The sequence below is a fragment of the Euprymna scolopes genome, chromosome 45 (assembly GCF_053919585.1).
Source record: "Euprymna scolopes isolate OS-2025 chromosome 45, ASM5391958v1, whole genome shotgun sequence".
NCBI classification, from domain to species: Eukaryota; Metazoa; Mollusca; class Cephalopoda; order Sepiida; family Sepiolidae; genus Euprymna; species Euprymna scolopes.
In genome coordinates, this window is record NC_136526.1 from 35,696,775 (window position 1) to 35,768,863 (window position 72,089).

Here is a 72,089-nt window from a genome sequence, read left to right on the forward strand (position 1 = left end):
TAGTCACATGTGAAAAGGAAGATGAGGATGCTAGCAACTAATGAAAATTTGTTCCATTCTCATCTAATGGAAGAGTTGTGGAGACGGCGTGAGAAAGGACAGACATTTCCGCGAATTATTAAAAGCATAAGAAAAAAATACACTTTTTAAAAGAATGTTTAATTTTCAAAGTTGTTTTATTTTGTAAAAATTTATATTTTGTTACGTGGTTCATTACTTCAGATTTTATTTTGTTCGTTTTTCTGTTAAGACAATAACACACTTTCTAAAGATTGTTTCATTTTTTTTTTGTTAAATAAATAGTTATAAATATATAAAAATGTACGTTTTGTTCGTTTACTTTATTTAATCAAGTGCTTACATCCAATATTAAAATATTTTTTATATTAATTACATATATTTTTTATTTTAAAACTTTAATAATGCTTTATTTTTTATTTTAAGCCTAATAATTCGTAATATTCGTGAGTTGATTGTGTAAAATATTGATATGACCCTTCTAGAGTTGTCGAACTTTGCTGGGACTTAACTGCAAGACTGCAAAATTTTCAACCTCATCGTTTTTCATAATTTTTGGATATGTTCATTACTGCGACATGACAAGTAGATACAATTGGTTTTACTCGAGAGTCAATATTTATAAAAATGAGATTGAAATATATTACAAATTAAACATCGCAAGAACAACATCTTGAATAAACGTCTCTTATTTGTGCCACTAATTCTAAGCCCAGCTGACAACTACCGCTCTTCTCTCTTGGTTAGTGTTGAGTTTTTTTTGGGGGGTGGGGGAGGATTATTTTAACCTATGTTTAAGGTTTTAAAAATAAGATTGAAATATATTACAAATTAAACATCATCAGAACAGTGTGACTAATATAGAATATTGCTAGAAGAAATTTGTTTTTTTTTTTACGACAAATAATTTGTACAACAGACTAATCTGCGAAGATCTGAAAACCATTTCATATTCATAAAATACATAAATAAATGAGCAAAACCAAAGTCAGACAAATCGATAAATTTTGGCAGACATTGTTCCAAACTAACCACTTCTGCGAGTGCTTGTTTAATAGGAACTTGAGTAACATTTGCTGGTACCGATTCGTGGTCCTGTGAGTAGAGCTGCCGACTACAAACTCGATTGTTGTAGGTTCGATTCACGACTGGAGAAATGTGCTAGTCTAGCCATACTGATGAGTTGTGATACAACGAAACAGTAATGTATGTGGATGACTATATTAATTATAAAGGTCCCTGATTTTTAGTTTAAAAATGATTGGATCATCTTATAGTGCTAATTTCATTGTCAAACAAAGGCTTCCAATAATCCTTCAGCTCTTGGTTTTCTGCCGTTTTTTTTTTGTTTTTTTTTATCACGATGTCTCCCTTAGTCATACTCTTTTAAAACCGTTTATTTCCCGTTTTCGACCTACTTTTGTTCTTCTGTTTTTTTGTTTTTTTTCTCTCTTGAAGAGTGTGCTGGTGCCTTGCCAACAAATTCCCTTCTTATGTTCTTCAGTTTCCCTACTTGTGTACTATAGTTTGCAGTGAAATTTCAGACAATTCCTTTCTGTAGAGATTTGGGGACTTGGACTTTCCAGACCAGCTATTTTTTTTTTAAATCAAATTCTATGGAGATCGAAGTCTTGGCCGCCTATAACTATGTATTTTCATCAAATGGGAATTCTTAAGCTCTTGTAGTGAAGCTTCCCTATCTTTGTAACTTTAGTTAACTTCTTCCATGAATTTCCTGTTTTTTATGATATCACCATCCTTCTTGTTTCCTTTTCATCTTCCTTTTTGTATAAATATCCTTCTTTCGTGCGATCAGGCTTGCTCGCTTTTTATAAAATGTTCTTATAATTTTGTTCTACTTGGTGATGGGACATCCTAACAGATGTCAGATTTTCGCTCGCTATCTCATACATTCCAACCTAGAAATCATTTTTTGATTCTGTGTTCGCATGTGTTGCTGAAAATTATATTTTTTTAAACTATTAAACCATAAACTTCACAAGGAAAAAGAGTTTGGTGTGTTTTAAAGGTTTCGGGAAAATTCCACTCTGATTAAAGGGAGACAATTCAAAAAGTTTTTAAACGTTTTCAGATAATTTCTCAGCAAATGTTATAGTTTTGCATGACATTTTAATAAGCGCCAAAAACATGCACTACATTAACACGAAATAAAGCTAAACTTTTATTGAATTCAAATATTTTTCACATTAGAATTTCGAAATAAATAAAAATAGATATTAAAAACATTTCTGAAATAATGAATGTGGTCATTATATGAATATTAATAACTTTTTTTTTTTTTTTTCAAATGAACCTTTTCGTGGACATTCTAAGAAGAAAACAAAATGAATTTTGTAATTATAAAAGAAATCACAGGACTTAAAAGATATCTTTTACAAAATTAACTTTTATAATATCACAAAATAATTATTTAAAGTTATAAGTTTGGAACAGTCATTATTGCCATGTGTGACTTTTCTAAATTCTATTTATTTACTAGAAGGGTGACCCGACATTGCCCAGGATTGAAAGGGTATCAATGAATCTTACATACTTCCAATACTTTTATTGCCATTGAATGCAGTGAAATCGACTATTCTTTAATCAAATTGATTAATTGCCTGCTCTAATCAAGAATTCACGGCGGTGCACTAGTTAGAATCTTACATACCTCCTTGCAGTGATTACAATGTGTCTACATTGCACTGTAGAGAACATATTGATTTAATGAAATTATTTTTATATAATGGCTTGAATTAAGGATTAAAATACATAATTCAAGTATCACGGTTCGATTGTGCTCTAAATAGACACAAGTATTTTGAACAGGTCCCTGCTATATCAAAGAACCTGCTATTGATTTTACATGCCAGGCTCTTCTTTTTATGCAGTGTTAAAACTTCTCAAATGCACTTGTGATGTTAGGTTGTATAAAGATATTAACTTTGGTCAAACTCAAAGTGTTCCTTCTTTAATGGTATTTTTTCGATTATCGATATTTATCAAAGGTGTTCCAAAACAAAACCTATAGAAGAACACTCCCAGGTACATAAAGTACATTTTTGTGAAATTTCATAAAAATCGGCCAAGCCATTTTAGAGTCCATAGTCAACAAAAACCCACACATACACACACACTAAAAGTCTTTTATATATAAGGAGCAATAAAAATTTTGAAAGTTTTTTTTTAATATTAAACATGAATTGTCTCCCACTGTGTTCATTGAAAGTCTTTATAATTGAAAACAAAAAAAAATATTTTTAAAACCTTGTATAGGATGTATTCACGGCAGGGCAACCAATCTATGAGATGGACTTTCAGGGCCTTTAAAAATAAATTTAATTGGGTCGTCAATTTATAAAAAGTGTAATCAATTCACATCCTTAAAAAAAATAAAAATAAATTCAGCAAAAGACGGCACTCGATAAAAAACACTGAATCGCTGAGTTTATATGAAATAACATTTATTTACATGAAAGAAATATAAAAATAAAGTGTTCCAACATAAGTGTTTTGTTGTGTTTGAACGATTTAAATGAATTATTATTAATGTGCAGATTTTGTGTGTATGGCACAAGGCTTGAAAGTACTGATTTTTATGATAGTTGTGCTGCACAAGTGCTTGGAGTCAATATGGCTATTTTCTGATGGAAACAATCTATATAAGCGAATGTGTGTGTGTGTGTGTGTGTGTGTGTGTGTGTGTGTGTGCATCCATATTGTAAGAACAGTGGTTTGGAATACAAATGTTTAAAAGGCGATTTGAGTTCTCGCTGGATGTAGTGAATTCCCACGATGGGTAGTGCAGTGCTGACACTGGATTTGGTGAATTTCAATGATGGTTATTGTAGTTTATCCGCGACCCATGTAAAATCCATGACTTGGGTTTTACGTCTCACGAAGATAGTTTCCTCGACACATACTGCATTTGAGAATTTGGAGATAAAAACTGCTTTAATTTTGACGGGTAAATGGTTTTATGGTGCCCGCCTACTGATTTGGGACTGATCACTGTATTCAAACGTGAGGGAGCATAACATAGTTCTTTTTCTTTTATATACACGTGTGGTAACATTACAACATCATGTTCCTACGTGTTCTAAAGCGGTGATCGATGTTAAATGTTCCTGCTTGTCATTTATTCCAGCCGGCACAGTGGTCACTACAACCTGAAATGCACAAGTATCCTGCATTTTTTTAAAACATTTTATTGAAGGTATTTGTTTCAAAGTTTATTTTAAAAAATACAAAAAAAGCAACAACTTCAAAATTTACTGGACGATGTCCCCTTCTTCACCATACAGCTTCTTTCTTACAGAAGAGACGTTGCTATTCATTATTTAATCTATTCTCATTTTTATGGTAGGTGCTCGACCGAGCTTCGATCTAAGCCCCTCACCTATAAAACAGGTTTTGCGATGCAAGTCCAGAATTGCATTTATTGTGATAAACAAAAATTTTTTAAAAATTATTAGAAACTTACTTATCACGGAATGAAGATGGTATATTTAAAAAATCAAGGTACTAGTGCACTTATTGATCCGTGCTGAAATAATAACGTTATTATTTAGAAAGCCATCCTTAATATGGGGAGGGTAGGGTGTTTTGTAGCTATTCTGTACTTTAACTTCACAATTTAAGAAAAACAGACATCATAAAACTTTAATTAAACTTGAAAATACTATTTGAAAAAAAATAGCACGGATCAATAAGTGCATTAGCACCAAAATCACTAAAATTAGTCAAGTAGATGTTTTGCCTTTTTTATGAAAGTAAAACGTTACGAATTTTAGCATAAAGTATTTTTAGCAGCCATTGAGGGGAGGTAACCAGTGATGAACTTGGCGGTTTCCAAGTTCTTTGAGTTGTCCACCCTTTAATTCAGCTTAACATGGCAGATGGATTCTCTCTCATAGAACAAACCACAAAATTTGGTTTTCTTGAATTAAAAGAAAAAAAAAAAAGAAAAAAAAAAGAAAAACAAAACTACTTGATCAAATTACGTGATTTTTGGAATATTTCATCTTTGTTCTTTGACTATTACGTACATCAGAAAAACTTCTGTCAATACCACAGCATTGTTTCTTAATCTTTACTGACTATAACATGCCGTTTTCAAGTGCAATGTAAATAAATTTTTGTTGAGTCGTCCTATTAAATAGTTATTTCCAGCGACAACTTTTTAATTGTTATATTTTACGAAGCTTCATTTTCATAAAAATAAACAAAAATAAATTAAATCATTTTTTTTACTACTAAAAAACCATAACTTTAGTAAAGGTATTTTTTGTTTAAACAAAATAATATATTTCCACTTAGATTTGAATAAAAATAATTTGTTCAATATATTCCGTGGTCATTATTTGATTAATACTGAAAATTTCATTAAAATTGGTTAATTTCCCGATTTATGGTGAGGTTTTAAGTAAAGGGAGGGGTTAAAATGTTTATTCATTTTGAGCATCAGCATCCATTTTGCACGTACCTAATAATTATCTTTGAAATAGACTCAGAAAACTAATATTTATCTTTTAAGGAATTTTTACAATTAATTTATTTAACTTCAAAATTTAGCTGAATTGGTTAGCTCGCCGTGAAAACTTTTTTCATAACTTTTTTTTTTTTTTTTTTTTCACGTGTACAAATATTTTTTTCCTTTAGGAAATTAAGTTTAGTCCTTAATCTTTCAAATACAATCAAAAGGTAGTTGGAAACCTACAAAAAAAAAAAAAAAATAAATAAAAAATATGATAAATCGGCTTTCAAAATTGGGTCCCACTATCTTTATCCACCCATTTTTGCCCGTACCTAATAAACAATTATTCATAAAAAATGGAAAGGGGTTATTCTGTTTTTACCGGTTGGGCCGCAGAAAGCGTTTACACAAAAAGGTGGGGTGTAGTTTGAAATATCAAATAAAAAGTAAGGTAAATTTTCAGATTAGGTCCACCTCCACAATTTTCTTTTAAATGATGACTTTTAAAGGTTTTCGGCCATGCTGAATACGAAAATCGCCTTGAAATTTTGCAGAAATAATTAGTTATCGCGATACAAAAAAAGTTTTATTATGCATTGTATTCATTGGCGGCCATCTTTGTTACGCGCGTAAATTTGTTCATGGTGCGCGCACGCGCGTAAAAACGATGGCCGCCAAAGAATACAATACATAATACAACTTTTTATATCTCGATAGCTACTTATTTCTGCAAAATTTCAATGCGATTTCCGTATTCCGCATAGTAGAAAACTTATAAAAGTCGTCATTTAAAAGAAAATTGTGGAGGTGAATCTAATCTAAAAAAAATACCAAAATTATAATTCAATGCGCAATTATTAAAGTTACGTTTCTGCGAGAAAATACCAACACGGGTTGTTTCGGAATTATTTCATCAATACAGCTTAGATTGAGCAGTAACATGATTTACTTTGCACTGAATTATCGTCCCTTATCTATTTCATACTAAATTACTTCCCTTGTCTATTTTATACTAAATTATCTCCCTTTTCATTTTTTTTATTGAATTATCTCCCTTCTCCATTTTATACTAAATTATCTCCCTTTTCCATTTTATACTTAATTATCCCCTCTTCTTGTTCGAATTTCGAAAGAATTTTTTAATGACGAAATTTAGCCCCCCAAATGTGTATTTTACTTAACAATGATTTTTTTGTATCATTTTTTTTTTTTTAGCAAAGAAAACAAATAAGAGAAGGGAAATGCATAAAGGTAATTACGACTGAATTTTTTGTTCATTAACGCGTTTAAAAAAGAAAAAAAGAAAAAGATTCTAAATATATTGAACTTTTATGGGTATTATTATACAAACACCGTGACAGCGAATTAGTAAAATCTTTTACGTAGTATTCTGTTACGTTTCGGTGTGCTGAACACGAATCTGAAAACTGGGTTAGGGTTAGGGTTAGGGTACATTTTTTTCTACTAATTCGCTGTCACGGTATTTGTATAAATTTACCCTTTTATGCATTTCGAAAAGATTTGCATTCCATACATTTCTGTGGCATTTTTTCCAAGTTTAAAACAGAATTTTATTGCATATCGTTTTTCTCAAATGCCCTTGATTGCAGATTGTATTTTTGAAATTCACTAGCTTTGTTGGTGCTTGTGCACTTATTAAACATCGCTATTTTTAAATAGTATTTTAAAGTTAAATTAAAGTTTTTCGATATCTTTTTTTAATTGTACAGAATAATTATAAAACACCCTCCTCTCCCCCACGTTAGGAATGTCTTTCAAAATAATGACGGTATTATTTCAGTATGGTTCAATAAGTGCATAAGTACCAATTTGTTTTAATTTTGTTTTTTGTTATTTTTTTTTAAATTTAATATTTAATTTCCACTTATTAACTTCAACTGACTAAACCGAATATTTTTTTTTTAAATGTAATTAAATATATTTTCGATCTTTTTTTTTTTTTTTTTTTTTCTAAAACTATGAAAACAAAATAGGATAACAATAAAGGAAATAATTACTCACCTGGGGTAGGTGTATACACTGTATCAGAATTTTTGTAGGAATTTTTGACACCCCTAACACGAAACTGCAAATAAAATATAAAAAACTCGTAATTTCTATTTTTAAAGATGGGTTGTTTATTTTCTTTATGGATTATACTTCCAAAATAAACTATTAAAGTCGTATAAAAAGTAATAGAAATATTTAAAAAAAAATAGTAATGAAATTAATTGATTGTTATGAGTTCAGTATTTTTCAATTTTTAAACTTTAAAAATCTATCAAAGTTTTTCTATTGATTCTATTTTTACGATATTTTCAGAGTCAATATGAAATGTTATGCTCTTTCCAATAAACCGAATATAATATTTTAGACAAACGTTTTTTTTTAAATTCACGCCCCCCATTTTCAAATGTCTATTAAAAAGTAAATAATTTATGTACCAAAGTTTTATATATCACAGATTGAAGATAAAAGATCAATAAATGATATATTCAAATTTAAAAACAAAAAAAAAGTAGTGTTTTTTAGAAATTTACCTGTAAAGTCCGAAGTTTAAAACTTTTTTTTTAACCCACGTTGTTTGTTTTTGTGTGTTTTTTTTTTTTTTAATGAAACCTTGGTCCTTGCTCCTTTAATTGAAAAAAAAAAATTAGGGCTTGAATGACATTTTTCGAGGAGTTATAAGCTTCGAAAGATGGCGGGTGGAATTATTTAATAGTTTTCACGAAATTTCTTACACTGCTACCTCTGGGGAGCTCCGGCAACAGAAAGTTGCTTGCTTACTTGTGTTAGATTTTATGAAGGCTTGTAGGTGTATCAGAATTTTTGACACCCCTAACACGTAACTGCGAATAGATATAAAAAAAACTCGTAATTTCTCTTTTAAAAGTGGGTTGTTTATTTACTTTATGGATTATACTTCCAAAATAAACTATTAAAGTTGTTTTAAAAGTAATAGAAATATTTTTTTTTATTTTTTTAAAAACTAATGAATTTTACGAACTCAATATTTTTCAATTTTTAAACTTAAAAAATCTGTCAAAATTTTTCTATTCATTCTATTTTTACGATATTTTCAGGGTCAATGTGAAATTTTATGCTCTTTCCAATAAACCGAATATAATATTTTAGACAAACGTTTTTTTTTATTCACGCCCCCCCCCCATTTTCAAGTGTCTATTAAAAAGTAAATAATTAATTTACTCACCAAAGTTTTATATATCACAAATTGAAGAGAAAAGAGGTCAATAAATAATATATTCAAACTTAAAACAAAAAAAAGTAGTGTTTTTTAGAAATTTACCTGTAAAGTTCGAAGTTTAAAACCTTTTTTTTAACCACGTTGTTTGTTTTTTCTTTTCTTTTTTTTTAATGAAACCTTAGTCCTTGCTCCTTTAAGTGAAAAAAAAAACATTAGGGCTTGAATTACAGTTTTCGAGGAGTTATAAGCTTGAAAAGACAGGAGGTCGAATAATTCACGCCTCCCATTTTGAAATGTCTATTAAAAAGTAAATAATTAATTTACTCACCAAAGTGTTATGTATCACAAATTGAAGAGAAAACGTCAATAAATAATATATTTAAATTTAAAACAAAAAAAGTAGTATTTTTTAAAAACTTACCTGTAAAGTCCGAAGTTTAAAACCATTTTTAAAATAAAAACGTTTTTTTTTTTCTTTTTTTTAATGAAACCTTGGTCCTTGCGCCTTTAATTGAAAAAAAAATTAGGGCTTGAATTACATTTTTCGAGGAGTTATAAGCTTGGAAAGATGGGGTGGAATTATTCATTATTTTTCACGAAATTTCTGACACACCTAGCGCATAATATCACGCGCACGTGATTTTTCCTTTCGTGTGCAAAAGCATTGTTCTATTTAAGGCGACTTGTGACAGAGACAAGCACCTGTTTTTTGTGAGTAACGATCATCTAATATGAATTGTCAACTAAGTGACCTTGTGGTCGCAACAGACGAATCTGTTGCAACAAAACAAATGTTACAAAATGATAGATAAGCTACTTTTCGACCTGATTGAACAAGCTTTTTTTGTGTGTTTTTATTTGTTTTCAAGCGTAAAAACCTCGAAATATATAGTAGTTTCAAATGTTGTGTTAGAACAAAAAAAATGGCGGTTTCGTTATAGCAATGTTGGCCTTTGATAATCGCTCCAATATTGCAAATTTTACAAAATGCTAGTAGAACACTGCATTTCCTCATGAATTCTGACATTTATTAGATGGATTTCTATGAATATTTTGTTTATTTTTCGATTTTTGAGCGATTATAGAGGGTTGATATCACTATTTTTTTAAATTCAACTCAAGCCTTGACACCACTTTTGTTTCAAAGCAAATAAACGCTTTAAAATAAGTCAGATGACAAAAACTTATTCAGCAAGGTAGAAGAGTAACATGTTGTTCTTAGTAATAATTATTTGTTCTATATTTTCTTTTGAAACCCTTTTATTGTTTTGTTCATTATCGTAAAAATAAAAATGCCCATATTTTGTTTCCTCTTCGCAATTAGCACCAGAAGATGATCCAACCATTTTTAAACTAAAAATCAGCGACCTTTATAATTAATTAATATAGTCATCCACATATTGTTTTGCTGTATCACAACTCATCAGTGCGGCTAGAGTAGCACCTTTCCCCAGCCGTGGATCAAACCTACAACCATCGAGGAGTTGACAGTCAGCAGCTCTACCCTGAACATGAATCGGTGCCCACAAATGTCCCTCATCAAGTGCCTATTAAACAAGCGCTTGCCTATTGCTTCACAGTGCTTGAACTGCCAGTTTGTTCACAAACAAATGGGCAGTGAGCTTTGCTTAATAGCCAAACAAAGCATCGGGTGAAAATACATTTGTGACCAAAGAGGTGGGGGCTTAGTAGTCATTCACATATAGTACTGTTTTGTTGTATCACAAATCATCAGTGTGGCTAGACTAGCACCTTTCTTCAGTCATAGATCAAACCTATAACCATCAAGTTCACAGTTTGCAGCTCTACCCTCAGGACCACAAATCAGTGCCCGCAAATGTTACTCAAGTGCCTATTAATCAAGCACTTACAGAAGTGGTTAGTTTTAAACAATGTCTGCCAAATTTTATCTCTTTGTCCGATTTTGCTTATTTATTTATGTATTTTATGAATTGTCTTTGCAGATTAGTCTGTTGTACAAACTATCTGTTGTAAAAAAACAAACAAACAATTTCTTCTAGCAATATTCTATATTAGTCACACTGTTCTGATGATGTTTAATTTGTAATATATTCAATCTCATTTTTAAAAATATTAAGCATACGTTAAAATAATCCTACCCCACCCCTCAAAAAAAAACAAAAAAAACTCAACACTAACCAAGAGAGAAGAGCGGTAGTTGTCAGCTGGGTTTAGAATTAGTGGCACAAATAAGAGATGTTTATTCAAGATGTTGTTCTTGCGATGTTTAATTTGTAATATTTTCAATCTCATTTTTAAAAATATTAAGCATATGTTAAAATAATCCTACCCCACCCCTCAAAAAAAAACAAAAAAAACTCAACACTAACCAAGAGAGAAGAGCGGTAGTTGTCAGCTGGGTTTAGAATTAGTGGCACAAATAAGAGATGTTTATTCAAGATGTTGTTCTTGCGATGTTTAATTTGTAATATATTTCAATCTCATTTTTATAAACATTAACTATAAGTTAAAATACTCCTACCCCTCAAAATGAACTTAAACTAACAAAGAGAGAAAAGCGGCAGTCGTCAACTAGGCTTAGTATTAGTGGCACAAATAGGGGAGTTTATTCAAGATATTAGCAAAATAAATGTAAAAACCAAAATAAACCTAAGTACTTGGGCATCTATGTTACCACACTTAAATAATAATGTTATTATATAGAAACCCTTTTTTTTAATGCAGAGAGTGTACAGTGTTTTGTAACTATTCTGTGCTTTCACCTTAGAATTTAAGAAAGAAAATCATGATAAAAATTAAATTTGACTAGAAAATAGTTTCCAAAAAATAGAGTGGCAACATAGATGCCCGGAAAATAAGAAAAAAAAATATTATTTGCAGAATAGAAATAAAAACAAAAACAATCCATAAACATAAGAAATACAAACAGTTATTTGCAAAATAAGAATCAATTCATGATATAAAGAAAACAAATTATAATTTGCAAAATAAAAATGAAGACAAAAAACACTGTGGAAATCCAAAAACAACCTGAAAAAACATTTATTTTAAAAATAAACATGAGAACAAAAATAAATTCGGGAAAATAAAAAATTATTATTTGCTGAATAAAAATGCAAACCAAATTCAGTAAAAATAAGAAAAAAAAATTTCTTTTTCTTTTTACAAAGTGGTCACCACTTATCAAGGTCCAGAAGCCACTCGGGGATAAGGGTTATTGCATGTACAGTATGTTAGTGTTGAGATTTGATAAAGTGTCTTACTTAAGAGGGCGGTTCATCAGGAATTTGTTTATGTTGGACTTGAAGACATCTAGGTTGTAGTCAGAGGGGAAACAGGCAGATGGAACAGAGTTCCACAGGCGTGCACTTCTAAGAAAGAAGCTTTGTTCATGGAATCTACGTTTTGGTTTTGGCACAGATAAAGAGTTGGGAAAAGTTTTGACAGTGGTTTCAGCTAGTCGGTAGTTTTTCATGAAAGATTGGCGAGAGGGTACCAGGGATTGGGGCTCAGACAAGCACTTACCATGGAAGTAATGATAAACAAAGACAGGCTCGCAACGTCTCTCCTGTGGGAGAGAGGTTGCAGGGAAGAGAAAAGGACATCCCCCACTAAACCACAAAGCCTATTTTGTACTCTGTTAAGGCAGGATAGAGTGTTTTTAGCAGCTCCTGCCCAGATGTAGCAGCAGTACTCCATCCTTGGATATACTTGGTTTTTATATAGATAGAGAATTGCATCAGCAGTGAAATATCTTCTGGAGCGGTAAAAGGATCCTACCATTTTTACAGCGACATTGGCAACAGACTTGATGTACGTGTTCCATTTCAGGTCTGGAGTAAAGGTCAATCCCAGAAGCTTATCAAAACATGGAGCTTTCCCTAGTCGAGAGCCATCCATTGCAATTGATGCCAGATGGGGATCAGAGCGTTGATGATGTAAAGATAGGAGCTTGGTTTTAAATGCATTAAAAGTAATCAGCCACCTCTTCCCCCACTGTACCACGTGCTCAAGATCAGAGGAGAGAGAATCAGAGAACTTTGTCATTTACAGCCTTTGATGTGTTGCCGTAGATGGCTGTGTCATCAGCATAGATGTCAACGAATGATTTAAGTATGTGTTTTGGGAGATCATTGATGTAGATCAGGAAGAGAGTTGGACCCAGGATGGACCCCTGAGGGACTCCAGCATTAATACTGTGGGCCTCTGATTTCTGCCCATCAACTACTATTCTTATAAACCTATCAGAGAGAAATGATTTAATGATCGAGAAAACATTTCCAGTTATACCGTAGCTGGAAATCTTGTGAAGTAGGCCCTTATGCCATACTTTATCGAAGGCTTTTGATATGTCAGGAGCAATTGCCTTAGAGAGGAAGCCTTTGTCGAGAGATTCACTAATCCTATGAGATATAACCGTTAGCACATCTGCTGTAGATCTGGCAGAACGGAAACCATATTGCATGTCACTAAAAAGGTTATTTCTGCTTAGGTGGTTGACTACTTCTCTATTTAATATGGATTCCAGCAACTTACTCATGACACACAAGAGACTTATTGGTCTGTACTGAGAGGGAGACGACTTATCACCTGAATTCTTTAATACAGGGTATAATGATGAGGTTTTCCAGGGTGTTAGGAAGCACTTCTGTTTAAGGCAACACTTAAACAGTTTTGTAAGTATGGGGGCAAGTTCTGGTTGAAGCTTTTTCAGCACTATTATTTGAATGCCGTCAGGGCCAGTTGCTTTACTAGAATCCAGGTTCTGAATTAGCTTAGTGACGTCACGCACAGATATTTGTATGTTGCATAGCGTGTTGTCTGTTATAGATGGAAATACGGGGAGTTGATGACCTTTTTTGCATAGGGTAGAATTAGCTGCAAAGATCTTGGCAAATAGTTTGGCCTTGTCTGTTGCTGACGAGATGACCTCAGGTCCATTGATTATGGTTGGGATAGAACGCACGCTTCTGTCTAGGATCCTGTTTGCTATTTGCCAAAACTGGTGGGAACCAAGCTCAGCAACTTTGGATTTAACGGACTGAGCTCTCTTGCATTTTTTATTACTCTTTTACAGTGGTTGCTGGCAGTCCAGAAAGCAGCTCTAGTCACAGTGCAGCTCTTAGGTTGATAGCTATGGAAAAAGTGATTTGTATGCGCGATGGCAGCAGCACATTCTGGGGAGAACCATAGCTGGCTGTTAGGTTTTTGCTGGAATTTTTTGGATGGTATTAATCAGTCTATGCCTACAAGTAACCATTCGGTCAGGTCTGATAATATAGAAGACACATCCAAAATAATCCATGAGAATAAGAAAAACAATTATTTGCAATATATCAATGAAAAGCAAAAATAAAAACAATCTGTGAAAACAAATTATTATTTGCAAAATAGAAATGATTTTAAAAATCAAAATGAAAACAAAAGTAAATCTATGAAAATAAGAAAATATAATTATTTTAAAAATCAAAATGAAAACAAAAATAATTAGAAAAAAATAAGAAAAATCATTATTTGCAAAATATAAATGAAAAGCCAAATAAATCTGTGAAAATCAGAAAACAAATTATTAATTTTAAAATACTCTAAACAAAGAAAGAATCAAATGAATATGGTTGAATGATTTACTCTGTTATGGCAGAATCAGATATGAATAATCACAGAAATTTTAGAAAACTAATACCTTCAATATAATCAAATACTTTACATTTTATCCCAAATATTATGAAAAAAAAAAAGAGTTATTGTAGCATAAAAAGGCTATTAGATGGTAGACTCTGGCATTTATGTAATAAAGTAGTGGGAGATGACAGCGTTGCAGGAACAAACAAAAAAAGGAAAGCAATAAATATCCGATGCAGCATCTATATATTAATACAATAACCTTTAATTGTTATGTACTTCCATTTCGTGTCATAAATAATTTTACCAAGAAGTTTTGGTTTCGATTTCGATTATAGCTGATGGCACTTAGGTCATCTATTTTTTTTATAAATAATTTTATCAAGAATTATTCAGAAGTTTTGGTTTCTATTATGGCTGAAGGAACTCAAGTTATATATATATATTTTTTTTTTTCGCAAGTTTTTATTTCAATTTCGATTCAAGCTAATGCACCCAAGTCATATGGAAAATATACTTTTATTTTTTGAATCGCAACAACTTTATAATATATAAAAATCGATGGAACATTAATTCTATAATAATATATACAAAATCTGCAAAAATTAAAATATCATTTATGCGTACTTTAGAACTGGGCTTTGTCGGGTGCTCATGCGAGCTTAAATAGATACTTTTGCAGTTTTAACAAAAAGCTACAATAATGTCAGAGCGTCTCCATTTACACTGAACATCTACAAAATGCCAACATCAATATGAATAAATACTCTGTGGAATGTCCACAGGTCCCGCTAGCTTTTCTTAATGCAAATGAAATGCATTTATTCATGGTTCCTCTAAAACAACGAATTTCATTATATTTCCAAAGCCCTTTTGCAGATACGTTTTTTAAAAAGTTTCTGTGTCCTCACCACTTTATTTAGCCCCAGCCAGCGCTTTCTTGCCTACAACTCACACGTCCATCTTGTTTGGCAGACTTGTTTCTCTTTTTGACCAAATACTGCCTTTTTTCCTCTTTCTTTCATGATGCAAGCACATGAAGACCTGATAATTTCCATACATGTTTTAATGGCTGCTACCGCTAATACCTTCGCATGCCAGCTATTCCTTAGCTGCTGCTAATCCTCTCACATATGCCCATATTTGCTTTATTACATTCTCAATCAACTCTATAGCTAAGCGAAACATGCATATGTTTGTCGTAATACCCAAACTTTGAAACAAATGATCATTCCTTGCAACAAAATAGTTTAAAATGCCACCATCTATGTTAGTTTTGGTGATCTCATGTTATTTCAGCCAGTTTCAGTGACAGTTTTATCTTATTTGACCGACGACAATTTTCAAGGCCACAAATCTAAAGCAATATTCTCACAAAACACTGCCAAGGCCTGAGCCAACTGTTTCTCTTGAATAGAACGTTTAAGCATCGACAATGCTTCATATTTTGGTACTGTTGCATTTAAAGAACTTGATTCTCAATAAATTTCCACCTAATATGCAGATAAAAAACTCAATCAAATTAAAAAAGTTTAGGAAACAGAAAATAATATTACAATAAAAAATAATTACAATAAAAAAAAAATAGGAAAAACAATAAAATATAACAAGAATCTAAAAACTTAGGTACTATTGCACTTTGTACACTGGTTATTTAGGGGGGGGTAGTGTTTAGGGGTTAGGATTTGTGCATTTCCAAGCAAAACTATTGCTAACAGAAGCGCATTTTATGCTGCTCATCTTGACATATCCTGCACCTCAATTACGATGGTATTAATTTTTTTTTAGGACTTACTCCTGCATTTGTAATATTTTATCTGAGCTAGTTTAATTCATTGTTGTCTCCTCCATATTTCTGACTAATTAAAATTAAAAAAAAAAAATGTTTTTTTCCAATTCATAAAAAATTGTCTGCACTTAGCCTTATTGGCTAATCACACCTGTTATTGCTTTTTGATTGGCTAATAAAAATTTTTTTTTTTTTTTTTAGAATTCAGCAAAGCAATATGCTCGCAAAACACTGCCAACTGTTTCTATTTTTTACTCTTTGGCTAAAAAATAGGAAATGAAATTTTTTTTTTTTTTTTTACACAGTGATCACCACTTATCAAGGCCCGGAAGCCACTCAGGGATAAGGGTTATTGCAAGTACATTACGTTAGTGTGGAGATTTGATGAAGTGTTTAAGGGGGCGGTTCATTATGAATTTGTTAACATTGGACTTGAAGACATCCAAGTTGTAGTCTGGAGGGAAGCAGGCAGACGGAACAGAGTTCCACAGGCGTGCAGTTCTAAGAAAGAAGCTTTGTTCATGGAATCCGCGTTTTGATTTAGGCACAGATAAAGAGTGGGGGGAAATTTTTCACAGTAGATTCAGCTAGTCGGGTGTTTTTCGTGAAAGATTGGTGAGGGGGACCAGAGATTGGAGTTCAGACGAGCACCTGCCATGGAAATAACGATAAAACAAGGATAGGCTCACGATCAAGGGCAGAACAGATACTACATTTTGATCCCAGAAGAAGATAAACTTGGAAATAATTGTAGTCTTTCTCTGCTCATCCTGGCATTGTTTCTAGTCGTCTTGGACTTTTTGCCACGCTGGTCCAATGTTCGGTTGGATATTGCCCCACTCTTGCTTCAATTATAGATTGCCCACGTAGGCACTTTTTACAGGAGTATCCAGTGTTCCAAAAGAAACTAGAAGGTCAAGTCAGTGGATAATTGAAAAACTCAAACTAATCCAAGATTATCCACAGAATAGTTTAGTTATTAATTACAATTAATTCTGATTTCGCAGATTTGGTGTGATTACACGTTCATATTAGTAATTAATTAGTTGCCCAGAAGTCTTTTTGTTTCGCCTTTATGATGAGTTAAATTTAATTATTACGGTATTTTTTTTTTTTTACATAGGCATCACCACATTATCAAGGCCCAGAGGCCACTCAAGGATAAGGGTTAAAGAGTGTACAGTAGAAATTGGACAATATAGTAATCATTAGTAATGAAAATTCGTAAAATTTGATAACTTATATGGAACGGCTCATCAAGAACTTATTTACTTTAGACTTGAACACAACCATATTGTAGTCAGCCGGAAAGCAGGAAAACGGAAGACAATTCCACAGGCGTGCAGTTCTAAGAAAGAAGCTTTGTTCATGGAATCTACGATTAGGTTTAGGCACAGATAAAGAGTGGGGGGAATTATTGATAGTGTTTACAGCTAGACGAGTGTTTCTTGTGAAAGTTTGGCGAGGGGGGGACCATAGATTGAAGCTCAGTCAAACACTTTCCATGAAAATAACGATACATTAGAGACAAACTCGCAACATCTCTTCTGTGAGATAGAGGTTGCAAGGAGGAGAAAAGGACATCTCCTACGAGGCTACGAAGTCTATTTTGAACTCTTTCAAGGCAGGACAAGTCCTTTCTAGCAGCTCCTGCCCAGATGTGGCAACAGTATTCCATCCTTGGACGTACCTGGCTCTTATATAGATAGAGAATAGCATCAGCAATGAGATATTTACCAGATCGATAGAAAGATCCCACCATTTTTCCAGCGGCCTTGGCAACAGATTTGATGTACGTGTTCCATTTAAGATCAGGAGTAATGGTCAAGCCCAGAAGCTTGTCAAAACTTGAGGCCTCCTGAAGACGAGAGCCATTCATTTCAATTGATGCGAAATGTGGATTAGAATGTTGATGATGTAAAGAGAGAAGCTTGGTTTTAGATGCATTAAAAGTAACTAGCCACTCCTTTCCCCATTGTACTACGTGCTCAAGATCAGAGGAGAGAGAATTGGAGAGAACTTGGTCGTTTACTGTCTTAGATGTGCTACCATAAATGGTAGTGTCGTCAGCATAAATGTCTACAAATGATGTAAGGATGTGATTTGGAAGATCATTAATGTAGATCAGGAAAAAAGTTGGGCCCAGGATGTACCCCTGAGGGACACCGGCATTAATACTGTGAGCCTCTGATTTTTGCTCCTCAACTACTACTCTTATGAACCTATCAGAAAGAAATGATTTAATAATTGAGAAGACATTTCCAGCTATACCGTAGCTAGCGATCTTATGAAGTAAACCTTTATGCCACACCCTATCAAAGGCCTTAGATATGTCAAGAGCAATTGCCCTAGAAAGATTGCCATCGTCGAAAGATTTGCTAATCCTATGCGATATAACTGTAAGCACATCTGCTGTAGATCTAGCAGAACGGAAACCATATTGAGTGTCACTAAGAAGGTTATTTTTGTTGAGATGGTTGATTACTTCTGTATTTAACACAGATTCTAGCAACTTACTCATGACGCACAGGAGACTTATTGGCCTGTACTGAGAGGGGGATGAGCGATCACCTTAATTCTTAAATACAGGGCATACTGATGAAATTTTCCAGGGAGATGGGAAACTATTCTCCTTAAGACAACGTTTAAACAGTTTTGTAAGTATGGGCGCTAGTTCAGGTTGAAGTTTTTTGATTACTATAATTGGAATACCGTCAGGGCCAGTTGCTTTACTGGAATCAAGGTTTTTGATTAGCTTTGCAACATCACGTACAGATATACGTATATCACATAGCGTGTTTTCTGATACAGGAGGAAATATTGGGGGTTGGCGGCCTTGATCGCAAAAGGTAGAATTAGCTGCAAAGTTCTTGACAAAGAGTTTGGCTTTGTCTGATGCTGACGAGATTACCTCAGGTCCATTGATGATAGTTGGGATGGAGCACACGCTTCTGTTCAGAATTCTGTTTGCTATTTGCCAAAACTGGTGGGAACCAAGCCGCTGCTCAGCTACTTTGGACTTAACAGATTGAGCATACAACTCTCTTGCGTTCCTTATTACTTTCTTACAATGGTCGCTGGCAGACCTTTGAAATCTTTGACAATACTCCATATTTTTGTACTATTTTAAGAACCGGATTCTATTAAATATCTGCATAGGCTTGACTGGAAGATGTGTAATATGCGTTGATCAAAATAAAAGAATGCTATGAAACTTAATCGATTCTAAAAAAAAAAAATGCTAAGAAAGAGAAAATAACAGAATTACAATAAAAAAATAACGAAAAATCACTCCAAAAAATTTTAGAATAATCTACCATAAGTTTCATGAATAAATATTCTTTTCTTTCTTGGGTACATAAATAGGAGCATAATTTTTTCACATGATTTAAAACTAAGGTACTATTGCACCTTACGGACCAGTTATTTAATTTATTTTTTTGTTTGGAATTTGTGTATGGGTTAGGGTTTGTGCACTTTCAAGTAAAACTTTTATTTATTTATTTTTTTGTTAGGAATTTGTGTATGGGTTAGGGTGCACTTCCAAGCAAAACTTTTATTTATTTATTTTTTTGTTAGGAATTTGTGTATGGGTTAGGGTTTGTGCACCTCCAAGCAAAACTTTTATTTATTTATTTTTTTGTTAGGAATTTGTGTATGGGTTAGGGTGCACTTCCAAGCAAAACTTTTATTTATTTATTTTTTGTTAGGAATTTGTGTATGGGTTAGGGTTTGTGCACTTTCAAGCAAAACTTTTATTTATTTATTTTTTGTTAGGAATTTGTGTATGGGTTAGGGTTTGTGCACTTCCAAGCTAAACTTTTATTTATTTATTTTTTTGTTAGGAATTTGTGTATGGGTTAGGGTGCACTTCCAAGCAAAACTTTTATTTATTTTTTTTTTTGTTAGGAATTTGTGTATGGGTTAGGGTTTGTACACTTTCAAGCAAAACTTTTATTTATTTATTTTTTGTTAGGAATTTGTGTATGGGTTAGGGTTTGTGCACTTCCAAGCAAAACTTTTATTTATTTATTTTTTTGTTAGGAATTTGTGTGTGGGTTAGGGTGCACTTCCAAGCAAAACAATCGCAAAGAGAAACTTTTTTTTTATTCTGCACTTCCTGCTATATATCTTGCACCTCAATTCTAATCATAAACTTGTTCATAGCAATATTTTAAGATGTGCTCTGGTGTCTGCATTATCATATCTAGGCTGGGTAAATTCATTCTCATATGAACCATAGTTATGATTAATTAAAATAAAAATATATTTTCTTATTCCAATTTACCAAAAATCAGCCCTGTCGGTGGGGCATTAGAATACACCGACTGCCCCCCTACAGAGGGTAAAAGTCCCTCAATGGGGGTCCTGGATATGACTTTAAACTATATCCAGTGGTGAGGCCCCAGCTTGTGGGCTTTGGGGAGTGTGGAGCCACCCTTTAATTACCATTGCTCCCAGGTCCACTCTGACCCGGAGTGGTAGTACCTGTTAGGGTTTCAACTATGGGTAAAATAGAAACCGACTTGAAAACAACAAATATATTCTATTAAATTTTTTTTTCTTCAAAAATCTTTGGATTCAGCATTAAATAACCCGAAAAGGGTTGATATGCCGTAAAACAAAAACAACCAACCAACCAATATTCCAATTTACCAAAAATCGTTTGTATTGCTCCCATTGACTAACGACCTCTGATATCACTTTTTGATTGGCTGATTAATTAGATCAGTGCTTGACAGAAGTTCTAATGCAACAACATATTCATTTCATTTCTGACAGCTTCTGGAAAAGGAACACGATCTATTTTTACAAATAAACATATTTTCTAAATACACATTTGTATGGTATTTCAAAAAAGACGTAACTCCATAAATGTTATTTAATATTAATTCTGTGTTTATTTTTTGTTACTTGTCAAAAACTACATACTATACATCGGAAGGCAAAAAGTCTTTTATTTGTAAACTCATGTTTATCTGCTGAAAACAGTAAATTTATTAATGAATTTTCTTAATTGTAAACCTATGATATGAAGAAAATGTATACAACAAGTTTCTCAAGAAAAGCTTTCACATAAATCCTTTTTAACAATGAAAATATGAAAACAACTGCGAGAGAAAACATTTTTTTAGTTTTTTGTTCATGAAAAATATATAACTTTTTTTTCACAAAAGTCTCATATAAATAATAGTTTTATTTAATACAATAAAACTTGCAAATAAATATTTTATGATAAAAATATGGAAACTATTATTTTTCTCTTCAAAGAAAGTTAAGTGGTTTAGAAACTTTTTTCTCAACAATTTTTTATGGGGAAGGCTGCTGATAATTGTGTTACATCACAAAATTTCATATTGCAGTGACTTTCTAAGTTACTAATTTCTGATTGTAAACTTCTTCCATAATCTTCCAGAAGATGTTGGCATGAAAATTCCGGATAAGTACTAATATGATTTATGTTAATATTTTAATTCTGAAATAAAATTTCTTATTCATTCACAGGTGGAGAAACATTTTACTTTTCTCGAATGGAATTAAAATTTATACTGAAGTCCATGGATAAGAAATTCCAAGCTGTGATTCTATTATAAAAAAAGTAACATCAAATAAAGTGAACAAATATTATCAATTCAACCCAGACACTTAAAACTCGTGGTTCATCATTTGCATCATTTGAAGATACATGTGTGCAGAGGTCAGTTTACCCAATGATACAGGGCATAACAGAACTGAGAGGGAAAAGATAACACAGTATCAAGGACTTATGTATAATATGAAACAAAATTGGAAATTAAAAGAGGTTTCAATTACACCAATCATCATAGGAGCAACTGGGCTTATAAAAAAGAACTTTAAAAAGTACTTAGCAAGTATACCCGGTGGACCAAGTGTAAGTGAAATATAAACGATTGCACTGAAAGGGACGGCTAGAATCCTAGAAAGATCTTTTGGTTGGACTCACTAAAATAGGGGGTAAATGTTAGACATCTGGTTGGATGTCCCACCCCCTAGAAGAAAAAGATGAAGAAAAATGGAAAAAAAGAAAAGAGTTTGTGTTAGCTTAAGGAGGGAACCCTGTGATCTCTTAAAACTAACTGAAATAAATTAAAAAAAAAAGACATTCTTTGTGTATCATTATTTATAGAGAACTTAAGTTAAAAGAAAGAAAACCTGAATTAAATATGGAATGGAGTAAAAACAATTTGAGCTCTGATTTAGTAATAAAAAATAAGTAATCTTACATATTCATAATCTTGCCAGATACTTTACAGATAATGGAGGAATGTGTGGTGCATTATTTATAACAAGTTGAAGATACACCTGTAAAGTTTTGTGTATGGATCATTATGTTTTCATGGAAATCGCTCCAGAGAAGATATGAAGCCATGTGATGTAAGGAGCTAAAAAATAATTCTTCAAGGGCTTTTTATGGTAATGGTAAGATATTTTGATCTATCAAAGAAAAAGACTGTTAAAAAGAAACATCATCATCATCGTCATCATCATCATCATCTGCAAAGTAAACATGCAGCAAAACAAGCAAGAAAACATTGTTGCAAAACCGCATTGGTGCATTGTTTGTGGTTCATCATTTACAACTAAATTTTACCTAAAAACGCATATGCGTATGCACACTGGCGAGAGACCGTATTCATGCCTCACCTGCAACTCGTCATTCGCCACCAAATCGCATCTAAAACGGCATACGCTAAAACACACTGGCGAGAAGCCCCATTCTTGTTGGGTCTGTCGCTCTTCGTTTACAACAAGGTCTCATCTAAAGACGCACATGAAGGTGCACACTGGAGAGAGGCCATACTCTTGCGACGTTTGCAGCGCTTCATTCACTACAAACTGTCATCTGCAGTCGCACATGTGCACACATACTGGACACAAACCATTCCCATGTGAAATTTGCGGTACATCGTTCACGCGCAAATTTGATCTGAAAATCCATGTCCGATCTCACACTGGGGAGAAACCTCATCGTTGTGAAGTTTGTACATCATCGTTTATGACGACGAGTCATTTAAAAATACATCTTCGATCACATACTGGTGAAAAGCCATATAAATGTGAACAGTGTGGCTCATCATTTTCGATATCGTCTGGTTTAAAAGTGCACGCCCGAAAACATGCATCTTAGAACACATGTAGTTGTGAAGTATGTGGCTCTTCTTTAAAGCACAAACTTGTGAGAAGTCTTATTCTTCTGAAGTTTGTGGCTCTTCTTTTACAATGACGTCTTTAAAAATACATATGCGATCCCACAGTGATAGTGTTCTATGACAAAAACATAGAGGTGGGCAGATGCATAAAAGACAAGGCCATTAAACCAAATGCTGTAATATGGAACAAGCATGAAATAACTGCACTTATTATCGATGTCACTGTCCCAAATTGCTATGGCCTTAATAGAGGTGGACAGGAAAAGATAAGAAAATATCAGGACATAAAGAACGATTTAATGACAGCATGGTCCCTTAAAGAAATCAAGTTGTGATAGGAGCACCCCAATGAAAAAAAATCTTCAGAAATATATGGAAACAATCCCTGACAGATCAAGCTGGCATGAAATACAGATAGTACCTATGAAGGGAACAGCGTCTTTCCTTAAAAGATCCTTCAGATATAAATTCAGATCATAATGAAATCAATGGAACACGTACATCAAATCTGTTGCCAAGGCCGCTAGAAAAATGGTGGGATCTTTCTATCGCTCCAGTAGATATCTCACTGCTGATGCAATTCTCTATCTATATAAGAGCCAAGTACGTCCAAGGATGGAATACTGTTGCCACATCTGGGCAGGAGCTGCTAGAAAGGACCTGTTCTGCCTTGATAGAGTTCAAAATAGACTTTGTAGCCACGTAGGAGATGTCCTTTTCTCTTTCCTACAATCTCTATCTCACAGAAGAGATGTAGCGAGTTTGTCTCTGATGTATCGTTATTTTCATGGAAAGTGTTCGACTGAGCTTCAGTCTATGGACCCCCCTTGCCTAACTTTCACAAGAAACACTCGTCTAGCTGAAAACATTATCAATAATTTCCCCCACTCTTTATCTGTGCCTAAACCTAAACGTAGATTCCATGAACAAAGCTTCTTTCTTAGAACTGCACGCCTGTGGAATTGTCTTCCGTTTTCCTGCTTTCCGGCTGACTACAATATGGTTGTGTTCAAGTCTAACGTAAATAAGTTCTTGATGAGCCGTTCAATATAAGTTATCAAATTTTACGAATTTTCATTACTAATTATTACTATATTGTCCAATTTCTACTGTGCACTCTTTAACCCTTATCCTTGAGTGGCCTCTTGGCCTTGATAATGTGGTGATGCCTGTGTAAAAAAAAAAAAAAAGTGTTAGCCCCAGGAGGAGTTAACTCCCTTGATCTCTTAAAACTAATTAAAGTAAAATTTTAAGACGTAAGAAATCTTATTCTTGTGAAGTATGTGGCTCTTCTACAACGGCGTCTTTAAAAATACATATTTGATTCCACACTGAACACTGCCCGCTACAACAAAGTATGTAGATATCTACACTGGAAGATCTGTGGAGAGATGCAACTAGATAGGTTGTCGAACATCTGGGACCATGAACCATCACCGATAACATCAAAGGGAGAAGTGACAGTGTTCTACGACAAAGAGACACAGGCAGGTAGATACATAAAAGACAAGGGCATCAAACCAGATATTTTCATATAGAACAAGCCCGAAAGAACTGCACTCATTATCGACGTCATAGTTCCAAATGACTTTGGCTTAAATAGAGCAGAACGGGAAAAGATAACAAAATATCAAGACCTAATAAAATGATCTAAAAGCAACATGGTCTCTGAAAGAAATAAACATCATACCAGTTGTGATAGGAGCAACTGGCCTAATAAAAAAGAACCTTCAGAAATACTTAGAAGCAATCCCTGGAAAACCAAGCTGTAAGGAAATACAGATAGCAGCCATAAAGGGAACAGTGTCTATTCTAAAAAGAGCCCTCGGATATAAATTTAAACTGTAACAGAATCAAGTGTTAGCCCCAGGAAGGAGACCCTTGATCTCTTCAAACTAACAAAAGTAAAATAAAACAAAAAAAGGAGAGAACTTGAATGCCTACTAGACACTATCCCTTAATGCCTAAAGTCTCTCTGGGTTTGCCAGAGTAACCTGGCACGAGGATACTTTTCCCAAAAATAAATGCTGACCAAATATTCAAAATCACATAGTATTTGCTGCCCAAATAAGATCTCCTTACTATAGCTAACTTACATTAGCTTTTATGAGGGATGATGAACCTTCTCCAAGTGATATTACCTCCAAGTAATAGCACGAAGCTGGATACTCTACCAGACTAGATAAATTCTTGTCCTGGAATCCAGTAAGACCAAGAGACCAAAACAAAAGATATACTACAACATATGAAACTGGTTAATTGTTTTCAATTTCTTTACTAACTCAGTGTTTGAGAGATAAAGAACTTTAATGGAACATTCGAATATCTATGTATTTGATATAGAGTTCAAGTATTAGCCCTATGTAGTGGGCCCCTTAATTTTGAGAACTCTAACTGAAGTTTAATAAAACAAAAAAAAATGGAACAAGCCTTAAAGAACTGCACTAATTATTGATTTCACCATACCTAATGACTATGGCCTTAATAGAGATGAATGCGAAAAATGACAAAATATAAGAACTGAAAAATAATTTCAAAATGGCTCAAATCATTTATAAACTATGACGCACATTCATTCATCTCGAAAATGGGTTTTCTCTCCATGTTTTCGGGCATGTATTTTTTGAAAGAAAACACCATTTTAAAAGAAGAGCCACATGATCTCTGAAAGAAATACACATTATACCAGTTGTGATAAGAGCAACTGAAAGAAAATCTGTTTAGCACTCGTGAATAGAAAGATAAACAAAACAAACATACGAGAGAGACAGCGCAAAACTACCAAAGTGGAAATATAAAAATAGATATTTATTTAACAGCAAATGATACGGGAAAATATTATAAAATAACAATAACGAAAAAAAATATTATACAAACAATAACAAAAAAATTATACAAACAATAATAAAAAAATATACAAACAATAACAAAAAAATATTATACAAACAATAACAAAAAAAATTATACAAACAATAACAAAAAATTATACAAACAATAAATATTATACAAACAGTAACAAAAAGAATTATACAAACAATAACAAAAAAATTATACAAACAATAACAAAAAAAATATTATACAAACAATAACAAAAAATATTATACAAACAATAACAAAAAAAATATACAAACAATAAATATTATACAAACAATAACAAAAAAATAATACAAACAATAACAAAAAAATTATACAAACAATAACAAAAAAAATTATACAAACAATAACAAAAAATATTATACAAACAATAACAAAAAATATTATACAAACAATAAATATTATACAAACAATAACAAAAAATATTATACAAACAATAACAAAAAAAATATACAAACAATAAATATTATACAAACAATAACAAAAAAATTATACAAACAATAACAAAAAAATTATACAAACAATAACAAAAAAAATTATACAAACAATAACAAAAAAAATTATAAAAACAATAACAAAAAAAATTATACAAACAATAACAAAAAATATTATACGAACAATAACAAAAAATATTATACGAACAATAACAAAAAATATTATACAAACAATAAATATTATACAAACAATAACAAAAAATATTATACAAACAATAACAAAAAAAATATACAAACAATAAATATTATACAAACAATAACAAAAAAATTATACAAACAATAACAAAAAAAATTATACAAACAATAACAAAAAAAATTATACAAACAATAACAAAAAATATTTTACAAACAATAACAAAAAAATATTATACAAACAATAACAAAAAAATATTATACAAGCAATAACAAAAAAATATACAAACAATAACAAAAAAATATACAAACAATAACAAAAAAATATACAAACAATAACAAAAAAATATACAAACAATAACAACAAAATATACAAACAATAACAACAAAATATACAAACAATAACAACAAAATATACAAACAATAACAAAAAAATATTATACAAACAATAACAAAAAAATATTATACAAACAATAACAAAAAAATATACAAGCAATAACAAAAAAATATTATACAAACAATAACAAAAAAATATACAAACAATAACAAAAAAATTATACAAACAATAACAAAAAAATTATACAAACAATAACAAAAAAATATACAAAGAACAACAAAAAATATACAAACAATAACAAAAAACATACAAACAATAACAAAAAAAATATAGAAACAATAACAAAAAATATTATACAAACAATAAAAAAATATATACAAACAATAAAAATATATACAAACACTAACAAAAAATATATAAACAATAACAAAAAAAATATTATACAAGCAATAACAAAAACAATATACAAACAATAACAAAAATATACAAACAATAATAAAAAATATACAAACAATAACAAAAAAATATACAAACAATAACAAAAAAATACAAACAATAACAAAAAAAATATACAAACAATAACAAAAAAAAATATACAAACAATAACAAAAAAATATACAAACAATAACAAAAAAAAATATTATACAAACAATAACAAAAAAAATACAAACAATAACAAAAAAAAAGAATAGTGAGATGCAAATAAGGGAAAGGAAATCTAGCTGATGCCAAACGAAGAAAGAAAGAAAAACAGTTTCATTTAACCTCGAAAAAACAGTGTGCAAAAGAAAGTTCAACTTACACAATCGACGCGTGACATGGAGGGGGGGGGCGTAATCCAGATTTAAGTTTGATGAAACAATAGAATATCAGTCTTGTTGGACGAGTCGGTTCAATACCGTCTTCGGGTATTTCGGCAGTGACAGGAGAATGTTTAATATCCAAGTTTGTGATGGGCAGCATTTATTCCTGGCTTCGTTTTCAACAGATGAGAAATTTCTTTCCTTATTCTTCTGTTCAGCCTATTCCTGTTTTCTTTCTCTTTCTCCTTCGCAGATGAGTCTGCTAACCGACCTCAACGACAGCCGCTGGTCAACTAACTTTTTCTTGCTGAAACGAAATGTGATTAGGGGGAGGGACCCCTTGAAAGCAGCGATGGGCCTTTCGCCCCCCCTCTATCATAAAACCACTTTACAATGTCCAACCAAAACGGATCTGACAAAATATTTTCTTGCACACTGTGATCTAAAAATAGACCTGATGAAATGATTCCTTCTGGGTGTTCGTTCTGGAGATGGGGCCTTTCACACACTGTCATTCTAAAAATGAAAAGCAAGCATTTTTCTATGCTCGTTTGGAGAAGCGCCTTAGATGGCTTTTAATGTTAACGCTTGTTTTACCTATATGTTACAATATTTTCCTAAGTCATCGCCTGGGGCCGTAATTCCTCCTTAACCGGTGAATCGTTAGAGCAGTAGCCTTATATCCCCCTTCCAGTTGAAAAGTTCTTTACAAGGACAGTCTTTAATTACTGGGAGGTTTGTTGAGTCATCATCACAGCTATACATAAATCCATATCAACGGGGAAAGTGGTAAGGTGTTTGCTTCCTGTGGGGTAGCCAACTGAGAGAAGCTGGTTTCTCTGTTCGTTAGGCACATATTACTTTTGTTGTGTCAGTGTAGTCCTGAATCTGTCTTAACTAGGACTGACCTTGGTGACATAATTTTACTTACTATAGCTATACAGGTCTTAAGTATCTTAACCCAGATTGGTCGTCCTTTTCGAAAGGCACAACGGTCTTTAGCCTGATGAAGCTTCTCATAGTTTCGCGTTTGGCTTTGAGTCAGATGTCTGCCTTTCTATGTTCCTCTATGTTTTGCTGATCAAATGAATTCCTTTGAGGAATGGTAGGAATCCGTGTTCATAGTTTTCTGTTCATTAACAACTCTGCAGGATTCTTGCCATGTTGCAGAGGAGTGCTGCAATAATTTAGCAATACTATGTATGGGTCGCTTGCTTTCTTTAATAAGTTTTTTATTGTCTGGACTGCACGCTTGGCCTCTGTTTCGTTGCAGATGATGGGGGCTACTTATGAGGTACAGGACATCTAAAACATTTGAAAAGTTCATGAATTTACTTGAACAGCATTGTGGACCATTGTGTTATATGTCTCTGGGATCCCATGCCTAACAAATATTAATTTTCAATGCTCTATTGTGCTATGTTTATAAATGAGCGCGAATTAAAAGCTTAGAACTTGAATGGCTACTAAACACTATACATATTTGTGTGACAAGTGTGGGCCTGCATACTCATGAAATTTCTGGCTAAAAATCGCATGCAACTCCATACATGTGCGACATCATGTTCTTGCAGTGTATCTTGTTGATTATCAAAGCATAACAACGCTACTAAAGAAACATTTAAATATAAAATCACAAGACAAAATATAATGAAAACAAAAAAAAACAACAACCTGCCGTAAACATTTCTATTTTATTCTTGTAACAAATTTTTTAAGTTAAAAAAATAAACAAGTTGTATTTTTTTAACCGAGGTTTTGGAGTCAAACAAAATTGAACAGAATTAATACAAAAACAATTTTTTTTTTAGGGTTTTTTCATATTTTTTTAACAAAGGTTTTAAAGAAAACACTTTTTATATTTTTTATGTTTTTTTTTTTTTGCAATTTTTCTTTATTTTCGTAACTAATGTAAACGTTTTTCTTTTTTTTCATGAACATTTTTTTCTTGTAGAGAACTGGACTGGGCAAATTTAAAAATACATATAAGAATCCACATTTTGGTCTCTCTGTAAAGTGGTTTATTGGAATATCATGGCATCACAGCCGACACCCATACAGCAATATATATATATATATATATATATATATATATATATATATACACACACGCAAATAATTATCTCATGAAACATCGTAACAGTACAATGCCTACTAGAACACATTCAGAACTTTCTTCACTTTAAATTGATATGACACATGAATATAAACCTCAAACAGAGGACTCCTACAGTATGTTAAAACACAAAAAAGAAACAAATAAAAAACAAAAATGACGACCAGTGCTGAAAGCTTCCTTGTCTACAACTATGTACTCAACAAGAGTATAAATACGACTGCTTTTTCGACAAGCAGGCAGCTCAGCCCAGTGCGTCAAGCAGTGAACTTCATTCCATCATCGTGAGCAGCAGCAGCCACAGTCGCCAACCTTTCATCAGCAACAGCAGCTTTTAAGATTACTCCTCTTCTACCATCACCACCACCCTATTCGTCCTACTAGACAGATTACTCCTCTTTCGCCATCGCCACAGCCACCACCATCCTGCTCACATTCCAAAGTCCAGAGTACCAAAGCCACATTCCTATTGTTGCTACCACAATCACAGCCTGACAATATCAACTGATCATCGCCGAGTTCATATCAACAGTCGACCAGCAGTCCTACCAACACCCTGCTGCCACTGACATATCCTGACGAATTCAACAGTTCATTTTATGATCATTTAAACTTAAAATAAGTTTGAGCTTTTGTTTTTTTTTTACATAGGCGTCACCACTTATCAAGGCCGATTGGCCACTCAAGGATAAGGGTTAAAGAGTGTAGAGTAGTCAAAAGGGCAATATAGTAATCGATAGTAATGGAAGTTCGGTAAATTTGTTAACTTAAGTGGAACGGCTCATCAGAAACTTGTTCACGTTGGACTTGAAGACAACCATATTATAGACAGCTGGAAAGCAGGAAAACGGAAGACAATTCCATAGACATGCAGTTCTAAGAAAGAAGCTTTGATCATGGAATCTATGTTTAGGTTTAGGCACAGATAAAGAGTGGGGAAAATTATTGATAATGTTTTCAGCTAGTCTAGTGTTTCTTGTGAAAGCTTAACCTTTGTTTGTCCTTTCTTGCTTCCATATGCTCAGTTTTGTAATATAAGGTTTTCAAATTTCATGAGACCATAATTCATCTCAATGTGCACTTGCATGTGTTTTTAAAGCTAAATTGGTAAAAAATGCCGAGTCACACACTTGATGAGAATATGGTTCCATTCTTTTTTTTTTTTTTCACTTTTTGTCCTATTTTACTTAAGTCATAGTGCTCAGAAATCAAGGGGACCACTACTTTGGGCAAATGCTTGAACTGTAGATGAGATGCATAGATATTCGAATGTCCCATTAAAATTCTTTATCTCTCAAACACTGAGTAAAGAAATTCAGAACATAATTTTCCTCTCCCCAATTAACCATTTTCATATGTTGTATATCTTTCGTTTTAATCCCTTGGTCTTACTGGATTCCAGGACAAGAATTTGTCTAGTCTAGTGGATTATCCAGCTTCGTGCTATTACTTCGTGCACCATTCCTCGTAAAAGCTACTTTGTGTTAACCATAGAAAGGAAATATTATTTGGGCTGCGATTACTATGTGATTTTGAATATTTGGTTAGGGTTTACTTTCAGGGAAAAGTATCCTTATGCCAGGTTGTTCTGACAAACCCCTGTACAGAGAGACCTTAGACACTCGAGGATAAGGTCTAGTAGATATTAAAGTTCTCTACTCTAGTAGGCATTCAAGCCAGCGTGTATTTATACGTGTATTTTTAATGCAGAATTGTGTGAAAATTATGAACCACATATTTCACAATAATATATGGTTTCTCTTTTCTTTTTTTTTTAATTTTTTCTTATTAGCTTGTTCAAGCTGGGGATGGGGCATCTTACCGGATATCAAACATTCCCACGATTTATGGCTGCATTTAATATTCAACTTTTTACAGATCGTCCAGTGGAGATATTTACACACTCCATTGTGTTGTCTCATATAATAGCTATCCCACAGCAGAACCTTACAAATATTTCACACTTTCTACTTCGGTGTGGCAGAATTTGCACTTGCTATCATTGCGTAACCATTATCTCCAGTGTGTATTCGCATATGCATTTTTACTGCAGAATTGTATGAAAATAATAAGCCACAAATTTCACAAGAATATGGTTTCTCTCCAGTGTGTTTTCGCATATGAATTTTCAATTGTGAACTTTTAATGAATGATGACGCACAGACTCCACATGAATAAGGTTTCTCGCCAGTGTGTGCTCGTACGTGAATTTGTAAATCATAATTCTTTGAGAATGCTTTGCCACACACTTCACAAGAATAAGGTTTTTCTCCAGTGTGAGTTCGCATATGCATTTTTAAGCATGACCGATTTGAAAATGCCGATTTGCACACTTTACAATGATAAGGTTTCTCGCCGGTGTGTGTTCGCCTGTGCGTTTTTAAAGAAGAACTGTCTGCATAGGCTGACCCACAGATTTCACAGATGAATGGTCTCTCTCCACTATGTGTTCGCAAGTGCCGTTTCAATGAAGGATTGTCTGCAAATGCAGAATCACACACCAAACAAGAATAAGGTTTCTCTCCACTGTGTGTTCGCAAGTGTCTTTTCAAAGAAGTACTTGTTGTAAAGGAGCAATCACAAACTTCACACGAATAACGTTTGTCTCCAGTGTGTCTTCGTTGGTGCCGTCTTAACGAAGAATTATCACAAAATGAAGAGCTGCACACTTCACAGAAATAACGGCTCTCTCTAGTTTGTGTTTGCATTTTACTGAATGAAGACTTCAAAATTTCTTAATTCAAAATCAGCCTTCTTTACATTCATCACAAAAGCCTGTGCTTGTTTATATATTCTGCAGTGAGAAATCTGTTCAAATCTTGATCCACTCCTGTCATTCAAACTTAATGTATTCTTCTGTTATCTGTGAAAGAAAAAGCATATAAAATCAGAAGAAATTTATATTAAAAATCTTTAGTTTTTATACATAAATTAATAGAATATCAACCCCACATGTAAATATTAGTAGTTAATTAAACATTTTTCTATATGGTTTCCATGTCATTACCTAAACGGTAAAACTTGTCAAAATGATAGGTACATGTCAAGAACATAGGTACATATCAAAAACACGCACATGTCAAAAACACAGGTACATGTCAAAAACATAGGTACATGTCAAAAGCATAGGTACATATCAAGCAAAAACATCTTATTGACAACTGTGCATCCACACCTATCTTTTTAAAAACATGTAACTCAGTATCTAAATATAAGGAAATTGTTTACTGTACGAAATTTTCCAATATACTTTAAACATTTATGTTTAAAAAAATACTAGCTGGCCATCTGATGTTTCCCAGTCATAAGATATGCTTAAGTTTTGATAGTTTAATTCATGCAGATTATGTATTATAGAGACAAATCGCTATTGATTATTATATTGAACCTAACATATGCTAGTGAGACGAAAACTTAAAAAATATAGATGACTTGGGTGCAATCAGCTACAATCGGAACAAAAACAACTTTCTCCTTTATTCTTTAGTTTTTGAACAATATGAATATATATATATATATATATATATATATATATATATATATATAAAATTCACCTGTCATCCTTTTTTAAAAATATGAAAGTACCCAATCATTGAAGCATATATATATATATATATAATTTTACTTGTCATCCCGGTTTTTAAAAAGTGGAATTATCTTATCATTGAAGACAAGATGCAAGCAAGATATCAAGGTTCACAAAGTTTTATAATTATATAGAACATAGATTAGTTAATACAACTCAATATTTAAAGGTAAGGAAATTTTTCTCTCTAAAAATTTTTTACTTTAAACATTTCCTATGAAAATTAAAGTTTGGATGGGAAATCTTCACGATAATAAAAATGTCCCCATGTTATCAAGTTTTCCAAGGATGTATATTCTAAAATGCATAATCATTAGTTTTTACCATAACAACTAAATATAAACATAAATACCTAATTTTATATATGTGCCATCTAGATGTTACTTAGTCACTGGGCAATGCTGGCTAGAAAGCATTATCCAGTTTATCTATCTGTGTATCTGGCTAGCGTAAATAATAGTTTGCATTGTGGAAAATGATAGTTGAGCGAGCACTCCAGGTGCAAGAGGATCAAAGAGTTATGCTGTGACATGAATCAAACTCTGACTGATCAAGTTGCACCAGAGGATCAATGGGGACCGGATCTGACGTATCAGAGGTTCCGGTTTTGAGTTAATTTTTGGGTTCAGGACATTGAAGAGGCAAGATGTGTTAAAGCATATCTCCCCATAAAGGGGCGACAGTTTCCAAATGGAATGATAAGCCGAAAGATCGCCATTCACTTCAGTCTGTTGTGAGGAAAACGCCAGAGAATTAATAAAAAGATGTATAAAAACAACCATTCGTCTTGGATCAAAATATTGCATGTTATTTGTTGTAACAGCTTCTTCAAGACATTAGCGAATCCTCCCAGAAGAAACACCAATAGAAGACAGGAATGTCGTCATGTATATTCGTATTATATGTTCTGACACACACACTCACACACACACTCACACACCCAGAGATAAGATGAGAATGCTGTTAAAATAGACATTAACTAGATGGTAATGGGCCTGATAAAAAAAGAGTTAAACAAGACAGTTAAATAAAAGTACACAGCTAAAGAAGTTAGAGAACGAGCACACATCTATGTAGATAGCAACATACACCTGATTACATAGTCTAACACATATAACATTAACAAAAATGTGTCTATATTAATCAGGGTGTTGTCTTAAATACATATACTAAAATTCATATCAGCTCATTAGTTTACATTAACATATATATATATATATATATATATATATATATATATATATATATAGTAGAAATGGTAATTAATAAAAACTGAAGAATGTGCTCAATACTGTTGTAGAGCAAATATGCGTTTTATTTTTATTACCGTATCTTTCTGTTAAGTTATATTATTGTTTCAGCTACCCGGACGTTTTTTTTTTAAACAATAACGTAACTTAACAGAAAGATACGGTAATAAAAAATAAAACGCATATATATATATATATATATATATATATATACATATATATATATATGTTAGCTTCCTTCACTCTTGACAATATCGCCTTAAGAGGTCTATAGTTACTTGTAACTGGCTGACCGAAACATGCTAATGAATGTGTAGCGACATATTAATGCTTTTGTAAAACAAATATAAAGTATATCTTGCTCTACGTGAGTATTGAGCACTCTTGCATTAACTTTGTTAAAACTTCATTAGTTGCTTCACCATTGGAAAATATTAACCTGAAATTATATAAATAACTAGCTTGAGTGCCCAGCCTTGCCTGGGTGTTTGAAGGTGTGTGTTGAGCAAAAAAAATTTTTAAATGGTAGGCGGCAGGCAGGCTTGAACCCGAACCGCAAAGAAAGAAAAGGACATGAAAAAAAAAAATGACACCTTTGCCATCACCAAACCAGAATTTTTAAATTAAGGCTAAGGTACAAATTAACGCCAGTCAATCGAAAAGAGGCGATGACTTGCAAAAATATCGGCAAGAAAAGCGATGCCTCCATGTAGAAAAGGGCCTAGTTGAGGGTGTAGGAACTAATGTTTTTAGCCAATTTTTTTTATATTTGTCACCTGAAGAGTCAAGCTTCAAAACGATACCGACATCGTGAAAATCTGTCGAAAGTTTTAGGCAGATATACAAACATACCTACATACATTTAAACAGACAGGTGAGATTTATATAATAGATTATATATATATATATATATATATATATATATATATATATATATATATATATATAGGGTGTCCACAAAGTCTGGCTGCATAATCTACATGGTGCCCACAAAGTCTGGCTACATAATCTACATGGTGCCCATAAAGTCTGGCTACATAATCTACAGGGTGTCCACAAAGTCTGACTACATTAAGTAGCCAGACTTTGTGGACACCATATATATATACAATAGACTGGAATTGAGCTCCGCTTTTATAATATAAGTTTAAAACATAAGAAAAACAATAATTAAAATAATAATTAAAAAAAAACAAACAAAAAAAACCCTTGCTTGAATAGTCATCTCCCTTGATTCACAAACGCAACAAGTATTTCAAACACCAACTGATTTATTTTAACGTTCTCCTAACGTCATTTTTTTTTCTATATTTCGCGGTATCACGTGGCAAACTCTGCGGCTGCTTTTCCAATTTTGAACACTCTTCCGCTGTCTTCTCTTGAAAAAGGACTAATAGGTCTGAAATATATTGAGATTTATAACACCATTGAATACAACAGAAAAAAAAAATGACTGTTGTTTAGAGTTAAAATTTGTGTGAAAAAGAAAAAACAAACAACAAAAAAAAAGAAATTTATTTCTTTTGTTTTCATTTAATTTTACTCTATATATATAAAAATAAAAATCTCGCATTGTTCTTGGCTTTTAATTTTACCTTATAATTTTCTTCAACAATGCTTCAAGCAAACTACAATCTACTTATATATATATATCCCTAACATTATATATCGTGATAAGAGCACAGAGTTTTGCTTTTACATTTGTTTGCATCTGTGTAACACGGTTCTTCTATACTAATCCATTTCTGAATTAAATATATATTTTATACCTTTTTTCTGTGTATTAATAAGAAATATTATTAAAAAGTCATAAATTATACCAGTAATTTAATAAACATGAATAGCAATTGCTCTCACTTTAAGTATATATGAAAACAGTAAAAACTTTAGTCATTGTTTTGTAGCAGTTATCTGCTCCTTTCCAGCGATAACTGCACCAACCAGCCGGTAGGTGTCGCAAAAAGCGACCTGGTTATCTGCCCTTGGGAGAGATATAAAAGGAGATGCCCGGATAATTCTCGCTCTCTCTTGCTCCTTCTGGGAATCAGCCTCGCAACAAAACGGTGAGACAACGCACCCGCCGGTCAACATCAACCCGGTAAGATTTTTAGCAAATGAACACTTTTCCAGCCTTTTCCTTCAAGAGACATTAGCTCTATCGTCAGACACGCATACGTACGCGGACTGAATTCCACTCCTCACACGCGCACACATGTACATAATAACATTTTTATTCTCACAGTCGCACGCGAGAAATAAAACATCTTTTTAAACCTTACTCTATTTGTTAGTTTTAGTTATTCTGTCTCACTGCATGCGACAAGTTTGTTGTTTACGAACACGTATTTAATTGGGAGCACAACACCCAACTGCACCCCCCCCCTCTACAGTTTCTAGAAATTTTACATGAAGATTGAGTTTTATTCTCACGTTCCGGCCCATGTAACCAAGATTGTAGCCGTGGTGCATGTTTGGAACATCTCAGGTTGGAGGCATAACAGAGAATGAAGTCGCACACTATCTCTTTATTAGACAATATATCAATGTAAATAGTGAACATATTAACAATCCTCTTCTCTGTAGTGGAAGGAATATGAAGACATATATGGATAATATGCCTTAAAAATTGTAAAATTAGATTACCTGATGCTCATTCAATTAATTAATAACAACCGATTTATTTACGAATATATGGTCGTTAAATACTATAGAATAGGTAGGGCAAAATGAATGCCGACGCTCAAAAAGTATAAACATTTTGACCCCTCCCTTTACTTAAAAATTCACCAAAAATCAGGAAATTAACCAATTTTAATGAAATTTTCAGTATTTATCAAATAATCATCACAGCATTTAATGAATATATTATTTTTATTTGCATCTTAATGGGAATGTATTATTTTGTTTAAACAAAAAATACCTTTACTAATGTTATGGTTTTCTGTAATAAAAAAAATGAATTTATTTTTTGTTTTCATGAAAACAAAGCATCGTAAATTGTATCAATAAATTTTTTCAGGAACATTACAAAACCCCCCAAAAAACCCTGAAGTCTATTAAAAAAATAAAGCGAAATATCTTGAAGAAAAATTAATTTCTCAAACTAACGATATTGAATACGCATTGTTTATTTAATAGTTTTGCACAAAAAATATTTCCTCTATTATAAGATTACATTTTTAGCATAATTTTTATATATAAGATTCTAATATTTTCCTTGCATAAACGAATCTTTAGCATACCATAATTGTTATATACTTTTCAAAAAAAAAAATTAAGAATAAAAACAGGAACAGAAAAAATAATTAAATTAAAAAATGGCAAAAATTATACAAACGTTCACGATAGAAATTACAGATGCACTGCTGGGAAAAAAAGAAAACCAGTACCAGCTCGCTCCAATTACCTGAAGTCATTTTCAGATAGACTTTTTACTTTATAATATTTTAGGCTTCCGTAGAACAGACAAATTTTCCTTTGTTTTGATTGAGCAAAGCCAGTATCTCTCGCTTTTGCGGGCTAATTAAACTATTTTTTGTACAAACAAGGTGTTTTGTTTATTTAATCCAATATTTTAGGACTTTACTAATTATCTTCGAAATAGACACAGAAAACTAATATTGAAGGAAGTTTTACAATGAATTTATTTAACATCAAAATTAAGTTGAACTTGTTAGTTTCTGAAAGTCGTTGTGAAAACATTTTTTTATTATAACCCTTTTTTCATTTTGGAAATTAACGTTAGGCTTTAATCTTTCAAATACAATCAAAAAGTAACCAGAAACCTACAAAAAAAAATTATGATAAACCGGCTTTCACAACTAGATCTCCTATCTTTTTACACCTATCAGTTTTCCATCATTAATGCATGTACCTACATATTAAACATCATAAGAATAGCATAACCAATATAAAATATTGCTAGAGAAAATTTGTATATATATATATATATATATATATATATATATATATATATATATATATATATATAGTAAGTTATAAAATATATATGGCAATTAAGCTACACAGAATACCCCGCATTTCATCCATGTTAGGATTCATCAGTCTCATATATATATATATATATATATATATATATATATATATATAGGCTTCCTTCAGTCTTGACAGACTATGGATACCCACGGTAAGGGTGCCTGCATGTGATATTTTTGTGGTAAGCGTTGCGAAATCTCTAACCACACCTCTCCTGAGTCGACATTGTTGAATACCAGTGGCAAGTGGAGGTTCAGAAGACTGGAAATAATGCTGAGGTAAGCGGATAAATATATATATTCCACAAAGGAAAGTCAGGGAAGGGGGTGGTTAGCAGGGTCCAGTGTGGAGTTGGAGGCAAACCGACTGGCAAGCATGTTAGCTTTCTCGGTTGCTGAGCAAAGAACCTCATGACTGTTGGATAGTGGGGGAATTGTTGATTGCCCATTATTTACTACACTGTTGTAGATTTTCCAGAAGTCACGGGTTCCTAATTTATGCGCTTCGATGCATTTTTGGTGTTTTCAGTAAATTCTCTCTTAGCTGTCGCTATTTCTTTCTTACAGTTATTTCTGGCTTCTATATACTTCTGTCTGTTTGAACTGGACTTATGTTGGTTAAATCTGCGGTACGCATACTGCCTTCGTGCGATGTGATGTAGAAGTGAACCATTGGGGAGAGGGGGGGGCTTGCTATAAAACTTCTGTGTGAGAACATGTACTTCAATTGCTGTTTTGAACCATTCAGTGGTCTCATTTGCACACTGTCCAGCAGGAAGTGAAAAGATATTTCGCCATGGGGCATCTCTGATAAGATCCCTGATGGCTTCCCAGCCAGCCTTTTTATAATATATCGTTGTTTTGAGCAATGGTTCTTCCATTTTGGCTCTAGAGTTTAAGGCGATTTCAACTATTATCACTACATGATCAGCATTCCCAAGTGAGCTGTAGGCATTCGTAACACAATCATCGGGAACTATGGTCAGAAACAGATCTAAAAGTGATGCATGTTGTTCTTGCTGGTCAGGGAAATGGGTTGGAAACGTAACCATCTGTGATAGGGAATGAGATATAGAGAAGCTATATGTTGTGCTACCAGCTGCGTCTGTGTAAGTTGAAAATCCAAGCCAGTTGTTATGGTGGGCATTGAAGTCACCAAATATATGCAATTGTGTGCTAGTGTCGAGGGAAAGTGCTGTATCTATGCTGTCAGAGACTTTGTTTATTAGGGTACAGTCCTGAGTTGAGGGAGAGCGGTAGAGAAAATAAAAGTAACTAATGTTATGTTGCATGTCACCGTCAAATTCTAGTTTTGTTTCTCTAGTCAAGGGGAAGGTGTTTCAAACATAGACTCCAAGCCCGTGCATGTCTGTCAGTCCTTACGGCAGAGTGGGAGATATCCAGGCATGTTAACGTAGTTAGAGGGGATGAAGGAGTGTAGGTTAGTCTCACTTAGTGCTAAGATATCCGGGATGTTTATTAGGAGAAATGCTCCAACATCATTTAAATTAGTTCTAAGCCCACGGATATTCGTAAATGCAAGTCTCAAGTGAGGAGGCAATTTGGTTTTGTTTGAGTTTTATCCTGGTTTAAGCGTAATTTTAGATTGTACTGTCATTTTTTTTTTTAAGAGTTTCAGTTTAGCTAAGGAGTGCTGAACAAGTGGTTATGCAGAATACTAGACATGCAATACAAGTAGACCATCAGCTGACCCTCCATCTACTAGGATTGTGGCCTCAGGAAAGCCCACCTGGGATGAGTGCAGGGTTCCTTTTCCATGCGCGACATGGCACTACAAACATCCCGATATTATTCAACTGTTGATGGAGCAGCCGCTCTAAGCGCTACCAAAGAGTTAGGGGTCCTGTACTACCAGTTGGAAACAGCAGCCAAGAACTTTCACTCCAGTACTTTCAACCCATCAGACGATGGTCAACCTAATCTTCTTGTATTGGCACTATGGCATTCAAGCACTTCCAAGTGCCCAGTTTAGAGGGATGGGATGTGTCGGGAGAGGGGAAAACAGCGTTCATTGCCTTAGTCAGGAAACAAGATCGACCACTGAGTGTTTCTGTTGAATCCCTGTGATTCGACCTCTACGCCTGGCTAATAGGCAAAGAAGGAGAATAGACAGTGCCTATCTACTCCTTAAGCAGTTTAGGTTTGCAGACTGGTGATTTGTTTGAGTCAAGGTTGTCATCCAAGACTGGTTAGGCCTCCCCCCCCCTTAGGTTTAGCTTCAGAGTTTTCCTTCTCTTAGATGAATGACCTGGAAAGATTTATGGGTCCATCAGCACCGAGAGGGTTTGCCCCACACCTGGGTCCTAATTCAGGTATTTCTGCAACCCCACGTGGGTAGTTAATGTTACTGGGTTAGTATGTAAATGTTATATATCTACTGAAAAATTACACTCTTCAAAGTGATTACTGGAGAGAGGGTGAGTAAAAGTTCATGCAATGGAAGCAGCTATATTTGCAACAGGTTTGTTGGAAGGAGTTAATATATGGTTTAATATTTTTCCGTTAAACTTAGAAATTTTTTTTTTCTTATTTTTATGTTGGCTTAGGAATAGGATAACACATTACAGAATGGCTTGATATTAAGAATTAACTAAAAATGTGTTTGCCAAGCTCTGGGTATTTTAGATGGCGGGATGGTTAAGGTGTATCTTCAATATAGATACAAGTAACGTCATTTTTTATATGGAGTACAATACAGTACAGGTATAATTGGAAGTAAAATTATAAGCTATGTCGTATTTAGTATGTATATCAAAGTAAATAGATATATGGGCAGATTTTCAGCAGATGCGAATATATGGGGGTTGTAGGTATTAAATATGTTTCCACTTCTAGTGGAGACATCTTCAGCTTTTGTTTAAAAATCATGAAGTTGTACTTTGCATTACAGAGTATCGGTTCAGTTTTTGTATTTATCATTGCAAAACTAAGGAAGAGACAATTATTGCTATGCAATGTAAATAGCTGTAAATCTAAGAACATACTATAGTGACTATCTACCTGGGTAAGAATAAACTAATGCATGCCTTAGTGGTAGAAATGTATAGATGTTTAGTGATAGTGACCTCCAATCGGTCAGCATGTGAAGGTTAAGAGTTGAAAGCTAAGGACCCCCCTCCAAAGTATGTGTAATGTATAAGTGTTAGTGGCAGCTAGGGGAGTAGAGTAGATTGTTAGTTTTTAGGAGAGGATTAACTTACAGAATACAGTAGAATTAATTGTTAGAATTTATAGTCAATTTATAGTTAGTTAGAAAGAAAAAAACGAAATTTTTTTTTCTTTTTATATAACATGCAAATCAGACTAAGGCAGTCGTCTTGGAGGTAAAGTGTATATTGTCTTTATCAATCTTTCACTGAATTACCGCATATACATAGGAAAAAAAATCTATAAACTTAGCAGGGCCATATCTTCTAAAATAGACCAGAAACACCCACAAACTTTTTTTGAGAACTTAAGCAATCATAGTAGATGCTATAAAAAAATATTATGGATAAAATAGGATATATTTTCTCAAGACTCACCATAAGCTACATAGGTAAAAAATTGATTATTTGGGGGGACATGCTTTTGGGTGAACAAAATTTTATTTTCTACCAGGTATGGAGTTAAAATAACTAAATATTGGGATTCTACAGTCCCTAAATGCCCTTCCTACCAAATTTCAGAAATATGAATACGTGGAAGTATTTTTTTTTTAATTTTATAAAACACTGAAATCTTGTGACGTTTCGTGGTATGAATTTAGAAGCAAAATATGCAAATTTTACACCCCCCTAAAATCTGAACGTTATGGTTTAGGACCAAATAATTTGGCACATTTTCCTAACTCATGAAGGGGAATACTTGTGCCAAATTTCAAGTAATTCAATGTCGGAGGGTGCAAATTTAAACTTTTTGCTAGTGTTTTGCTATTGAATGATCCCGAGACCATGCTGCAAAGCTAATACCACCTTCTCACCTCAGTCCTGATGACTTTCCATTCAGTGCGGTACAATAAGTGCATAACTACCTATATTGTAAAAAGATATAAGAGGGGTGATGCTTACGTTGGACAAGTCCATTTGTCAGGGAATAAAGGAACCAACATATGCAAAGCATCGCAATGGTATTCGCATCAAAGGGGTAGGAGGAATATAGGAGGTAATTAAAACCTAAAAGCATGTGGTTTTTTCCCCTTTGCTTGGCAGACGAATTTTAGTTATCGTGGCGACTAGACCAGGTGTTTGACTTGCTCTGAAAAATATTTTTCTTACTGTTACTAGACTCGGTTGGGGGATCACTAAAAGAGTATTTATTTTTTGCAAACCCAAAATTTGCCTGCTCGCCTTGGAGTGTTGCCCTTCGGCCCATTTTTTCCCCCGTCACATTACAAAAAAGAAATTTCATTTCTTCTTTTTGCTGACCTTTCCATCATGGAGGTTCCCAAAGAACAGATACTTTGCCGAATGACTATCCTAAAAATCAAAGTGGAGGAACGACTGAAGTCATGCCATGGGGATAGAGTGTTCCTTCATGTTTATTTTGTCTTCTGAAAGGATATTCTGGAGTATATCCATGAGATGGAAGTTTGCATCACCAAGCTTGAACTGGCCCACACTTCACAAGCAGATGTTCTGGAGACTGAAGTTGGTTGGGCCTCACAACTCATGGAATATCACATGGAGCTGGGTGGACTGGGTGATTCCTTTGCTGCACCCACAGCCAGTTCCCTCTGGGATACTTCTACATCTATGCATGGAAGAAGTTCAGCTTCCTTCATGATTAAGCCTCCACAAATTCAAATCACTGGACCCACATTTGGTGGTTTTGAAATGGCCACTGATCACATGAGTTTTCAGAATTTCTTGTCTAAATTCAAAAACTGTGTGGTGGGTATGGCCAATGACGCTGACCATTTAAACTTTTTAAAGTGCTTCCTTACAGACAGAGCATTGCGACTAATCAAACATCCAAGTTGCACAAACGTAAATTATTAACGTGCCCTTTTCTTACTAAAGAGGGAATATTTGGATATCGACGAGATTATCAACCAGATCTTTGAAGACATCCTGAACTACCTACCAAAGAAAGAGATTTCCCACGCAGATCTAGGAGAATTTATTTCCAAACCTGCATCTCTCTTGGAAGAGCTAGGAAGTACCTATTCCTGCGACTTCTCTGCAGATGATTCTAGTGGAGCACGATCCTTTTCCAGAAATTTCCCAAGGAGTTAAAGGGGGAAATGATTGGGCTGACAGGGAGATGCATACCATCATTGTCTTCCATCTTGGAGTTCACAAGAGAGACTATTAAACGACTGCGGGTCAAGAGAAATGCTTTTACATTCGACACTGGATGGAGTTCTTCTCAGAGATCAGCACGGAGACTTAAGACTACATCTTCCTTTCATATAGACACCAGCCCCCAGACTTTGCCTGGATATTCTCAAAGCTTGCCCCACATTTTGTGTGACCTTTATCAGTAGAAGGAAGTCTGTTGAAGTTAATTGTCTTTTGGACACCGGCAGTGCGCAGTCGTACTTGTCTGCTGATATGCTACACTTCTTGGATATGCGAGTTCATGCCTTGGACTTTTTTTTGGATTCGAATAGACTAATCTGATCAAAGGGAAGAATTGATCAATCGTCGTATTTTCCTTATGAAGTCAAGAATCCAATTTTGATAGGAAAACATCACGCGATTACCAAACTTTTAATTTTGGACTATCATGTGAGATGCTCCCATTTAGGAACTGGATCAACCTTAGCTGAGTTGAGGCAAACTGGCTGATGGGTTCCCCAGCGAAGACAGGCAGTAAACAAAGTTCTAGCTTCATGTGCTAAATGCAAGCGATACAATTCCAGACCTGTTCTGCCAAATTCTGTGGCTAGTCTACCGACTTCTCATGCAGATTTTGAAGTGTCTTACCAACATACAGCTGTTGATTTCACTGGCCATGTCTGGGTACAGGATGGAAACTTGGACAGGAAAATGTATTTTACTTGTCTGAATTTGAGAGTTGTCCATATAGAGCTGTTTCCAGACATGAGCGTGCTGTACTTTTTTTTCAAACTCTTGCATGCTCCACCAATCAGAATGGGATCCCGGAGGCAATCTACAGCGACAATGTAAAAACGTTTCTCTCTGCTGCATGAATACCAGAGTAAGTTTGGCTCCTGTGGCATGAAATTGTAAACAATTCCCTTGTTTCTACCATAGTATGGAGGGACTTGGGAACATTGTATTAAAACCGTGAAAACCTGCCTCTTTAAGATCCTTGGCATTCTTTCACCTTCTTAACAGTTATCTCTAATATCAATTGATCAGTGAATAATTGACCTTTGACGTACCAGGTATTTGTGGATAAGCATGCTACTCTTGTCACTCCCAATACGTTCTTAAAGCCCAGTAAGAGCCCCGGGTTATTATTACAGTTATGAAAGAAGGACCTTATGACATCCGTGCCATCCAGCAGAGAGAGGCTTATCAGGATCATGGAGCTCAAGAACGAATGGCAGCCATTCAATGGCTGTCAGAGTTTCATAAATTATAGTACAATGAATATCTTCTGGAGCTTGGAAGGAAATCTTCGATAATTCTTGGTTACGATCAGAAAACCGTCTTCAGAAGGACGATGTGGTTCTGGTTAAAAGTCCATTAAAACCAAGGCCGTTTGGGATTTTGGGAACGGTTTTGGATCTGATCCATGGCAATGATGGTGTGGTTAGAGCAGCCCGTGTGAGAAGAGGGGAAGGGCTTGAAGAGATCCATTCACTGAAACATCTCTATCCTTTAGAACTTTCTGTAACACCTGACAGTGTAACAGAACCACAGATCACTGATTCAGTGCAATCAACTGAACATACGCTGCCTGCAGATGGGAACAGGGAGACTTCGCATTCGTCTCCTATTGCAGAAGATCCTGTCTGGTTGTGTCCGGTATGCAATGCTCCCCAAAAGACCAGAATATGATTGGGTGTGATTCATGTGATGACTGGTTCCATTTTCAATGTGTTGGCATTGATGAGGCACCCCCAGACCGACAGAAATGGTATTTCCCAGAATGTGTCCCCAAAAAGACGTAGGGTTAGATCAAGTCTTCTACCTGCATAAACAGTGAAAATGGAACAAATACTACAATCTTATAAAAAAAATAAACATTGTTAACTTTCTTCATATAAGCAAAACGCTGAACACTTTTGTAATGAACAATTAAAAAAAAAATTTTTTTTTTTTACATGGAGGTCACCATTTATCAAGGCCCAGAAGCCACTTGGGGATAAGGGTTATTGCATGTACAGTAATTAACGGGATAGTATCGTAGTAATCGTTAGTATTGGAGTTTTGATAAAGTGTCTCACTTAAGGGGGGGGGGTAATCAGGAATTGGGGGGGGGGCTTAATTTGGATAGTTTTTATCCATAGGACGCCGAATGAAATGAATGGATAAATGGATAAGTTTATTATATACTTTTTTCTCTCCAGATTTTTTTTTTGTTGTTGTTGTTCTTGTTGGGAGTGTGTAAAAAAAAAATATAAGAGGGGTGATGCTTACAGTGGACGAGTCGATCTGTCAGGGGATAAAGGAACCAACATATGCAAAGCATAGCAATGGTATTCGCGTCAAATGAGTAGGAGGATGGTAGGAGATAATTAAAACCTAAAAGCACATGTTCTTTTTTCCCTTTGCTTGGCAGACAAATTTTAGTTATCGTGGCTACTAGACCAGGTGTTTGACTTGCTCTGGAAAATATTTTTCTTGCTCTTACTAGATCCGGTTGGGGGATCACTAAAAGAGTATTTCTTTTTGGCAATCCCGTTTGCCTGCTCACCTTAGAGTGTCGCACTTTCGCCAATTTTTTCCCGACAATATATATATATATATATATATAATTAAATTAAAAATAATTATGGTAATATAATTAGTATAGTAAAATAATTATAATAATATAATTATTTTTGATTAAAAATTTTTTTTTTAATTTTTAAAATTTTTTATTCATTTATTTTTTATTACCCACAGACACTAATGTTTAATCTTTTCGGGAATTATCAGTGCAGGGTACGATGTCCAACGGTAATATATATATATATAAAATAAACAAATGGAAACTCAATTTACTTTTTTTTACTTATATTTTTGGATTATACCGTCATTGGATTATTTACCTTTCACCAGACTATCCATTCACGTGTAATCACCTTTCTTCACCATATACCCTCTGCTCCACTTTTTGTTATCAAGTAAGATCTTTGACTTACTTGCAGTTTCATCAAATACTTTTGTACGCAAAATCCGATCCCGCGTTTTGCTAATTCCTACCCTCTAATGAGAAGGAAAGTATTTCTTTGAAACTCTGCGGATTAAGGACTATCCACTTATCAAGTGTTTCCTTTTCAGATTAAATATGTTCTTAACTCTTTTTCAAAGTGTTTTTAACATGTTTTCTTAACTGTTTGCTCGTATATATATATGGCATTAAATGAAACTGCAATTTATTATAGCCATAAATTGTAAAAATGTACATGTCCTTTAAAAAAATCAAGTGAAAAAAATGTAGATGTAAAAAAAAATAATAATAATAAAAATGAACCTGAAGATTCTTTCAAAGATGATCGAAGTTTACGATTGTTTATAACAGGTAAACATTGCATCTCCTTTGATTTCACTATTTTATATATACATATATGTGTGGTTAGAAGCAAGAAAGACAAGTCTTACCGTGGGTGCTCAGCGAGTGAGTTCAGGCAAAGAAAAGGAAGAACAAACTTGGCGGCCAGCATTTTTATTTCGTCCGTTCTCGCGTAATCTTGTGTGTGCGTGTAGATGGAAACTATAAAACGATGTTCATTTCTCGGTGCTGGGAGATTATTCCCGATCAGGCAGGAGAGAAAGCAACGAGAGTGGAGACAGAGGACTGTAGCGATAATCTTTCTTGAACATTCCGTTTGTGTATTTGAGGTGACCCCCCCCCCATTATACTGCAAGCTATTTCGGCGATGGCCAACACAGGCTTAAGCAACATGATTAAGCCTTTTAATGGCGATGGTGATGTGGTGGCGTGGCTTAAAAAAGTGGACCTTGTAGCAAGGATTCAGAGGCTGGATGATGTGGCCGCAGTAATACCACTGTTTCTAGAAGGGGACGCGCTGGCCCTCTATTTGGAGCTCAGTGAGCAGGAACAGGGTGACGCGGATGCCATCAAGGGTCGACTGATCAAAGCTTTTGCAGAGGGGCCTTTCGAGGCCTTTAATAAGTTGAAAGAGAAGAGGTGGACTGGTGAATCTGTTGATGTCAACGCGAATGAGATAAGGAGATTGGTTGAGTTGTCGGGCACCAGGGGACACGCCACGAGTCACATAGTCAAGATGACTTTCGTTACCGGGTTCCCAGAAGAGATATCGAAAAGGTTGCAGCAGGTACCGGGAGTGGAGACGCTGGATGTGAGTGAGCTGCTTAAAACTGCAAAAATCTTGGTGAGCACCCAGTCCACGGAGCCTGGAGGAACGACAGCAATGGTACAGCAGGATGTGGTCAGAAATCTGCTGAACCTGGGGATGGCATGCTTCGAATGCGGGGGACCACACATGAGAAGAGACTGCAGGAAGTTCTTGCAATGGACAATGTGTTACAAATGCAATCGGAGAGGCCATTTAGTGGTAAAATGCACAAGTTCGGGAAACTGGCGAGGGGAGGCCGACGCGCCAGCGGCCGCCCCGATTCGAGAATAGTGGCACACCCGTAGCAGATGCCCAAACAGAAGATTGCGGTGGAAGGACGGGAAGTTATGGCCCTGATTGACACTGGCTGCACCACTACCATGGTGCACACTACCCTGGTCGGAAGATGGAAAGGGAAGGGTGAAGTAGTGGCATTCGATGGGTCGCGAGTGAAGTGTCGAGGGAGGAAGACCGTCTCTATTGATATTGCAGATGAGGGTCCATGCAATTGTCACTGATCGCCTGGTGCCTGGCGTCCAAGCCATCATTGGAATGGATGTTATATGCCGCCTTTGAGGCGTTACCATCACATGTAACAACATGAGGTTCAGACTAGCTGAGTGTGCGGTGACGGAGCAAGCCCCCAGAGGGATCAACAAGACCGGGGAGGAAAGAAAATTGTCGATCAAAGATCAGGACTTCCGAGCCGAGTTCGACGGAGAGCGGTGGACGGTGGAGTGGGCATGGAAACATCAAGCACCATCGCTGACAAACAAGGTGGCGTGCTACACAAATGCACTTAGAGGAGGGGCGAGAAAGGAGTTTGAGCAAGAAATCGACCGATGGATTGAGGAGGGGATACTGATGCCTTGGACGGATGACGTGGAGTCGGGCATTTTGCCATTGATGGCCGTTCTGCAAACAACTAAAGGGAAAGTAAGACCAGTCCTGGATTTCCGAGAGCTGAACGGCCATGTTAAGTGCCATACGGGAGGCGACACCGTAGATGTGTGCAGTGAGACCATGAGGGAATGGAGGCAGATGAATGGCGCATCTACATTGGTAGATCTAAAATCTGCCTATTTGCAACTCCATGTTGCCAAGAAGCTCTGGAAATATCAGTTAGTCAAGTACAAAGGCAAAACCTACTGCCTTACGCGAGTGGGGTTCGGGTTAAATTCGGCACCCAAAATTATGTCAACTATCCTCAGGAAAATTCTGGAGACAATGGGAAAGGGAGATGGGGTAGTGAGCTCATACATAGACGACATTCTGGTAAATGAGACTGTGGTAACTGCCAAGGAGGTGGTGGCTCATTTGAAGAGGTTCGGGTTGGTCACCAAAGAGCCGGAAAAATTTAAATGGAGGGGCTGCTTTGGGCCTAAAACTGAAACGAGGTGCGTCAGGCGGCCTAGAGTTTCGCAGGGGAAACGAGATCCCACAACTGAAGCAGGAGCTCAACAGACGGGAACTTTTTTCCACATGTGGAAACTTGATCGGACATTACCCCGTTGCTAGCTGGCTTAGACCAGCATGCAGCTACATAAAGAGACACACTGAAGGACGAGGATGGAATGATAAGGTGGGAGAAAGAACGGTCGCCATGATGGAAGAGCTCCTGAAAGAAGCAGAACGGCAAGACCCAGTCCGGGGAACCTGGAACGTACCGTGAACATTAGATGGAGTCGTGTGGTGCGATGCGAGCAGCATTGCAACAGAGGTCGTTTTGGAAATTGGAGGAGTAGTTGCAGAAGATGCAGCCTGGTTGAGGAAAAAGAATGATGTCAGCCACATCAATGTGGCGGAATTAGACGCGACAATAAAAGGAGTCAATCTGCCTTGAAATGGGGACTACGGGACATCTGCATCAAAACAGACTCTGCCACGGTGTTTGCTTGGCTAAAGTCTCTCATTTCAAGCGAAAAAAGAATAAAAACGAAAGGGGTTGCGGAGATGTTAGTGAAGCGCAGGCTTGGGATGCTGGCTGAGCTGATGCAAGAGTTTTGTTTGAAGCTTCGTGTAGATATGGTGGCTTCTGAAAAGTAGATGCTCTCACGAGAGTGAAGAAGAGTTGGCTGTTGCCAAAGAAAGATGAGAGAACTGCACAATTTGCACCATATGGGGGTAGAGAGGACTTAGTACTTAGTGAAAAAAGTCGACTCGAGGATCACCAAGGAGCAAGTGAGGCAAGTGGTCAGGACATGCGACAGATGTTAGTCGATTGATCCTGCTCCAAGCACGCATGAAGCTGGCCAATTGGAGGTGAGTGGGACCTGGCAGAGACTGGCATGCGATGTCACCCATTACAGGGGTGGACTTTACCTGACCATGATTGACTGTGGGCCCGGGCAATTTGCCCTATGGAAGAAGCTACGTGGAGGAACAGGCAATGAAATAGTGGCAATCCATGATGAGGTGTTTTTGGAGCGAGGCCCCGTGGAAGAGTTGTTAACTGACAAAGGAACTGCATTCAAGTCAGTAGCAATGACAGAAGTACTGAAGAAATGGAAGATCCAACAATTTTTCAGAGCTGCCTACAGACCCAGTGGCAACGGGATCGTGGAGAGAAACCACCGCACCATAAAGGCAGTTGCAGAAAGAGGAGGCACCTCACCTGAGCAAACCGTCTTCTGGTATAACATGTCGCCTAAACTGGGACAAGTACCATAGATGGTCCCGCAACTGTCAACGTTTGCATATTCCTGGAGACATCCCAGGGTGGAGCCGGCAAGCCGAGAAGTAGAGGCAACAGGGACAATTAAACTCGGGGACAAGATATGGGTGAAGCCACCAGGGGTGCGCTGCACCACACAATGGAGTAGAGGTCGTGTGACTGGGAGGAACACTAGTAACAACATTGTGGTGGAAGGAGTCCCGAGGTACATTCTCGACGTCAGACCAGTGGAGGGCAGCCACAGGAGGAGGACGAGACACCTCAGAGGCCAAGTAGAGAGAGGCGACCGCCACAGTGGATGAGAGACTACGAAATGTGATCTTGAGATCAGGGAGGCATATGGTTAGAAGCAAGAAAGACAAGTCTTACCGTGGGTCCTCACCGAGTGAGTTCAGGCAAAGAAAAGGAAGAACAAACATGGTGGTCAGCATTTTTATTTCGTCCGTTCTCGCGTAATCTCGTGTGTGCGTGAAGATGGAAACTATAAAACGATGTTCATTTCTCGGTGCTGGGAGATTATTCTTGATCAGGCAGGAGAGAAGGCAACAAGAGTAGAGACAGAGGACTGTAGCGATAATCTTTCTTGAACATTCCGTTTGTATATTTGAGGTGAACCCCCGCCCCCATTATATTTCAATATATATAGTTAAAAAATTGTTAGATCATCTTCTGGTACAAATATGCTTAAATCCGAAGAAGAAACAAAATATGAGCATTTTTTTTTTTTTTTTTTTTTTTTACACAATAGTGAACCGCCACAAAGGAAATACAGAACAAATAACTAAAAACAATTTACTCTTCTTACTAGTTGGATAAGATTTTGTGACATAACTTATTTCAAAGCATTTATTTGTTTTAAAACAAATGTAGTGTCAAAGTAGCTAAGTTAGAATAAATAAAACAGTGGTCTCGTTACATTCCTATTGACTCGTCAATCGCTCAAAAATCGAATATTAAACAAAATCGTCATAGAAAGTTATCCAATAAATGTCATAAATGTACTAAATGTACTACTAGTATTTTCTTATATTTTCGATTTTTTAGCGATTATCGAGGGTCGAAATTGCTTTAACGAAACCGCCATTTTTTGGTATTATTATACAAACACCGTGACAGCGTTAGGGTTAGGATTAGGGTTAGGGTTAGGATTAGGGTTAGGGTTAGGGTTTAGGGTTAGGGTTAGGTTTAGGGTTAGGGTTAGGGTTAGGTTTAGGGTTAGGGTTAGGGTTAGGGGTTAGGGTTAGGGGTAGGGTTAATTCGCTGTCACGGTGTTTGTATAGTTTTACCCATTTTTTTTGTAACACAACGGACTTGGCACTACTATATTTTGAAATATCCGCTTTAAAACAAGTTAGGAAAAAGAAAAAAAAAGCTTGTTCAGGGGGGGGGGGTAAAAAAGTAACTTATCTGCATATTTTAACATTTATTTGCTATACATTTATTTCTGTTATCTCATTTCGTTTTGAAAGTTACTGTAAAATTGAGCGAAAATATATGCAACTACATTTTTTAAAAAAATTATAATTCAGTTTAAACAGTTGATATTAATGTGCGGGAATTAAAGTATTGAGAAACAATAAAAACAAATTGGGGGTTTGTATTACTATACACATAGATTCGAAAAAGTTGTCAAAAAAAACAAATATATAACAAATAAATGTTATCAAACGCGAGATAAGTTACTTTTCTACCCAACTGGATATGTTTCCAGTGTTTTTATTTAATGTAACATGTTTATTCAGCTCGAAAAACATACTATGTTTACCGATGTATTGGAAAATTCAAAATGGCGCTCGACTCTCTCTTTAACACGGCAAGTTTGGGAGAAGGTGCTATGAATATAAAACTAGACAAAATACTGTTAAAAACTCGCTCAATATATATTACCGTGACATAGGTTGACATATATTCGGTGTTTTTTTAATAGTATTTTGTCTAGTTTATTATTTATAACACCTTTTCCCGAACTTACCGTGTTAAAGAGAGAGTCGGGCGCCATTTTGAATTTTCCAATACATCGGTAAACAATGTATGTTTTTCGAGCTGAATAAACATGTTACATTGAATAAAAACACGAAAAATATATCCAGTTTAGTAGAAAAGTAACTTATCTTGCTTTTGATAACATTTATTTGTTATATATTTGTTTTTTGACAACTTTTTCGAATCTATGTGTACAGTAATAAAAACTCAACAAATTAAATTGAATTCTTTTTCGGGTTACATCAAAGTTACAGCGAAAGATCTTTTTAACGCGTACAAAAACTAAGTGCACGAGTCGTGCAGCGACGCAGCGCACAGCGTGCACTTAGTTTTTGCACGAGTTTGTCGTAATTAGACTTACCTTTATGTATTTCTTTCGTCTTAGTTGTTTTCTTTGCTAAAAAAAAAGTCATAAACGAATCTATTGTTAAATAGAATACAGATTTGGGGGCTAAATTACGCTATTAATAAATTTAAACAATCAAAAAGCGTTTACAAGGGAGTTATAAAATGAAGATTATATATAAACTAAACAAGGAAGATCATTTTGAAAGACATGAACAAGGGGGATAATTCAGTATAAAATTTACAAGGGGGATAATTCAGTATAAAATTAAAAAGGGAGATAATGCAGTATAAAATGAACGAGGGAGATAAGTTTGCATAAATTGAACAAGGGAGATAATTTCATATAAAATGAGCACGGTCGAATATAGAGTAAAACCACGGCCACCGAGAGTAAGAAGGCCTGTTAACTGAAAAATGTATGTAGGCAATGTAGGTAAGATTTGTCAGACTGTCAGTACTATTTGAAAAAGGGCAATAAAAATTTTTTAAAAGAAAAAGGAACACAGTTCGATTAATACTGAAACTGAACTTTATTCAATATAAAATATGAATATTACCTATGTAAAATTAAGTAATTTTAAGCAATATACAATTTAGTACTAATAAAACTGAATTATGAAGAATTTAAAAACATGAAGTTAAGAAACAAAGAATTTAAAAACATATACCAACGATTAATAATTTTAGAAGTGAAAACCACCGATAAATAATTTTAAGAATGAAAACAAACGATAAAATACAAAAAATTGAAATCAAACAAATAATTTAAATACAAACAAACAATAAAAGTTACTAGTGCAGAAATATATTTTTTTAATTTAATTTAGAGAAAAATCACATGGGTTGAATATTATTTTTTGGAACTTTAGACATTATTCGGACTAATGTTCTCATCTTGCGTGTTTATTTCACAATGTTTTATCATCGAATATTGACTTCTCCTTTATTACATCTTCAGGCCGAAAATGATGTTCACATTCCTAAAAACATAATTAAAGAAAACATTCATACCATAATGTAAACTATTGCTAAAATCTAAGAAAAGATAGTAAACAAACATTTACAATAATAATAATCACAGTGTAGTATCTGTTCTGATGCTACACTTCATTTGTTCTGTCCTCGGTCAGTAGAGGAGAAATCCTTCATGACCGAGACAATTTTTATTTTATTTTTGTTCCTATCCAGAGTGCCTCTTTTGGGGGAGCTAAATTTTCCCACGTTAAAACCCGACCTTGTGTCTAACTGTGCCCTCGTGGGGAGGCAAGTAAATAAATTTAAAAAATATATTTTTGACAAATATTCTCATGTAAAAATTATTTGTTTATAATTCTAAAAAGAAACAATTTTAATATATAACGCTCAGTCAATGCTAATTTCATTAATAGCTGCGTGGTGAATAATTTTCAAACCGACTTTAGAAAAAGATATAGAACTTTCAGGTTTGTTTTACTGTACACATAGATTCGAAAAAGTTGTCACAAAACAAATATAGAATAAATAAATGTTATCAAAGGCAAGATAAGTTACTTTTCTACCTAACTGGATATGTTTTTAATGCTTATATATAATGTGCGTGAATAAAAAAAAAATAAAAATTATTTCCTTATTAAAAATTTCAACAAAATTGGTGATTGGGGACCAGAGATTGGAGCTCAGACGAGCACTTGCTATGGAAATAACAGTAAAACAAAACTGGCTCGCAACATCTCTTCTGTGGGAGAGAGGCTGCAGGGAAGAGAAAACTGCATCCCTCACTAAGCCACAAAGTCTATTTTGTACTCTGTCAAGGCAGGATAGGCTGTTTTTAGCAGCTCCAGCCCAGATGTGGCAGCAGTACTCCATCCTTGGACGTACTTGGCTTTTATATAGATAGAGAATTGCATCAGCAGTGAGATATCTTCTGGAGCGGTAGAAGGATCCCACTATTTTCCCAGCGACCTGGGCAACAAACTTGATGTACGTGGTCCATTTCAAATCAGGAGTAAAGGTCAAACCCAGAAGCTTGTCAAAACATGGAGCCTTCCCAAGACGAGAGCCATCCATTTCAATTGATGGCAGATGGGGATCAGAGCGTTGATGATGTAAAGATAGGAGCTTGGTTGTAGATGCATTAAAAATAACCAGCCACCTCTTCCCCCACTGTACCACATGGAGAGAGAATCAGGGAGAACTTTGTCATTTACGGCCTTTGATGTGTTGCCATAGATGGTCGTGTCATCAGCATAGATGTCAACAAATGATTTAAGTATGTGTTTTGGGAGATCATTGATGTAGACCAGGAAGAGAGTTGGGCCCAGGATGGATCCCTGAGGGACACCAGCATTAATACTCTGGGTCTCTGATTCCTGCACATCAACCATTACTCTTATTAGCCTATCAGAGAGAAATGATTTAATAATTGAGAAAACATTTCCAGTTATACCGTAACTGAAAATCTTGTGAAGTAGGCCCTTATGCCATACCTTATCACAGGCTTGGATATTTCAAGAGCAATTGCCCTAGAAAGGAAGCCTTTCTCAAGAGATTTACTAATCCTATGAGATATAACCATTAGCACATCTGTAGATCTAGCAGAACGGAAACCATATTGCATGTCATTAAGAAGGTTATTTCTGCTGAGGTGGTTAACTACTTCTCTATTTAATATGGATTTCACCAACTTACTCATGACACGCAGGAGACTTATTGGTCTGTACTGAGAGGGAGATGACTAATCACCTGAATTCTTAAATACAGGTCATACTGATGAGGTTTTCCAGGGTGTTGGAAAGCACTTCTCCTTAAGGATATGCTTAAACAGTTTTGTAAGTATTGGGACAGGTTTTGGTTGAAGCTTTATCAACACTATAATTGGAATGCCGTCTGAGCCAGTTGCTTTACTGGAATCAAGGTTCTTTATTAGCTTAGCGACCTCATGCACAGATATTTGTATGTTGCATAGCATGTTGTCTGGTATAGGAGGAAATACAGAGAATTGATGGCCTTGGTCGCATAGGGTAGAATTAGCTGCAAAGTTCTTGGCCTTGTCTGATGCTAACGAGATGACCTCAGGTGCGTTGATGATGGTTGGGATAGAACACACGCTTTTGTTCAGGGTCCTGTTTGCTATTTACCAAAACTGGTGGGAACCAAGCCGCTGCTCAGCTACTTTGGATTTAATGGACTGAGAATATAGCTCTCTTGCATTTTTTATTACTCTTTTACAGTGGTTGCTGGCAGTCCTGAAAGCAGCTTTATCTCAGTACATCTATTATGTTGGTAGCTATGGAAACAGTGATTTCTGTGCACGATGGCAGCAGCACATTCTGTGGGAGAATCATGGCTGGCTGTTAGGTTTTTGTTGGAATTTTTTGGATGGTATGAATCGGTCTATGCCTACAATTAACCATTCAGTCAGGTTTGATACTATAGAGGACACATCCTTTTTAAACATGGAATGCAGAGGTAGATCAGATATGAATGTACGGAAGCTATCCCAGTCAGCCATAGGGTATCGATATACAGTAGGTTGAAAACTTATTACATTTCATTTTTATCTTAACTGATACAGTGGAGTGGTCGGAGGATCCTAGATAGAACGGAACATGAACATAGCTCAGGGGAAGTTGTTAGAAAAAGGTCTAGAAGGCTTGCATACTGACTGGTAGTATCGGGCACACGGGTGGGTTTGTGAACAATCTGAGTGAGGTCATAGGCAGTGACAAAATCATGACAGAACCTCCTCTCATCATCTGTCTTATTTGAGTGGGTCAGCCATTCCACGTTATGGACATTGAAGTCACCGCAAATGTGAATGTTAGCCAAACTATGAGCAGTCAGGATGTAGTCAATTTTCTCAAATATACTCTTAAAAATAGTATCCCCCACTGTTGTGGGGGCAATAGAGGGCAAATATAAATGCGAAGGTAAATTAGGGTCTTCTCTGGAGATATCCCTACCACACAGAAAGCCATCTTTAATGTAGGTGCATATTCCATGCTCATGGCGATCTTGGGGGTCAGATTTAGATGATAAATCTAAGATTGCGCTCAGGATTTGGTTCTGGGGTTCAGGAAGCACGTCTCTGCCCTCTTCTTTTCCAAGCGACCGCACCTGACCTCTCGCCACCAATGTCACACCTCACAATCTGAACGTCAGCAACACGAAATACTTTTCAAGAGAAGATGTTCACGACCCTTTTCTTTTTTTGCAACCCCCAGGGAATTTTCCCCAGCTTTTATATCCTCCTATGTAGGAAAAAAAAGGAAGAGACAGGGGGAAAAAATAGCTTCTCCCATCATGCCCTGCCTTCCCAAGATGCCCTTCGTGTATATAAATAAGCTAGCCATCCTTTCCTTCTTCTTTCCCAAAGAGCGATGCAGATACGCCCGGTACATTTTTTCTTTGTTTTTTTTTTAACCATATACCCCACAATCCTTTAATTATGAACTCATCTAGGGAAGTGGTCGGTCCTATGCCAGTTTCGCTTAGAAAAGAATGTCTGGTTTAATCTCCTGTAATTGGGTTTCAACCTCTGGAAGATTGGAACATAGACCCCTGATGTTGGAGATGGAGACATGGTAGTACTTTGCACCTGCTGATAGGACAGCCTCCTTAGTGGTTAATCCAAGGTCCGGGTCCCTGGCTATCGGGCAGATAACGTCAGCCTGGATGAAACGTTTACTTCCAGCACCCTTACTTGTGACAGGGCCACAAGGATAGACATAGAAACAGAAAAATTTCCGACGTCTCAGGCTACTGTCCACGAAGTACTACCGACCTGGAAACCAACTTTTTCTTCAACTATTGTCAGAAAAATCACTCATTGAAAATGAGGACTGAGGGACAAAAAAGGAGAAGCGAGAGTTACTGGAGCTGCCGATAACACTTCCACTGTGCATTTCATTGGAATTTTACTTTATATATTGAACATATACATTTCAGTTTAACTAGCATTGAATATACGGGAAAGCAGTTGGGTTATTTATTTTCCCTTTTTTCCCCTTTTCTTAGAATATCATAGAAAAAAGACAATGCATATAACATTATTTGACTTTTTCTTCTTTTTTTTTCTTTCTCACCGGCTAGATTTTATATTTTAACTTTTTGCCCAGGGTTCAACTAAGACGCGAATAAAATCAAGCAAACATGGCTACCTCTAATCCTTTGTGCCACTTGCTTCTAGTACTAACTTCAGGAAGACAAATAATCACATTGTGACTACGGACTATAACTTCAACACACATACATAAACTCTTTTCTTTTTTAACAGGCCTGTCTAATAATCCATCAACATCTCGACAAAAGAACTCTTTCCATGACAAAAGCCTTTATCTATACACTAACCTAAGTGCCCCGTGTTGCCCGGTTAGTTGGAGGTGTGTGATGAGCAAAAAAAATTTGTAGTAGGCAGGCAGGTTCAAACTCGTATCGCGAAGGAGGAAAAGAACGTGACCCCCCCCCAAAAAAAAACATAATGTCTTTGCTGTTGGGTCCATCACCAAACCAGAAGTGACGAGGGTTTAAATTAAGGCTAGTCAATCAAAAACAGGAGATGACTTTCAAAAATATCGGCAAAAAAAGCAACCCTTCTTTGTACAAAAGAACCCAGTTGAGGGTGAAGGAATTAATGTTTTTAGCCAATTTTTCGATATTTGTCGTCCAAAGGGTCGAGCTTCAAAACGATAATGATCTCGTGAGAATCTATCGCCTTTGTCGAAAGTTTTAAGCATACATACATACATACATACATATATACATGATGATGATTGCAACGTCTTGTCAGACGAGTGCCACTCCCTCAGACATTTAAAATCCATGAGCCCAAATGCCTGAGGGAGCATCTATACAAATATGATGTTACAGAGTCTTAGCTTTGTACAACAGCTAAGTCTCTCTCTCGGTTCAAAATGTTGAGATCCAGCAACAAGCAAGAGCAAGATAGCCAGCAACAAATTAAACTGCAGACCAGCTTAATGCGGGTAATGGTCTTCCGCTTTATGGTTTTTTAAATCAGAGATTGGCTTCTCCTAGAAAGGTTGCCTTCACCACGGCTTACGGGAGCCCTCTACACCCCAATACACATATACACACACACACAAATATACACGGTGCTAGTTGGCCGTTGACCCAGAAAAAGAGTTCATTCGCCCTTTGGAAGGTCTTGTTTTTAATCCTTCAGGGAGACTAGCCGCCCTCCTCACCAAACAAGTCTGGTGGGGGAACCAGTTTAGTCGCCGGTGACCCGACCATGAGGCAGGTAGTACTGGGTTACATGGTACCAGTAGCACATGACATGACCTGACATACATACATACATTTAAACAGACAGGCGAGATTTATATCATAGAAGTCATACGAACCAAATTAACCAATAAAGTCATTAGAATGAAACATTGTATCTTTCTCATTTCTACAGATCTGCTGCCTCCTTAAGCAAAAGGATAGCTTCAGGGTGAATCATACGAAGCTGTTGTGGAAGGGGCTGATATTCGGGCAAGGTTTCTCATTTTAGGATCCATGAGTAGGTTTTCCATGTAAATTGACAGTCTGGAATTTATAGGGTATGTTTCGTTAAATATAATCATTCCATAGAGCTGAATGCAATTTGGACACCTCTGATAGAGAGAGAAAACCTTGAATAACAACATAGGTTTAACATTAACAAAAACCAACTAAGAATTGTCCTAGTGACATATGGCCGAGTGGTCCTAGACGTTGTATCAAAGTTTACAGTTACCCAAAGTTCAATCCTGAACGAAGGCAGTGAAAAAGTAACATTAAAAACAGAGAATCAGCAACTATGTCCCAAAGCCTAGCTGGAGTCCGAACACGGTACCCCCGTAATAATAATAAAGGGTTGGGTTCGAGACTCCTAACAAATGGTTCACCTGACGAAGGCCGGAGGGCAAAACGGCCAAAACGTTGGGACAATAACAACCAAGATGAGGAAGTCAGTCCGACAATCTTACTCAATGAAAACACCTCATCTCAAAAATACAGACAATTAATAATCATTCCCTGTTTTTCTAAGTGGAATTTTTGTCCCATTAAATTTTTTGACCAGAAAAATTTTATCTTTATCAGGAGAGTTTGGAAACTATATGTTCTTACCCATTAAGCAGTGTCAGGGTGGTGTTATTGAGGTCAACCTTTTCTTGCAGACAAAGGGTTTAGCTCTCCTTTTTCTTTTTGAAATCATCATCATCATCATCATCTCCTCCTGTTTTGGCATGTTGGAATGCATAGGGCTTTTCAGCTGTCGGCTTAGTGATAGTGTACTCTCCTTCCTCCCATGGAATTGTAGTTGTTCGCATTTCTACTGCAATACCAGAGGTTGTCCTTAGAGAGGTAACGAGTTTTGTGCTCGGTTAATAAGTCTTCTTAACTTATTCATGTATATTTAACAGTCATTTTAAGTAATGAGCAAAAAGACTCCAAAGGGGAAGGAAAAATAAAAATTTCCTGCAAAATCCCCTTAGAATGACAATTTTGTTTCTTGAACAACAAAAAAGGAAAGAATATTAGGGCGAGAAAACCCTAAAGTATTTTGAGTTTAGCAGAACAGCCGTGTTTTATTTCTGTTCTCTGTCTGTAAGGAAACAGAGGTAAAAATTTCGATCGGACCAGCCTGGCAGAAAAATAAATCCCCGGTGGTTAATTTGAAATTATTTTGTTGAAGGAAAGAAAAGAATTCTCTTTTCACAAAAAAGAAAATAATTTACTGACAAAGACGAAATCATTAAAACAGAAGTCTAATCCGAAGCAAAGAAAGAGATTTGTTTTCATAAAAAAGATGAATGCGAACGGGTTTTTCATTCAATCGTTTTGGACAAGAAAACCAAAAAACATCTAACCGTTTAACGTTGTTGGGAGTCGGGGTCACAAATGTTGGGGGTTTAATTTCCCTACAAATTTTTCTCTGTAAAAGGAAAACATATACGAGGTGAATTCAATAAGTTCCCAGACTTCTTTCATATAGCCACTTCTTTGATAGTACACACATGAAACTCAAATCGTCTTCAAAGTAATCTTCTCCAGCTGTGTTTTCCTTGAGCTAAGGGAATAACCAAAAGTCACGGGGAGCAACTATAGGGAGGATGAGGAACTGTCTTGATGTCCATCTTGGTCAAATAGTCTGTGACAAAGATGGAGCTGTGGACTGGTGCATTGTCCTGGTGGATATGACACTGCTCCGATTTGAAGAGTGCTTGCCTCTTCCTCAACTCTCTTTAAACCTCAACATAGTATTCCCTATTGACTGTATATCCAGTGGGAACTCAGTGCATGTAGATCATGCCCGTGCTGTCAAAAAAGTCATTATCATAATTTCTGGGCGGATTTACTCTCTCTGGCCTTCTTGGGTATGGGAGAGCCAGCATGCTTCCACTGGAAACTTTGTCTCTTGGTCTCTGGGTCAAAGCAGTAGATCCAGCTTTCATCGCAGGTCACCAGAGCATCAAGAACTGTGGGATCTGAATTGAGTAGTTCTATCATCACCCTGCTGTCAATGCAATATATTTTTTTTTCTGATCTTTTCTGAGCATCCTTGGGACAAACTGTGCGCAAATCTTCCACATCTTCAGTTATTCGTGACTAATTTTGTATACAGTTCCCACACTTACATCAAACTATGCACTTATTGTCTCTATAGAGACACAACGATCCTCATTCATGAAATTCTTTATTTGGCCAATCAAATCTAGTGTTTTGACTTCCTTACTCCTCCCACACCTCTCATCTCAAAAACTAGTTCTCATTTATTTTTTTCAAGTTTGCTGTTATCGTTTTATGTGATAAATAGGGCTGTAACAACAGCATATTCTTTCCATTGTTTTGACTCTTGAGTATATATCTGTTAATATTTTATATGGTTTATATAGACTGATGCGGTTCTCAGTTGATTAGCTGAGTCTAACTGTCTCGAGAGTCAAAAGAATATAAAGAATATGCTGTTGTCACAGCCCTAGTAATAAATGAACTATTTTTTTCATATATTTTACAAGGATGGAGTACTGTTGCCACATTTGGGCAGGAGCTGCTAGAAAGGACTTATCCTGCCTTGATAGAGTTCAAAATAGACTTCATAGGCTCATAAGGATGTCCTTTTCTCTTCCCTGTGGCCTCTTTCTCACAGAAGAGACGTTGTGAGTTTGTCTCTGGTTTATTGTTATTTTCATGAAAAGTGCTTGGCTGAGCTCCAATCTAATGTCCCCCCCTTGCCAAACTTTCACAAGAAACACCCGTCAAGCAGAAAACACTATCACTAATTTCCATCACTCTTTATCTGTGCCTAAAGCTAAACGTAGATTCCATGAGCAAAGCTTCTTTCTTATAACTGCACGCCTGTGGAATTGTCTTCTGTTTTCCTGCTGGAAAGCAGGAAAACAGAAGACAATTCCAATATGGTTCCAATATGGTTGTCTTCAGGTCGAACGTAGGCAGGTTTTTGATAAGCCGTTCCATGTGAGTTAACAAATTTGCCGAATTCCCATTGCTGACGATTACTCTATTGTCCAATTTCTACTGTACACTCTTTAAGCATTATCCTGGAGTGGCCTCTTGACCTTGATAAGTGGTGATGCCTATGTAAAATAAAATTTTAAATAAATAATTTTAAATGAAATTTAACCCAAAAGAGAATGAGTATCAGAAATTCTCACTTTCTATTCAATATTTCACAGAACAATTTATTTTTATTCAATATTTCACATAACAATTTATTTTTATTCAATATTTCGCATAACAATTTATTTTTATTCAATATTTCACATAATTTATTTTTATTCAATATTTCGCATAACAATTTATTTTTATTCAATATTTCACATAACAATTTATTTTTATTCAATATTTCACATAACAATTTATTTTTATTCAATATTTCACATAACAATTTATTTTTATTCAATATTTCACATAACAATTTATTTTTATTCAATATTTCACATAATTTATTTTTATTCAATATTTCACATAACAATTTATTTTTATTCAATATTTCACATAACAATTTATTTTTATTCAATATTTCACATAATTTATTTTTATTCAATATTTCACATAACAATTTATTTTTATTCAATATTTCACATAACAATTTATTTTTATTCAATATTTCACATAACAATTTATTTTTATTCAATATTTCGCATAACAATTTATTTTTATTAAATATTTCACATAACAATTTATTTTTATTCAATATTTCACATAGCAATTTATTTTATTCAATATTTCACATAACAATTTATTTTTATTCAATATTTCGCATAACAATTTATTTTTATTCAATATTTCACATAGCAATTTATTTTTATTCAATATTTCACATAATTTATTTTTATTCAATATTTCACATAACAATTTATTTTTATTCAATATTTCACATAACAATTTATTTTTATTCAATATTTCACATAACAATTTATTTTTATTCAATATTTCATATAACAATTTATTTTTATTCAATATTTCACATAACAATTTATTTTTATTCAATATTTCACATAATTTATTTTTATTCAATATTTCACATAACAATTTATTTTTATTCAATATTTCACATAACAATTTATTTTTATTCAATATTTCACATAATTTATTTTTATTCAATATTTCACATAACAATTTATTTTTATTCAATATTTCACAGAATTTATTTTTATTCAATATTTCACATAATTTATTTTTATTCAATATATCACATAACAATTTATTTTTATTCAATATTTCACATAATTTATTTTTATTCAATATTTCACATAACAATTTATTTTTATTCAATATTTCACATAACAATTTATTTTTATTCAATATTTCACATAACAATTTATTTTTATTCAATATTTCACAGAACAATTTATTTGTATTCAATATTTCACATAACAATTTATTTTTATTCAATATTTCACATAACAATTTATTTTTATTCTATATTTCACATAACAATTTATTTTTATTCAATATTTCACATAATTTATTTTTATTCAATATTTCACATAACAATTTATTTTTATTCAATATTTCACAGAACAATTTATTTTTATTCTATATTTCACATAACAATTTATTTTTATTCAATATTTCACATAACAATTTATTTTTATTCAATATTTCACATAACAATTTATTTTTATTCAATATTTCACAGAACAATTTATTTTTATTCTATATTTCACATAACAATTTATTTTTATTCAATATTTCACATAACAATTTATTTTTATTCAATATTTCACAGAACAATTTATTTTTATTCAATATTTCACAGAACAATTTATTTTTATTCAATATTTCACATAATTTATTTTTATTCAATATTTCACATAACAATTTATTTTTATTCAATATTTCACAGAACAATTTATTTTTATTCTATATTTCACATAACAATTTATTTTTATTCAATATTTCACATAACAATTTATTTTTATTCAATATTTCACATACCAATTTATTTTTATTCAATATTTCACAGAACAATTTATTTTTATTCTATATTTCACATAACAATTTATTTTTATTCAATATTTCACATAACAATTTATTTTTATTCAATATTTCACAGAACAATTTATTTTTATTCTATATTTCACATAACAATTTATTTTTATTCAATATTTCACATAACAATTTATTTTTATTCAATATTTCACATAACAATTTATTTTTATTCTATATTTCACATAACAATTTATTTTTATTCAATATTTCACAGAACAATTTATTTTTATTCTATATTTCACATAACAATTTATTTTTATTCAATATTTCACATAACAATTTATTTTTATTCAATATTTCACATAACAATTTATTTTTATTCAATATTTCACAGAACAATTTATTTTTATTCTATATTTCACATAACAATTTATTTTTATTCAATATTTCACATAACAATTTATTTTTATTCAATATTTCACATAACAATTTATTTTTATTCAATATTTCACATAACAATTTATTTTTATTCAATATTTCACATAATTTATTTTTATTCAATATTTCACATAACAATTTATTTTTATTTAATATTTCACATAACAATTTATTTTTATTCAATATTTCACATAATTTATTTTTATTCAATATTTCACATAACAATTTATTTTTATTCAATATTTCACATAATTTATTTTTATTCAATATTTCACATAATTTATTTTTATTCAATATTTCACATAACAATTTATTTTTATTCAATATTTCACATAACAATTTATTTTTATTCAATATTTCACATAACAATTTATTTTTATTCAATATTTCACATAACAATTTATTTTTATTCAATATTTCACATAATTTATTTTTATTCAATATTTCACATAACAATTTATTTTTATTCAATATTTCACATAACAATTTATTTTTATTCAATATTTCACATAATTTATTTTTATTCAATATTTCACATAACAATTTATTTTTATTCAATATTTCACAGAACAATTTATTTTTATTCAATATTTCACATAACAATTTATTTTTATTCAATATTTCACATAACAATTTATTTTTATTCAATATTTCACATAACAATTTATTTTTATTCAATATTTCACATAATTTATTTTTATTCAATATTTCGCATAACAATTTATTTTTATTCAATATTTCACATAACAATTTATTTTTATTCAATATTTCACATAACAATTTATTTTTATTCAATATTTCACATAACAATTTATTTTTATTCAATATTTCACATACCAATTTATTTTTATTCAATATTTCACAGAACAATTTATTTTTATTCTATATTTCACATAACAATTTATTTTTATTCAATATTTCACATAACAATTTATTTTTATTCAATATTTCACAGAACAATTTATTTTTATTCTATATTTCACATAACAATTTATTTTTATTCAATATTTCACATAACAATTTATTTTTATTCAATATTTCACATAACAATTTATTTTTATTCTATATTTCACATAACAATTTATTTTTATTCAATATTTCACAGAACAATTTATTTTTATTCTATATTTCACATAACAATTTATTTTTATTCAATATTTCACATAACAATTTATTTTTATTCAATATTTCACATAACAATTTATTTTTATTCAATATTTCACAGAACAATTTATTTTTATTCTATATTTCACATAACAATTTATTTTTATTCAATATTTCACATAACAATTTATTTTTATTCAATATTTCACATAACAATTTATTTTTATTCAATATTTCACATAACAATTTATTTTTATTCAATATTTCACATAATTTATTTTTATTCAATATTTCACATAACAATTTATTTTTATTTAATATTTCACATAACAATTTATTTTTATTCAATATTTCACATAATTTATTTTTATTCAATATTTCACATAACAATTTATTTTTATTCAATATTTCACATAATTTATTTTTATTCAATATTTCACATAATTTATTTTTATTCAATATTTCACATAACAATTTATTTTTATTCAATATTTCACATAACAATTTATTTTTATTCAATATTTCACATAACAATTTATTTTTATTCAATATTTCACATAACAATTTATTTTTATTCAATATTTCACATAATTTATTTTTATTCAATATTTCACATAACAATTTATTTTTATTCAATATTTCACATAACAATTTATTTTTATTCAATATTTCACATAATTTATTTTTATTCAATATTTCACATAACAATTTATTTTTATTCAATATTTCACAGAACAATTTATTTTTATTCAATATTTCACATAACAATTTATTTTTATTCAATATTTCACATAACAATTTATTTTTATTCAATATTTCACATAACAATTTATTTTTATTCAATATTTCACATAATTTATTTTTATTCAATATTTCGCATAACAATTTATTTTTATTCAATATTTCACATAACAATTTATTTTTATTCAATATTTCACATAACAATTTATTTTTATTCAATATTTCACATAACAATTTATTTTTATTCAATATTTCACATAACAATTTATTTTTATTCAATATTTCACATAACAATTTATTTTTATTCAATATTTCACATAACAATTTATTTTATTCAATATTTCACATAACAATTTATTTTTATTCAATATTTCACATAACAATTTATTTTTATTCAATATTTCACATAGCAATTTATTTTTATTCAATATTTCACATAACAATTTATTTTTATTCTATATTTCACATAACAATTTATTTTTATTCAATATTTCACATAACAATTTATTTTTATTCAATATTTCACATAATTTATTTTTATTCAATATTTCGCATAACAATTTATTTTTATTCAATATTTCACAGAACAATTTATTTTTATTCAATAATTCACATAACAATTTATTTTTATTCTATATTTCACATAACAATTTATTTTTATTCAATATTTCACATAACAATTTATTTTTATTCAATATTTCACATAATTTATTTTTATTCAATATTTCGCATAACAATTTATTTTTATTCAATATTTCATATAACAATTTATTTTTATTCAATATTTCATATAATTTATTAAATATTTCACATAATTTATTTTTATTCAATATTTCACATAACAATTTATTTTTATTCAATATTTCACATAACAATTTATTTTTATTCAATATTTCACATAACAATTTATTTTTATTCAATATTTCACATAACAATTTAATAAATAGGTATGTGTATAATGATTAGCCGATGCATGAAAAATCAGGAAATTGACAAATTTCAATGACATTTGCAGTAGTTATAAAATAATGATCATGGAATATAATGAACCTATTATTTTATTTGAATCTTAGCGAAAATGTGTTATTTTATTTAAACAAAAACACCTGTACTAAAGTTATGGCTTTCAGTAATAAATTTTTTTTTTTAAAAATTAATAAATTAATTTTTGCTTTTTTTATGAAAGTAAAGCACCGTAAATTGTAACAATGAATAAAATAGTTTTTTCCGAAACATTACAAAAAGTCTCTGTAATCTGTATTAATGAATCTGATATGATTCAAAGAAAATATAATTTCATGAACTAACGATATGATCATTGAATTAAGCATTGTTGATTATTTTATATTTTCAAGAAATAAAATATAATTACAAAAAGTATTGTGACCTCTGAACCTGTTCAAGCCACATATAGTCATGATCGTTTTCCTCCAAGAGCTTTCTACAGGATTCTTCTGCACCGCAGGCCTTGTTTATCAGGTTGATATGCCGGTTTCCACTGAAAATAATTAGCTTCAAATGCAGGCAAAAGAAGACAAACTCAAATATCTCTATTCTACTCAATCAATTCAAGCGAAATTTACAAAGTGTGTTCACATATATAGAATTGTTCAATTCGATGTCATACAAAACACTTTTAAGTCCCAATTTTATTTAGTTTCTTGGTAGTGTTATATAATAACACGAGCGTATGGAAGCAAGGAGAACAAACGAAGTAATTCAGTTCAAACCTTTATTTAGGGTCAAGGTGAATTGGTATACACGGTCTACTAGGCGTCAGGAAGGCCGAAATAGGGACCCAAGTGTTATGGTAGGTTGGAGTCCTCTGGTGGTAGGCCTCAGGGAACGAACAGTGATAGGTGACTAAGCACCTTTGAATCAACTGCTGTCACCGAGAGGGGAGCTGCCGCTGCTGCTGCTGGAAGGAGTTGACGGGAACGGCTGTGGCTGCTGCTGTTGCAAAGAGTTGATGGGATCAGCTGTGGCTGCTGCTGCTGCTGGGAGGAGCTGAGGGGAACGGCTGTGGCTGCTACTGCTGCTAGGAAGAGCTGAGGGGGACGGCTGTGGCTGCTGCTGGAAAGAGCTGGAGGGAACGGCTGTGGCTGCTGCTGCTGATACTGGAAAGAGCTGAAGAGAACTGGTGTGGCTGCTGCTGCTGGGAAGAGCTGAGAAGAGCTGGCGTGGCTGCTGCTGCTGATACTGGAAAGAGCTGAAGAGAACTGGCATGGCTGCAGCTGCTGCTGGGAAGAGCTGAGGAGAGCTGGCGTGGCTGCTGCTGCTGCTGATACTGGAAAAAGCTGAAGAGAACTGGCGTGGCTGCTGCTGCTGGGAAGAGCTGAGGAGAACTGGCGTGGCTGCTGCTGCTGCTGCTGATACCGTCAGCGAGGCCATCCGCTCTAGTTGGCAGTCTGCCGGTAACTGACTTTTTTCTCTGACGGTCGGCTCATTTATACATTATATTTTTTATTTGTGTTAGTTTTCCATAATTAACCACACATCAGGGATTCGCTTATTTGGAGGTATATTCAGTTGTATATATCCAATCAAAGCTGTAAACATTGCAAATCAGCTTATGTAGGAATTACGTCGCGACCGTACTCCGTGACCTAACTATTTATGTTTGAAGTGCATGTGAGAGGGGTTGTCAGGTGTATTATTAATATTTCTACTCCTAATTTAGTTGATGTCGTTAATGTGTTTCCCGCCCGGATGATTTGCGGGTTATGCTGTTGATGTGGGTGTGGGAGTGGATGTGTTTTGACACCCCGATGTGTGTTTAATACAGCTCTGAACATTTTGCCGATGAACAACATTTGTCTCCGCGCCGCCATTGTTGTTCCATAATTCCTCCTCGTCCCTTGCTTCGTTTATGTAACTGTGTGGGGATCTTGCGATATAACAGTAGTGATGAATGGCAGAGGTGGGTGTGGCGACGATCCCTTCGTCTGGTTTTGACTTGCTCAAACCTGGCTCCAACTCTCACAATTTCAGCGTGGGCCTTGGTTATATATCGAGGGAAGGGTTGGATCGGGGTAAGCCGCCAGGCCAATCACTGGCAGGTATGTAATTTCAGGGGCTGGTCTGATTCTTTACATGGCTCGAGAATCTGTGATCATGGCTCAACTCCGTTCACACAATCAGAGAGTTTAACACCATGACCCTGGTCTGGCCTTGCACTCAGAAGCCAGATGTCCTTGAGTTGGGTTTCGCCAGGCTAAGAACAAAATTATATTTCGTCCTTGCTTTCAAAATGACATCACTTTTCATTTTTCCCAAACAATAGATTTAACTGTCAGGTTTCATAAAAAAAAACAATAAAATTCATTCTCCTCAGCCGGGTCAACCACTGCTGTCCAGCCACATGACAATACTTAATCATATCTGCCCAGCATTCCCCAGTGTTTCAGGAGCCTAAATCATCCCCAATTGGGGAGCTCTGCTGTTCCCTGGGGCGATCATGCCACAACATTTCCTCTTTTTTTTTAGATTACATGTTTCGCATAATTTATATATGTAAGATTCTAATATTTTCCTTGCTTGAGTGAACGAGTAAATTTCAAGCCTAACATAATTTTTATATAATCTTAAAAAGTAATTTAAAAAAAAAATAATTTAAAAGCAGGAACACAGAAAAAAAAATTAAATTGAAAAATGGTAAAAATTATACAAACATTAGGAATGTACAGATGAACGGTTGAGGGGACAAAAAAGAAAACCAGAATCCCCCTACTTCCCTTCAACTACCTGATATCATTTTCAGACAGCCTTTCGCCTTTCTGACACGTTGGGCTTCTGTAAATTCCACACTTGGATGGACGTTTGTTGTGATCGTGCGATTCAGAATCTCTCACTTTTGGGGTCTAATTAAACAATTTTTATATAAACAAGATGTTTTTTGTTGTTGGTTTTTAATTCAATATTTTATGACTTTACTTTACTTGAAATAGACACAGAAAACTAATATTTATCTTTCAAGGGATTTTACAATGAATTTAGGGTTTGTATTACTATACACATAGATTCGAAAAACTTACCAAAAAACAAATATATAACAAATAAATGTTATCAAATGCAAGATAAGTTACTTTTCTACCAAACTGGATCATTTTTTAGTGTTTTTATTTAATGTAACATGTTTATTCAATTCGAAAATCATACAGTGTTTATCGATAAATTTGAAAAAGACGAAGTCTCTGTTGAAATTTTAAGTTTGGGAAAATGAGTTCAAACTAAAAAATTATGCAGAATACTGTTAGAAACTCACTCAATATATGCTACCATGACATAGGCTGACATATATTGATGAGTTTCCAACAGTATTTTATATAGTTTTTTTTTTTAGTTTGAACTCATTTACCCAAACTAAGCATATTCAACAGAACCCTCGCCACCATTTGTCTTTTTTAAACACTATGATTTTCGAACCGAATAAACATGTTACATTAAATAAAAATACTAAAAACTTATCCAGTTAGGTAGAAAAATAACTTATCTGACCTTTGATAACATTTATTTGTTATATATTTGTTTTTTTAGTAACTTTTCCGAATCTCACCTGAATTTATTTAACTTCAAAATTTAGCTGAACTTATAAGTTTCTGAATGTCGCCGTGAAAACATTTTTTTTCATTGTAACTTTCTTCCACGCGTACAAATCTTTTTTCTTTCTTTTTTTTTTTCACACGTGCAAATATTTTATTTTCCTTTAGGAAATGAACGTTAGGCTTTACTGTTTTGAATACAATAAAAAAAAGTAGTCAGCAACCTACAAAAATATTATGATAAATCGGCTTTCAAAACTATGTCCCCTATCTTATTCACACAGTTGTTACCCGTAATTTCAATTTTCGAATTTCGTTAATGACGAAGAAGAACCGTTATTTTAAGGTGCCCACAATGTAAGCACAGTTTTAATCTCGCGTTTTCGTTATTTTGATACGCTGAAAAAAATTACCGGTTTATTTAAGACATTTTCTTGTGAATGGTACAAAAGATATGATGATATTAAAACTTACATTAAGGTTGCATCGTATTACATATTGGGGGATTAATTTATGGTGCACTTTGGAAGTACCTGTTTC

The 72,089-nt window shown here is 33.8% G+C and overlaps 1 long non-coding RNA gene across 1 annotated transcript; it reads right to left on the bottom strand.

Annotated features, from left to right (window-relative positions):
• Positions 1–30,650: 30,650 nt before the first annotated feature.
• On the bottom strand, positions 30,651–53,504 carry LOC145269429 (uncharacterized). Its single transcript, XR_013865054.1, has 2 exons — positions 53,312–53,504; positions 30,651–32,883 (listed from the first exon to the last, which is right to left on the bottom strand). It is a non-coding gene; the product is annotated as an uncharacterized LOC145269429 (long non-coding RNA).
• Positions 53,505–72,089: the final 18,585 nt, after the last annotated feature.